This window comes from Suricata suricatta, chromosome 9 (genome assembly GCF_006229205.1).
Source record: "Suricata suricatta isolate VVHF042 chromosome 9, meerkat_22Aug2017_6uvM2_HiC, whole genome shotgun sequence".
NCBI lineage: Eukaryota > Metazoa > Chordata > Mammalia > Carnivora > Herpestidae > Suricata > Suricata suricatta.
Genome location: NC_043708.1, coordinates 87,203,610 through 87,270,417, shown reverse-complemented (window position 1 = coordinate 87,270,417; position 66,808 = coordinate 87,203,610). Strand labels below are relative to the sequence as shown.

At 42.8% G+C, this 66,808-nt stretch overlaps 1 long non-coding RNA gene across 1 annotated transcript; it reads right to left on the bottom strand.

Annotated features, from left to right (window-relative positions):
* Positions 1-28,583: 28,583 nt before the first annotated feature.
* LOC115301598 lies at positions 28,584-31,606 on the bottom strand. The gene is made up of 4 exons (XR_003913190.1): positions 31,399-31,606; positions 30,117-30,344; positions 29,180-29,256; positions 28,584-28,834 (listed from the first exon to the last, which is right to left on the bottom strand). It is a non-coding gene; the product is annotated as an uncharacterized LOC115301598 (long non-coding RNA).
* Positions 31,607-66,808: the final 35,202 nt, after the last annotated feature.

Below are 66,808 nucleotides of genomic sequence, written 5' to 3'. Positions count from 1 at the left end.
TGCAGGAGGGAGGGAGAGCTGAAATACACATGCGCAGTCATGCGCCAACACTGGCGGACCTGATTTACGCCCTTAAGGAGCCGTTTGCTCAGTTTCTGCTTTTTTCTGGAAACTGTCTCTCTACTCTGCTGATTCCCATGACAACCATATTATGTGACGTCATCTTGACCTCCCTGCCACCGCTGGCTAGTCCAGGCTGAGCCCCCAAACCACACTGGGTCAGTCACGGTTCCTCCCCTGGGAATCTGGAATTGGGACTTAGAGGTTCCAGCCTCAGAGGGAACTGTGAGGAGGTATGGGAAGCTGACCTGCAGCAAGAAAGAGTATTTGAGAGCATGTATGTATTTGAAAGCATGGAGAGGAAAACCTCAGAGAAGCAGTCAGAAAGGCATTCTAGTTTTGGTCTGATCTTAAGGCCCCTCAGTGTCCTTGCTCTCAGGCTCACTGAGGTCAGATATTAAAAATTAAGTATAATATGGCAAATTTCCATTTTTGTTTAAATTAATGTTGTGGATTTCTGGCATTGAAGACATAAGGACCTTGATTCTGCAGTGTCTAAAGCCCAGTCCCAGGTTAGACCACGGCCCCGAATCTGTAGGGGATGTGGTGGTGAGGGTGGCTGTAATAAACAAGAAGCCAAAGGAAATGCTAGCATCCCAGGTCTCCGTCAAGTCCTGAAAACTGAGGATTTAGGGCAGGGGTGTTTACAGTCCAGTAATGGAATTCCCTGTGGTTGAACAGAAGAAAATTCACGTGCTACTCCGCCCCCCCACCCATATGGAGTAGAATATAGAAGGGGATGGTGAGGGGCAGGAGATGCAGAACAGATAAGGTACCAGGGAGCCCATAGCCAGAACCATGGGAAAGTGGGGAGCAAGGGGTTTGGAGGGACTTGGGGTTCCTGTTATCTGTGGAAGGGCAGGCTGTTACCACAGCTGAGATGCTACAGCACCCCCAAGGGCTGATGTAGCCTGAAGCAATGAACCTCACACAATTAGAGAAGGGCAGAGAGTGAATCTGGCTCAAATGGAGAATAGCTAGCAAAGCCATCCTGAATTTCGCAAAGATCATTTGGGAATGTAAATCATTGGCATTCCATTTGCAGCTTCTCTCTTCCCTGGGCCAGGGACGTGAGACCAGCAGAAATAGCAGCCCACGTGGTATCAGACACATCCCCATCCCCCCTTCCAGGGCGATTCACCCCTGTTTCTCTGATTCAACCCCTGTGGCCACCTGATTCTGCTCTGCAGCATAAATTCTAACTCCATGTTGGAAGTAAAGAGAAATTGAGGAACGGAATCAGGTGGAACTCTTACAAAGTCTCACTGTTTTACTACATACCTTTTCTTTCTTAAAAAATGAAAAGAAATGCAGTATCTTTGAAGAAGTGGCTGCGAAATGTTATGTTCCACCAAGAGAAGGAGAATCTAGCTTCTGAGGTGTTTTTCTAAATAAATAAGAGTACTTAGATGCTTCCTACCTACTCCTTTCTTCTTCCTTGGACGCTTCTTGAGTCTTCCTGATAAAAAGTCCTGTGATCCAGATATCTCCCACCTTGGTGGTTCCTGGTCATCTCGGTGATAATGTTTTTGGTTGTGTTCATGAGAAACTTGTAGTTTCTAAATCACTGAACACACTTTGTACCAGAATAAAAGAGAAATATGCATGGATGTCATTGTGCTCGATTGAACCTTTATGCATGATGGTCTGAAAGTGCTCATGTGAGGCATTATGAACAATTAATGGTTTACTCATCTCTGACTTATAGCGATGTGTGGTATATTACCGGGGGCTGAGGAAAGGCATCTTACAGGTGCAAAACGTTATTAGGTTTTAGGGAAGGGATGATAAGATTCGAAGTATAACCTAGCCCTGGTGAGATACTCATTCTCTGGTAAGCTGCTTGCAGTTCAAATTGCAGTAGCAAAGAGGCTTTCGGGCCCCACTCACATTAATCTTTTAAGAAGAACTGAAGCCTAGAAACTCATACATCTTCAAGTGGAGGGATGCCTGGGATGTATACTGTAGACATCTGAGGACTCGGAGTGGGGACTGAATCTGGAGGTGTACCCACTGGCTTGTCTGGGCGACCTTCAGCCAGCTGCTGAGTGGGGGTGGGGCATGGAGGAGGGTGTGGGGCTGGGCAGAAGGCTTTGTTTGGCTCCAGGAGACACCTCATCAGGAAAGGATGAGACATGCATCTCTGACTGATGGGCTGTTAGAGGTTTAAGATGTTTGCCTTGGGTGACCTTAGGGAAAAACACCATCCTCTCTGGCTTAATGTGAATTAAATTTTTCGATTACTCTAGAGGAAGGAAAGGCAGCGGCTCCAAACATGCTTATTTGTGGAAAGTAAAATGAAATTAAACACTCCAGCAGAAGGAATCTTAGCAGCTCACTGATCCCAGGGCATCGCCTCTTGCCACTCAACGGCAGCGAAAATTTGATTTGAGGGTAACGGATATTTTAAATGGAGTGTCTCGAATCCATCTAAACATGTTTTTATTCTGAGAGACTAACTATACTAATTTATATGTCCTGGGAAAGAAATGAAGCATTTTAATGGTTTTTCTTCCTTCAAGGAGAGTGCTATAGATCTTTTGACTAATGGAAGGAGAATTTAGTATAGGAATGTGTGGTCCTCCTGTTGGCTGACATTTTGTGGTTTGCCATCTACATGCAGGGAGAAGAGTCATTCTGGGTCATGGGATGCTCAGATAAAAAATAGGATTTCCGGGAATGGAATAAAGTCTTATTGTTTTCATAAACATGAAAATCTGGGTGATCTTTCCTTCCCTTTGAGAAAGAAAATAAGAAAAAATGTGTGTGTGTGTGTGTGTGTGTGTGTGTGTTTCATTAAAGTGTGGGTAAGCAATCTTGGTTATATATCAGAGAGCCCATGATATATTATATGTATGTAGGTGTATTTAAAGTCTGGAAGCAAGACCGTAGAATTATTGCATCATCATTGTTGGGGGATCCTGTAAATATGCCAACTCTCTTTGAGTTTGGAGTGGTTTGGACTTCATGATTCTTAGCCAGAGCAGGAAGAACATTGAGTGTGGAGCACGACTTTAGTGGTTCTGGATGTTCCTCATAGCCTTTGTTTGGGGATTTCATGAAGAAGCAAACTAAGAAAAGATGAATGGAGGTGGCAAAAATGAAAAGATATTCCATAATACATTGATTTTTTTTGAAGTGTGCTGATGTTTGAAACAAGAGTTTCCATTTCTGGTTAAGGCTTGAGCAGGTGGAAGTGAGTGGTTCATGTGAGCAAACTTGAATTTTTAGTCACCAAGCAAGACTCTTAAAAAAGGAAGGGGGGTAAAACAGCCCTCCAGCCACCCTCCAGCCCACATGCCAAGGATATGTGCCGCCATCTTGTGCCTCTTGACTACCTCCGAGGCTGCTGGGCCCTACCACTGATGATGGGCACAGCTGCTCTGAGAAAAATAAGACTCAGAATGTAGTTATGTTACTATTGGTATGTTTGTAAGATTAAAACTAGGTGCTGAGGAAGAGGAGAAGATGAAGGAAAGAAAAGGAAGAGGGGAAGAAAAGAGAGGGAAGGACAACAAAATGGGAGGACAAGAGGAGGCAAGTGACGATGATGACATATCTGGGACACACTTACTAAAAGTTATTCACTATGTATCTGAAATTCAAGTTCAAATGGGTGTCTTCTATTTTATGCGGCCATTCCAGCTCTGTTTCCGGCCAAAGGCTAAGCATTTTCCCCATACCATCTTGAAGCTGTTCAGAACTGCTGTCAGGTAATGACAACTGCCCTTTGCTTCTAGATGAGGAAGCTGAGACTCAAAGCAGTACAAAGACTGACTCAGGTTCACCTCACTGGTGAGGGAGAGCGCCAGGCGAAAAGCCCAGGCAGAGCCTATTCCCAGGAGCCCTAGAAAAAAGAAATAAAATGAAGCAAGGAGACCAAGTCCACCCTGGGATATTTGAAAACAATTTAACAGAAGCTTTAGTGCAAGGAAAGCAAAGCCAATTAGCAAGACCCACGGTCTCTGAAGATTGTCAACAGCTACTTCGTTGTTGGCAAGTAACTTTCTTTGGGGAGCTCTGTTTAAATTGCAATCCCAGATCTTTGAGTGAGGAGACACCCTCTCTATCTCCTGTTGGTGGAGTAAATTAAAAATCTTCCTGTATCCTAAGTGGAGAAATGAAACCTTAGTGGTAACTCTCATAAAAATATGCCCTGGAAATGAAAAATTGCATTGGAGCCTCAGTCGTCTATATTAATTATGAGAAAGGACAGTGCGATTTGGGAAAAAATATGAATTATGAAATACTTCTAGGTGCTGCATGCTGGGAGAGACCCTGACAATCCAGAATGCAGCTGAGGCCATGTGACCAGCCACTGGTGGTTGCGGGCGGGTGTGCTTATCAAGGGCAACGAGGCCCCTGAGCACAGTTTGTGAGGAATAAAGGACCTGCAGTGGCTAGCCTGAAAATAGACAGCTAAGGGGAAATATGACAGCTCCTGAATTACATGAAACGCTATCCGTTCTAATTTCTAGCACCTAGAATGCAGTATATACTACAAGGGTTAGGAACTGGGCTAAGTAAAGTTTTATAGTGGTAGGTTTCTACTCAATGCAGAGGATCTTTTTCTTTTCTTTTCTTTTCTTTTATTATTTACTTTTGATATAGAGAGAGACAGAGCATAAACAGAGGAGAGGCAGAGAGAGAGGGAGACACAGAATCCAAAGCAGGCTCCAGGCTCTGAGCTGGCAGCACAGAGCCCGATGCAGGGCTCAAACCCACAAACCATGAAATCATGACCTGAGCTGAAGTCGGATGCTTAACCGACTGAGCCACCCAGGCACTCCCAGAGGATCATTTTCTAGGAGCCAGAGTGGTCTAATGGGAGGAGGGTGATCCCTGGGAATAGTGCTATCCTCTTTTACTGCAAACCTTCCCGCTACACCTGGGTGTCAGGCCCTCTGGGATATGCTAGGGAAGATTTCTGAGCTGAGTGAACAGCTTGGCCAGGCACACACATGTGTGTACACATATTTCCACCAATATGTATGGATTTAAGAAATTACACTCTGATTACAAACAGGACTTCAGAAGGTAAAGCACCTCTTGAATCTGTTGTTTGGGTCCATCCCTACTGCCATCCTCTTTCTGGGCCCTTCCTTTCTTCCCCAGATAACTGCCCAAACCTAATTGTTCTTCCTGTGTCCAACCCCTTCTCTCTAGAATCAGCTTTCCACAGGACCTCAAGTGTGTTCTTTTCTGAGTTCAAGTGTATTAATTGTATGCCCTTGCTGACAAACTCCAGGGATCCCCAGCAACCATAGGGAATGCATTTGAGTTGCCTCGGCACGGTCTACAAGGCTGGTGTAGTGATGGTTCCTGCCGTTCCCACTTTTGCTCCCCGCCACATGCTGCTTGAGCTCCTGTAAGAGCCATGGGGCCGTAGGTCTCCTTCCTTCACATGCATTCTTTCTCTTTGTGAAGGTCTTTCTTCCCCTTAGAACCTAGCTCTCAGTGCGCCTTCTCTGGGACACTTTTGTTGGTGATCCTAGGTTTTGTGCACCCCTCTCTTGCTTAGTGGTCACTTCTATTACCTGTGTGTGTCTCCTGCCACACCTGCCACATTTTAAGCCTCACAAAGGCAGGGCCTAGGCATTAGGTATCTGTCTAACTTCATTGAGAGCATGGTGCCTGATCCAAGAAAGGTGCTCATAAATACAGACAGTATCATCAAAGAGAAACCTTTGGGAGGCTATAAAATGCATGCCTACCTTAACATTTGTGAGACCCGAAGCAACAGTATAAATGAAGGCCCATATACCATATGTCTAAACATTTAAAAATTATAAATCAAGCTAACAAACTATTCTGTAAAATAAGTTCTATCCTCCTACCTTGAAAAACATATCCTCATCATGGCAATACCATATATGCACAAAGTTCTGTTTTTAATGACCGAAAATCAGCAAAATACCAAAGATGACTGAATTTAATTATTAATGCACATGTCTGAGAACTCTCTTGATGACTTGGTGACATTTGCATGAGAATAAAATGGAGACATACATAATTCATAAATTATCATATATTTATTCCATTAAATTTATTCTCTTCACTTAACTCGAGCAGAAACTCCTAATTATGTGATTTTCACATAATTTGAGTCCTATTCATAGAGATCATCTAAAGGATTGAAAATGTAGTGATATTCAAGATATATTTTAAATATATTTAAATATATTTTCATGGAAAGCTAAGTGAACATGAAAGTAAAAACATAGAATTAAAATTATTTGCATGTATATTTTCAGAATGTTTTAATACAATCAGAAATAAAACTAACATTTTCAATTTTGATTTCTGAATAGTTAGCGAAATCTTATTAGATGTTTCATAAAAGAAATTTCCATTTCTAGCATTCAGCGTCCACCTAGGCATTAGTATAAAACCTCAGTATCATACTTGAAGCATGATATATGCATATATATCTTTAAAAGCGTATATATTTATATATATGATACATATGTATTTAAAAGAAATATGCATTATTTAACATTACAAAACACTCCTCAATTGCCACATGCAACTGTTGTGAATCCCTTTGTAACTCACAAGTCCATGTGGAACTACAAACTGAAATGTGAACAGAAGCAGGAAAAAGCATTCTCAGTGCTACTGGGAAATAGTACTTCATTATGTAGAATTCCACTGTTCATGCTTAGAGAAAGGATTTGACAAGTTAATTAGTCTTTTAGCTAAGCACAAATCCTCCACACACCCCGAAGCTGTGTCTGCCTCCGGGTGTTGGACAAGTGGCAAAATCCACAAACCTTCATGGCATTCAGGTACACTTGCCTTTTGTTTCTTGTTTGTTTTTAATTGAGACATAATTGACATATCACATATAAGTTTCAGGTGTACAACATAATGATTCTCTATCTGTGTATGTTGCAAAAGAGGACTTAGGGCTGGAGATGCAAAGTAGCGTTTGCGGAGACCAGAACGGTGTTATTTCACCAGGGCAGATGTTTAAAGTTTCGGGTCCAGCTGTGTCGGTGCTAAGCGTCAGATCGGGAGTGACCAGGGTGTCCATGTGCTCTTTAGCATATTTACTGTTGGCACTTTCTCTAATTCATGCAGGACACAGGCCCTTTTAGCCCCAGCCTCAGGAGTGTACTGGTCAAATCTCTTGTTCATGTGGGTATATTTAAAATAGTTTGATCTCCTTTGTATTTAAAGCATTATTGCGATCTTGTTTATTACTTCAAATTCATAGACGAAAGGTTTGAAGGCCTGGTAGTCAGAGCCAGAAGTAGGGATAAAGAGGCCTGGCTTGGATTTTTAGTGCTGGCATTAATATGCTGTACGAATTTGTGCAAATCAGTCTCCATTTTCTCATCTTAAAAAAAAGGGGGGAAATGAGGGTAATTGTGAGGATTAAACATGGTAAAGTAAGTGAAAGGTTTTTGTAACTAAGAAACAGTTCTTAAAGGATTCATTTGGGATAGCCTTGTATTCATTTTCTAAGCCTATCATAACAAAGACACCTCAGACTGGGTATCTTAACAGAATTTATTTCTCCTTAAAGGCTGGATGTCCAAGATCATGGTGTCAACTGGGGTGGCTTCTGTGGCCTCTCTCCATGGCTTATAGGTGGCTGTCTTTGTCCAGTGGCCTTTCCTCTGGATGTACCTTTGTCCCTATCTGCTCTTCTTGTAAGGATATCAATGATATAGGATTAGGGCGCATCCCAATGGCCTCTTGTAACCTTAAATACCTCTTTAATGATCCAGTCTACAAATACAGTCATATTCTAAGGTACTGGCAGTTAGGATTTCAACAATTTCATCCATAACAAGCTTCATTTCCTTTCTTTTAAGTGATTTTCAGATTCTATTTGAATTATCCTAATTCCAATGTCACAGTTCCACTTAATGGCAAATTATTACCCTTAGAAATAGTTTCTGTTGAGGGTAGCTATGGGAAATACTGGAAGGAAGTTCCTGCAACATCAATTTATTTGAAACTCCATAAACACCTTCCTGTAGTGGATAAGCTGACTGAACATGGTGGACATCAGACCTGATGGGATTTGCAGCATGCTCCTGTTGTTTCTGAGGGGCTCAGATGTTTTCCTGAAATGTGGAAAAGGATGGCCTTCGGCTCCATGTGGTTGGCTGAGGTTGGGGGAAGGTCTATTTCAGGAGGTGATAGGGAGTAGAGCATGACTGGGAGTGGCATGTGGGTGTATATGAATGTGTTCAAAGGCGTCAGAGCCTAGGCGTGCCCAGTCTGGGCAAAGTGTCAGTGTGAGCAGCACATACGCTCTGTCCCGCGTGACCTTCTGCACTCAGTTCTTCCCCGCCATTTTCGAAACAGTGAAGCAAAGTCTTACAGTCCCCAGAGCTTTTGGTTACTGGGGAATAATTTTACTTTTCAACTGATTTTAAAGCAGATCCCTGGAAAACCTAGAATTGAACAGAGTCACTCATTGGCTCTTGAGTATCTAGGTGTATATATAGGGACACTTTTCTACTTTTTATGTGAAGTGTGAATGGAAAATAGGAACTATTGTAATGTAATATTTATCAAATTTCTATAAAGTTTTGACCCCTTTTAAAAGGAAAAAAAATTTAATTGTTCCTAGTATTATGAACATAAATTATTATGTTTCAACATAAAATTAAGTATAAACCCATATGCTTCCATACCACCTTTCTAGCTATGAAACCAAAACAAATTCACAAATCGCATACAAACAAATCCACAAAAGCCATCACATTCAAATTAACATTAATTTTACGTGAAAAGTAATCTTTTACTATAAAAGATAAAACGTGTTTAGTGTTTCTTTAAAAATTTTTTTTTAATGTTTTTATTTATTTTTGAGAGAGAGAGGGAGAGATTGAGTGGGGAAGGGCAGAGAGAAAGGGAGACACAGAATCTGAAGCAGGCTCCAGGCTTTGAGCTGTCAGCATGGGGCTCAAACTCATGAACCACAAGGACGTGACCTGAGCCGAAGTCTAGTGCTCCACTGACTGAGCCACTCAGGCGCCTTGGTGTTTCTTTTTTTGACAGTATTCTTGTGATCTTGTGAATGAAGATATTTTCATTTGAGTCAACATCATGATAATTTTTACTGATGATCAAATTTTATATGTGAGTTTGATAGAACAATATAATAGGACACCTCAATATAAAACTTTAAAAAATGCAGTTCAGTAGTTTTCAGTATATTGTGAATATATAATTTCACAGAATTGTGCAACCATCACCTAAATCTAATTTTAGAACATTTTTATTATCCCAAGAAGAAGTCCTGTACCCATTAGCAGTCACTATACATTCCTCCACCCTTGCACACTTCCTGGTCCAATGAAGTCCCTAATCTATTTTCTGTCTCTATGGATTTACCTGTTTTAGACCTTCCCTGTAGTGAAACCCTATCATATGTGGCCCTTTGTGCCTGAGCTTTTCTAATTAGCATAGCGTTTTTAAGGTTCATCCATGTTGAAGAGTGTGTCAGCACTTCATATGGCTGAATAATTTTCCCTTGTATGGTTATATCCCACATTGATTTATCTGTTTGTCTGTTGATAGGCATTTAATTTGCTCCCAGTTTGGGCTGTAATGAATGATGTGATTGTGCACATGCTTTCCTGTGGACATATGTTTTCCCTTTTGTGTGTGTGCGAATACCTAGATGTGGAATTGCTGGGTCATATGGAAACTCACTGTTTAACGTTTTGAGGAACTACCAAGCTATTTTAGAAAGCAGCTGCCTCCTTTTACATCCCCACCAGAAATTTTGGAGGGCCCCCATCACTTGTGTCCTCTTTAACCTTGTTATTGTGTGCCATTTTTTGCTTATAGCTAAGCCAGTAGCTGTGAAGCTGTATTTCACCGTAGTTTGGATTTGCATTTCCCGAATGACTAATGATGTTGGGCATCTTTTCGTGTGCTTATTGGCTTTTTTTATATTTTATTTGGAGAAATGTTTATTCAGAGACTTGTGCATTTTAAAATTTGGTTACTGAAACCCAAGTGTGTTTTAAGTGGGCATTTTATGAAAGCCAGAAAGTGAGATGGCAATGTGCTATGGTTCCTAAGGGCTCGGGCTCTGTGATCTACCTCCTCTGCATCCTAGGTAAGCTTTTAACATCTCTGCTTTCAGCCTTCTCACCTATGGAGTAGGATTAATATCCGCTAGAGCTGTGGTGAGGGTTAACTAAAATCATATGCATAAACCTCAGGCAAAGCTGCTGGCGTGTGATCAGTGAGTGCTCAGTAAACAGGAATTATTATGAACTCCACAGCTTGTCCTGGCACTAAATCCCAAATGACTCTGCCCTCTTCTTTATAGTTTTGAAGTATGAGAGTCAATTGGGGAATGGTTCCAGGTGCTTGAAAACAGACTTGTAAAGAACAGGTAGGATTTGAATATGCAGATATGAAAGATGATATTTGGGATAGAGAGAATGACTGAGTAAAGGCACAGAAATAGGAATATATAGGGGCCTCTATGGTGACTAACATTGAGATCAGTTTGTAAGCCCTTTGGAAGGGACAGGATTAGATAAGGCTGGAAAGAGAGAGGCTGGGGGCAGCCCTGCTAGACTCTCATCCCCCCCCAATATGGGAGCCATAACCTTGGTCTGGTGCTTAAGGTCGAAGGAAGAGTGGTTGCTAATGACTCAGGTGTGTGGGCTTGGATGCCTGGCAGTGGCGAAGGAGGTGGGTGTGCCACAAAGCTTGGCGCCTAGCTTTGTGGAGCCATTTTGCTATTCAGGGAGCCTGCTGCACAGTCAGAGGCAGGACCTGAGCCTCCCTCTGCAGGACATTAGGGAAAAGTCTTCACAGACTGTTTTGAAGAAGCGATGGGCATGCAAAGCAGAAGCTGAAGGAGGAATGCACTTCAGGGCCTGGTCCTCAAAGAGTGTGAAGATGCAGCTTCTTTTTTGTGCTCTCCGCAGGGTGGTCACTCACTTGGGTCACCTAGGCCCATGAATAAGGACAGACATAAAGTTTGTCAATGTTTCTGTTGTTTTCAATATCCAGAGTGTTACGACTCTTCTCTCTGCTTAGATCAAGCAGCCACCGGCCCCAGTGACGGGGTGAATTTATCTGCATGGCTTCAGTTCTCTGTCTTAAGCTTTTATAATCCCCATTCTATTTCTATGAGTTTTGTTTTAATTTTTCAAACAATTTTAATTGAAGTTTGGATGATAACAAGATTATATTAATTTCAGGTGTACTTTCTCTTTGTCGTAGGATTTTGTGATATTTTACACCTCAAATCAAGACTTAGAGCAGCCCTCTTACTCATCCAAAACCTCAGAAAGTCACCAGGGACCCTGGGAATTGATTCATTTGTTCTCCAAGCCTGTAATTTTTTTTTTTTAAGACAAATTGACCTCTGTTCTATTACAAAGAATTAGTTGGCACTAATTTATAGTCACTTTACTTCCCATCAAATGACTATTAGAAGTAATAAAAGGCTGTATAAAGGCCATCCAAAAACTCCTAAATTGAAAATATCTGTGGCCAATTGTCTTCACACTTTTAAGTCCCATTTAGCAGCTGGTAACCATTCCCTTGCATGGCATTAGATGCACCTGAATCTTTCTGTGTTTCTTGAGCATTGGGAAAAGAAACACCGTTTGTATGGTTTTCCAACTGAAGAGGGGCCGTGTTCAGCACATGGCCAGAGCATGTACAAACACACCAGGCGGAGCTAGGAGAGATTTTCCAACCCTGCCTTTCAGTCTCTACTCTTCCCCACACTGTGAGGGTTCATTTTTTAGGGCACAGTTTGTCCTCTGAAAAGTCACGTAGTTGTTGGCAGTGAGAGGTGCTCTTCCAGCAGTGAGGGCTCCTGCTTTTTTCCTATAGGCTGGCTCACTTCTCTCTGAGTCCTTGGACCTTGGGGACAAGGACAAGAAAGCAGTAGTGAGGGAGAATGTGCTAGAGGAAAATCACATTTACCAGGCCTAGGGGCAATATCTCTAGCTGACAAGATCACAGGAAACACCTCAGAAACAACCCTCAAAACCTTCTCCATGGCTGGAGAAAATTGATAACATTTGTGTGTTTTGTTCACTATTTCTGTTTCCACTAGTTTCTCATATTTATGGGTGCTCATGTTCGGGCAAACATCTGGCTGCTTCTGAGTCAGGGAGACCATCAGGGAGGAGGGTTAGGGTTTGGAAAAGTTTTTTGAGGAGGTAAGGAAGGTTGTGTGGAGGGCATACAAGGTTGAAGTAGCTTGGATTGAGGACTAAGGAAAGGAATTTAAAAAATGAAAGAAAAGCATTGTGCATAAGTGAAAAATGGAACAGAGCCATGCCAGAGAGGTAGGTCAAGTCAGGCAACCTCCAGATTTGGTCAATGACAGATGGGAGGCTAAGTTTAACCCATGGGCACCTTCAGTGATGCTGCTCAGAGAGTAGCCTGCAGGTACCTGAGCTTCGGTATTTTGTAGTTAGTTGTATGATCATAGGCAAATCATGCAATATCCTTGAACGTCCATCATCTCAAGTATAAACATTCACTGATGTGACCCATTTATCACAGATCAGTATCATAGATCACTAACTCAGGAAATGAATGGGTGAGCCCTGGCACTGTCCCAGTACCTGATCCATCCAGGGAACCCCGAGGGGGCTAGACAAGTTGAAAATATGGCTCCTGGCTGGATTTGCCAAAACTGTTGCTGAACAAACTCAGACAAACTCATCATAAGCAAAGCCTCACCATAAGCAATAAGGAGATGGTGGAGGAAGGGTTGAAAAAGAGAAGGGGAGAAGTTTATTTCGGGTGTCTACAGCCAAGGGAGGTGGCACGCTCAAGCTTAGCAACCACTCTCTCTGCCAGCAAGATGGACACCTAGAGTTTTATAGGAGAGGTTCAGGTGCAAGAGGGCAGGCAGAGAGCAAGTGATCATGGGTGGAGGTTTTAGTCCATTATCAAGGGAAGGGGATGTGTGGGGTATGGTCTTCTAGGCTCTCAGGATTTTCTGGATCTGATGTCTTGGAATGTTCCTGGTCATTGCAAAACACCTTCATCAATGCCTCAAGAAAGCTCAATGAGAAATAAGCACAATGGGTTTCAGTTAGAACATGAGTTAAGTGGTCTTGTCTATTTCTGGGTTTAACTATTGAAGTCTTTGGTTGAGCAAGAGGGCTCACTGACACTAATAATAATATCCAACAATTATATTGTCATAGGGATCAAATAGATAATGCATGTGAAAGTATTTTGTAAACTGTAAGCACTATCTAATGTAAAATATGAGTGCATACCACCTAACTTTCATTATTTACATGAAGCAAGACAGAGGCTGGTCAGATATTACAGTGTGCCTTCAAAGAGTGCACTATTATTGTTTCCAACTTCATAGTAATTTGGACTACGTGAACAGACTAGCTTAGTGAAAGACCCTGGAATATTCTCTTGTGGTGTGGTAGTAGGTACTGGCAGTCTTAGTTTTAAAAAATGCAAATCTTTCTGCTTTATAAGTACTTATAATGCTTCCTAGCCTAGCTCATGGTCTGCGTGGAGTATAGAAATGAATATTCTGGTAACAGTTCAGGAAGAAACCCCAATTTCCCATCCCACCAATTATTCCTTCCTGAAAAATTGGCCACTCTTAGTCATCCTACTTAGAGGATAGAGGTCATTTGGGTGAAAATGCATGTTTGTACTCTGTGGTTTCAGGCAAGACAAATGCGAGAGCGCAGTGTAAAGATGTATGATTACAAAGTGCTACAGACAAGTGCTATGTCAGTCACAGAGGCAGCTCGTTGTAATGAAAACATATGGTATCTCAAGTCAGAAGAGCTGAGTTCAAATCCTGACTCCAACACTGTTGATTTGTATGACCTTGGGCAAATCGGTTAATCTGCCAGTGCCCTAACTGTGTTCTCTGAAAAAGGTGGAAAATGTGGGAAATACCTATCTTAGCAATGCACAAGATGTGGTGAGGACAAAACACGTGACAACTGTCACATGTGGATTTATTTGAATATAAAACATGTGAGTCTATTGTCTACACTCTGTCCTTCTGGAGATGCCTGGAGGTTCTTTCTGCACAAGGTCTGCACTAGGTTATATGTGTCTGAACCTCGCTGAATCCTGATTGTTGATTGAAAGGTCATAACCTTGAAAATTTGCAGTTGACAAGCAGTTGTGAAGAGACAACAAGTGTCATATCCCAGAACGGAGCCTGAGGTCTGTGCTGCTACTTCTAATGAAGGCGATCTCTGGTAATCTTTGGTTCTGAAGACCTGTTTTGTGTGCTTTCCATCATCTTTATGAGGAGAAAGATGTCCTCTGGGTAGCATCCGCAGGGCCTCAGCGGAGAAGTAAGTTGCTTTAAAACATTTCATTTCAGATGACTCATAAAGATCTCAGTGGCACTGTTCCTTCATTCTACCTGATAGTTAATTTTCTTCACGACCACAATAGCATGAGTATCATCTTTGGAGCCTAAATACTGCAGTTTGGAAGTCCCTTGAACCTGAACTAAAACACTTGCTCTCTTTAAAGTGTGAGCTTTTCTATGGCTTGGCTTAAATTCCTCTTAAATCTGTTTTGAAATGCAGCTTATGTTAGCCAGTCAAGGGTATTTTCCCCTGCCCTCTGCTTCTTCTCTAGGACCCAGAGTGGTTGGTCAGTTCAAGTACACAAGGCAGCCGCAGGCTTGATTTGACTGACAGTTTAGGGGAGCACCTGGCCCAGCATGTTAAGTGAGATGGAGTTGGCATTAGTATGATATCTTGCTATCTGGAAAAATCTGTCCTTATTGGACCAGGAGTTTTCATTCACTTGAGGAAGGCTGACATCTTTCAATACTTACGATGCATTGCTAACACATTCTCTCCTTTTTCGGCCAGTGCCAATTGGAAAGCATTTTTCAACTGGTGGGACATGACTGACATTTTTGCTTTGCAGAAGAATAGGTAATATCTTTAGGACATATTGCTATTCTTTTTTGAAGTTTAAAAAAATGTTTTAATGTTTATTTTTGAGAGAGAGAGAGAGAGAGAGAGAGAGAGAGAGCGAGCAGGCAGAGAAGGGGAAGACAGACAGGAAGACACAGAATCCAAAGCAGGATCTAGGCTCTGAACTGTCAGCACAGAGCCTGACACAGGGCTCGAACTTACAAACTGTGAGATCATGACCTGAGCTGAAGTCAGAGGATTAATCGATGGAGCCACCCAGGTGCCCTGCTATTATTAATATGTTATATTAACATGTATTAATAATACTATTAATAGTAGTAGTATTAAATTTTAGGACATTGGTTACAAATACATATATGAGGCCTTAATTTAAAACTATTAATGAGATAAGCATGATTTCAACCTGTTGGGAAGCATAGTGTGGAATGGGCCCTGGTTCTGAAATCAAAAGATTTGGACTTGACTCCTGGATATCCTGCTAATTAGCTAGATGACTTTGGGCAAAACATTTAGCCTAATAAGTCTTAATTTCTTGCTTTGTGAAGTGGGGGATGATAGGGATAGTTGGGATTTCAAATGACTAATGCATATGATTGTGGGGTGATATGTAAGTGTAAGATTATCATCAAGAACTTTTATCCTTAGAGCTGCTCTGTCGTTGGAAGGTGCATTTTGATATTGGGAGTTTGCTCAATAGATTTCCTATGATCCTTGTTCTTCTAATTTTAGAGGATAGTGCAAAATCTCAGGGCTTCACGTCAGGCTTTCCTGACGTGACTGGTGCCATCATATAATGATGATGATGAGGAGGAGGAGGAGGCGGAAGAGAAGAATATTCCCTAAGAAATTTTCACTCAGCTGGATGGTGTCTTTCTAAAATCCTTCCAATCCTAAAGTCTTTTTATGATAATATTTGAGCACCAACCATTGCAATTAATTTAAGGGTCTCATGAAACAGACATTGTCTTATTCATTCATGTCACAGAGAGAGGGAGAACAGCTAGGGAACAGGTGACACTGTGCCCAGGGCCTGACATATAACAGTTGTTTTGTTGTTTTAGCTGACTGAGTATCATTGTAGCTTCTCCTTAGGTCTTTTGAGTCAATCTAGTTTAACTGATACTAAGGTAAGTAGGGACCTAAGTGCTCTGCAAGGTACGAAATTATAGAACTCATCAGGAGTTAACAATCGGGTTAGTCCCTTCTTCTGCTTGTACTGCCTCTCTGTTACCTGCATCTGCACCTGTACCTGCATCTGCATTTGTATCTGTATCTACATCTGTATCTTTCCTGGAAGGGGACTGTGTCCTTGAGCTCATTAAAGAAAGAGTCCCACTGCTTCCATCATCTGACTCATGGGGAAGCAGTTCTGGCTGCCTAGGGCTTGGGCCTGTGGAGGACTGAGATCTGTGGTTGGCATCTCCGGACAAACAATAGAATTTACATCGGGCTAAAGCATAGATTGGTGGAAAGCAGGACAGCTTTGGAAAGCAAGAGTTTTTGCTCTTGTGTGAGAGTCTACATAGTCATAATCTCCAACCTCAGTATCTGCTGACTGACTGGGACTACCTTTTCCCTCTCATCATAATGGCCTCTAATGTCACCTTGTAATGAAAGGTCAGACTCACCTCCTGATGAGGCTGCAGTAACAGTTGCTGTTGCCATGGTCACACAGATTCTTCCAGCTTGTTCATTCATTCATTCACTCATTCCACAAATGCTTATTGAGTGTCTCCTATGGAATAGTTCACAATACTCATGGCAAAATGGTGAGCAAAACCACATAATCTTTGCTTTCATGGAATTTACAACTTACCGTGAAAAACACACATGGATGAAAGTTCTCCCTGCAGTGGGCATATAGCCTGTGACAAGTGCTGGGAGGGAGGGGATTCTGCCTAGAGAGAGAGAGATCAGGGAAGAGCTGGAAGAGGAGAGGAGGAAATCAAGGAAAATGGGGTCTGGGGCAGCTTTTGAGGCAGAGGACACATGCACACCAAGGCCTGTCACCCCAGTAATCTGAAAGAAGGCAGAGTCTGAAGGACAGAGGGTGAGGAGGAGCAAAGGTAAGAGGTGACTGGGGAGGGAGAGGCGATGAAAGTCAGGGCTTTGGACTTCAAGCCTACGGACAATGAGAAGACAAAAAGGGCTCTTTAAGCACAGGGACTCTCCCTGCACATAGGAGAAGGATTGAAGGGTGCACCAGGCAGGGGCAGGGACCCCAGGAAGGCTATTATTTTGGTCTAGAAGAGAGAGCAGCAACTGTGGACCAGGGTTCTGGCCATGGAGGGCGGGAGGTGGGAAGACTGAGAGCCATCCAGCAGGCAAGGCTTCGGAGAAGGTTGAACTACAAGGGGAGGGAGAGAGAGGAGACAGAGGGATGCCCAGGTGGGCCAGGGAAGCCAGAAATGAAAGCAAGAGCCAGAACTGGAGGGGGAAGACTGGGCAGACAGCAGGGAGAAAGCGATAGGAAGGCTCTTGTTCAATTTTTATTCCTTCGCTTATGAACACCGCTCTGTGCCTGATTTGTCTGATTTGGTTTCAACTCTAAGCAATTTTGCCTTAGAGCTTGACTGTGAGGAGTCCTTCAGTTCAGTTTTCAGTTTATTTTTCAGGTCTGTAGGCACATGGCCGTGTCTGTGAATGTGGACGCAGGAAAGGGGACATCGATCGTGGGTCCTTCAGCCCAGTTTCGGCCTCTCTTCTGGAATGTGGCTTTCTGGGCAGTCTTCCCCCAGAAGCCCCATGTCTCCTCACTAACTTTCACTGATGACCGAGCAGGTTCGGTTATCCTGAGGTTGCTAAAAGCCTTTCCAGTTTGTGTTTTCAGCTCAGTAGCCATTCCCCGCCACAGGCGGTCCGTTGGGCTTGTTCCTGGTGACGCTGGCTGCGCCTGCAGGAATTCGGAGGGTGGGAGCCCTTGGCAGGCAGCTTCCGTTTCTTTTCATCCAACCCATCATGACAGAATCCTACCACATCCCAGCCCATCGACGTTTCAAATTGCTATTTAGTGCCGAGTGGCCTACAGTGACAGTGCATATTACTTTTACTGTATTAAAGAGAGGTTAGTATTAGATGAAACCTTTGACATTTGATGTGGGGAAACTATTTTTCTTTTTACATAACTTCCCTGCTCCTAATGTGTGTGTCCACTTTTTCATTCAATTAGTGATGAATACAAATCTACTGAGCCATTTCCCACGTGCCAGGAATAGTGCTGAAGATGAGAAAGGGAGAGTTGTGAGGGATGACTGTCTCTGGCCCCGGCAGTGTTTCTTGAAGCCCTTCTTGGAGGACACCCACGGTCCAGAGACCCAGGGAGAATGCGACGCGAGTCCTGGCTGAACAACTTGCCATAATCTCCCTTGATATTTGTTTGAGGTCCTCTGTCTCCGTTTAAAATTTCATGTACCCTTTGCACATGGCTTTCAAATATATTTAATGTTTAAATACTAAAAATGTTCCCCACTGTGAGAAGAAAATCGTCGCTCCAGCTAAGCATAGCCTGCTTACCCTGAGCCCCTTTGCGCAGGCCTGTGCACCCCAGACAGGAGTATCACAAGAAAGACAAGAAGAGAACTCAAAATCTGGTGGGAGGGGCAGGCAGACGAGCACGACAATGCCAAGGAGAAGATAAGCAATCGTGGAAACAGATGCTGAAACTGGGTCTTGAAGGAAGGACTCTAGGTTTTGAGGGGTGGGGGTGGGGGCAGGAAGCATTTGGGGAAGTGAGGATCGCTTATGTAAGTGAGTGGAGGTCTGAAATAAAATGACTTGTGTCGGAAATAAGTTGCAAGAGCACAGTTGGTGGCGAAGGAACGAGCCAGGAGAGTAGACGGCAGCCCGGAGCGGAAAGGGCAGTGAATGTCACCTGTGAGTCTGAACCAGATCCAGAGCTGCTGATTCGGTAGGCACCGAGAAGCATTTGAAGTTTTACCCAGGTGGGTTTGTGAGCTAGAAATGTCACGGAGGAGGACTCTGCTGCACAGGGGAGAGCAGTTCAGAGTTCAATGCCAGGATTCCCTTCACTCTCGTACCATCTGGAATGTGGAATGTGGGCGAGAAGTGGGACCACCTGCCGCCCACTTCGGGTGCTGATTAAGTCAAGGGTGGGGGTCTGGCCATCTGTTTGTCCAAATATCTCATTTCAAATTTGAAAGCAAATAGCAAAGCTGAGGACGCGCTGCTCTTCGTGACCCTTTCCTAATGCACAAGAGCAGAGCCGGGAAGCCTAGAGAGGCAAAGCCACCTGCCAGGGTCACCTCGCTCATTATCCAGACTCAAACTCTGCTCCCCAGTCACGAGTTGCCCCCAGGCACCCAGGCTGGGAGTCTTTCTGTTCACCTGTTCCTTTGTGTACTTCTCAGTAACTGAAGGCATGTGAGAGGACAGAGTTGTTTTGCAGGACACTGGACGTTTTGTGTCCCAGCCAAGGTCAGTTTAGCATTCTTATTAACATACTGTAGATAATGGATGTCTAAAAGTCTGAGGGCATAAATATTTTAATGTAGCCATACTGTGTCGCTGTTTCTTTCAGACCTGCACTTCAATTTTTATTTACTTTTATATGTTGTTGGCATAGGGCCACAAGGTTTTCCATCAACAGAAATGGCTGCTGATGGAGGCGATTTGCTTTCTCCCCAGCACTGAAGAGAGACCCATTCTCCAAAGCAGGTGTTTTTAGATCAAGATGGGCTGTTGGATGATACAATGGGGAATACATTTAGTAAAGCAATGTCATAAATTGGACTAGTGTCGGCTTCCTGATTTACTGCTTTGCTCTATTTGGTCATGAATTATATATTCTTTTCCAGATTGATCATTTCTCCTACTGATAAAAGGACAGTATACTACCCAGTGGGTTTGGCCCCTGACCTAAGAAATATACCAATGCATCAAAATTCCCTGAGCTGACAACTTGGATGAACTCTGGAGACTGTAAATCTGCAAAGGCAGAGAGTGGGCAGGCAGGCTCGCCTGGTGGGACCCTCCCCTCCCCTCACTTAGTATGCATCGACTACCATGATGGTCGAGCAATTCCTCATCTGCTTTTTACCCAATGTAATTTGCAAATTGATTATTCTTCCTTGGAAGTCTTTCTTAATTAAATAGTAACTGCAGTTATTACCCTCAGACAAAGGGGACATTTTAGTGTCTTGGCAGAGGACAGCCTTAGCTCAGTGGATTTTCATTTGTTGAAGTGCCCGCCATGGACTACTCTGTGCAGAGCCCTGCCTGATAGCTCCTTCTAGAGGAATGAGATAGTACTCCTAGTCCACAAGGAGGTGGACTAGGTAGAAGCAGGTGAGTTCATAATAACACCTTATAACAAATTATGTATAGATGCCTTTGCTTTTCAAAGCACTTATTTCAAACACTATCCCATTCCAATTTCTTATTGTGTGTGGCAAATGACTGCAGTCTCCATTTGTCAGATGAAGAAAGTAAGGGAGAAAGAATTTAGGAATTTGCCTAAGCTCATATAGAAAAATGAGAAGCAGGACTCGAATATAGATAACCTGTCTCCTTCTCTGCTCTTCATGTTGAATTAGGCACACATGCGTTCATTCAACACCATTTAATTGTTTTTAATGTTTATTTATTTTTGAGACAGAGACAGAGCATAAACAGGGGATGAGTGGAGAGCTAGGGAGACACAGAATCTGAAGCAGTTTCCAGGCTCTGAGCTGTCAGCACAGAGCCCGATTTGGGGCTCAAACTCATGAACTATGAGATCATGACCTGAGCTGAAGTCAGAAGCCTAACTGACTAAGCCACTCAGGTGCCTCAACACTATTTTTTAAATGCCAAATGTGATTGGACTCCTTGGACATGGGTAGAACTGTCATGAGTGAACAGGCATCTTCATTGGACACCAGTCTTCCAATGAGGCCAGTGTTTCCGAATCCTTGATAGGCATCAGAAAAATCTGGAAAGCTTGTTAAAAAGTTCAGTTACCTGTGCCATAGCCTAGCATTTTAATAAGTCCGGGATATGCCCCAGCATATACCTTTCAAAAGTTCTTGAGGTGAACCATACTGGCAGTGGGCCAGTTAGGGTGGAGACCACAAAACTAGGCTTTTATCTTACCTAATGCTGCACAAGGAAGGTGAAATGAAACTTGACATATGATCTCAGTCAGACTGGAAATTTGTGGGTGAACAGGTGTCACCACCAAGAAGGTCTCAGAGCCTATAGGGAGAGAGGCTGGAATAAGAAAGCCTACTCCCTTTATCCACACTGGATCTTTCTCTCCTATTTTTCTCCCCTTCCTTGTTTCCTCCCTTCCACATATAAAATTCCCTTCCTCCATCAAAATTCTATCATCCTCCAAGGCCCAGCTCACATGCTACTTTTTCCATGACATCTTTGATTTCCTTTCTCGGATTCTCTCTTTCCTTTATGATCCTTAGCTCTTTGTACCTCCATGGTCTTACTTAGCCATCCTACATGAGGGAGTATTCTGCCTTGGGGATACATGTCCTGTTCATCTTTATCCCTCCTGGTAACTAATGCAGAGCTTGACACATTGGAGATGATCAGTATTTGTTGAGTTAAATTGACTTACTGAACTGAGCCTACTCTAAACTAATTAATAAATGTATCAGTTCAACTGTAGAACACATATCCCTTACCAATAATGTCTATCACTTGACAGCTTAAAAAATAATAATAAAAAGCAAAACACATTTAACTCAAAATCCTTGAAGAAATAATAATTTCTGGTTTCAGTGGTGAAATATTACATTGGCCATTGGTAAGTTAATTTACATCACAGATGTAATTACATGTTAGACCCATCTGTGTGAACAGAGGTTGTCCCACATGGCTAGGGGTAACTGGCTTGTGACTCGAAGTCTTGGGTATTTTTCACAAGCAGCCCTGCATGCCACTCCCCCTGTGCCTCAAGGCTGACCTTAGCCTTGCCTCCTCCATCTCAGGAGGAGAAACCTATTCCTGATAGTTTACTCCTTGCCCCCTTACCTACCCCTATAAGTCATACTGACTCATAAGTCTTGCCCTAAACTGCCTTACTCTGGGTCTGTGAAGGCTGGCTTTGGTCAGGAAAGGGGCTGACAAAGCATTTGACAGATGTGCAGCCTGGAGGTGGTTGCTTCTGGTGGGTGTACACTCTTGGTTGGAAAGGCTGAAGGTCAGGCCTGGTGTAGAAAGCCTTCTCTTCTCTTCATTGTCTCTTCCTCTTCCTTCCTGACCCTAAAGTTAGGTTTGAAGACCTGCACCTGGCTGGCTCACTATGCATGCACACATTTCTAGCCAAGTTTTTCAGGCCAGGGCCAGGAACACTCAAGGTCAACCATGGCCAGGGTTTGTTTTCTAAACAGGTGGGATAAATGTGATGTGCCTACAAGGTTGATTCCTTCTACCCAGAAAAACATCTGTAGGGAAATAGCCTCATGATTCTGTATATACCTTCGGAAATGATGACAGGCCCACATGTGTCCATATTAATCATCTCATGCCTGGTGGGACACCTTGGCTATCAGCATGGCCCTGAATCAGGAGAGACAAACAAAAATGTAACTGGGATTGGGAGAGTCACAACGCTCCTATTGGAGAAACATCAAAGGGTTTTGAGAAGAGAAAATCAACAAGGCCAGAATGGCTGTCCTCAGATACTCAGATGCTTCCCCCTAAAGAAGGAGGACTGAACTTGCTCTGTGGGATCCTGATGGGTAGGACTTGGCTGAGTCATAAACCCAATTTCCAAATTACTTTCCATCTCCAGGTTCTGGCTATGCTGAATGACCTCTGTGTTCCCTTGCTGGAACACTCTGCCTGGATAACCTTGACTCCTCCTTTGGGTAAAGGCTTATACTTCACTTCTCTAGAATGGGGGCCCTCTCTTAAATCTTCCAGATCAGGTTTATATAACTGGCACTATTTTGGGCAGGATAATTCTTTGTTTTAGGGGGGTATGCATTGTATGATCCTTAGTAACATCCCTGGTCTCTACCTACTAGATGCTGGTAGCAGTCCTTCAGTTGTGACAACAACGAATGTCTCCAGATATTGCTAATTGTCCCATGGGGGTTAAATTATTCTCTCTTTCCTTAATGTAGTTGAGAGCCAGTGCTCTAGACTAGTGTTCCAAGAGTACCCAGTTTTTAGTTCTCTAGCATTCATTCTATCTTTCCCACTCCTAGAGTTTTCTATTCTTGTTTAATGTCCTTCTCCTCCCTCATCAGCTCTCTGATAGCAGTGGTGGACTCCAGTGTTCTTTGCTGGTCATAATTTTTTGAAATGTTTTTTAAAAATCAGTGAAAAGATACACTGATCTAAATAAGAGCTTCACAGCTCTCAGAGCTGTCCACAGACAAAGTTATTAAATGCCCTATCATTTAGTAGCGCTGCAGAAAAGGCAAACAACCACTTGAGGATGTTGTAGAGGAGACTTATGCCCTGAATGGGTGATCCTGAAGATTCCTTCCAGTTATGAGATTGTTTGGAATGTGGGCATCCAGCCAACCTCCCTGTGGGTAACTAATTAAATAACAAGGAGGAGGCCAACCACCCCATCAGGAGTCAGGTGCTAAGTGTTCCCAGGAAGGGGTGATGTAGCTTGGGGAGTGACCTTTAAGTGGGTCAAGAGTCACATGAATATGGAATGCATTTCTTTTCCCTTTCTCCTCTCCTCAGAGGTCATTTATCCCATATCCTCAGGGGTAGGATCATGCTTGAAGGGTTTAGAAAACATCTAACTAAGTCCCACTAAGTCTCACTCTCCACTTATAGTGAGCAGGGCCAGGAAACCTTCTGGTGTGTGACGTGGATGACAGAGGCACCCAGTACACTTCACTGGATTGTGCAGGAGTCGCCTGGGGCAGTGTTCTTCAGACTCTGAAGGTTACAGCATGTGTGATTTATTACTCTATTTTTCTTTCCCTATAACCCCTCTTCTACTGGGGCAAAGAGCAGGAAGCAGAGACAAATGGATGCCCGCTAGGCCCACATTTGGTTTCAAGGGCCATGAAAGAACCAGCTTCTGTGGTTGTGCACTGGGTGCCTGTGTGCCTGGCACTGTGCTGGGGCCTTCCATAGGCATGATCTCATTTAATTTTCACAACCCAGTGAAGGAGATGCAATTAATTCTATTTTCCAAAGAAGCAGCCGAAGGAGTCAGTAACTTGCCCAATATCACACAGCCAGTAAGAAGCCTTGGCCTGAGTCTGAATCCACTCACACCTGTGATGCCTCCTGCATGCCCTGCCACAAGCAAAATGTGAAAACCTTTTACCCCAAGCCTTGGTCTCAGAGAGCTCTTATAAGACGGCATAATCAAAATGAAAACTATCCTTGAACTCAAAGCTGTTTTGGAGGCTGCTACTTGTGATCTTGCCAGATTGACTTGATTATGCCTTTACATATATGCAACTGAGCCTCCTTAAATTATTGTGCTTCTAATTTAACATGGGGAATTGCACACATATATTTATTTCTCTCTAGAAACAAAAACAGAAGACTAAAGAAGGATAAACCTACAAGGAGAAAGAAAAGGAGCGTGAGGATCTCAAACCAAATATGGAAGATGAAAATTGGAAGGATGAACAATAAATGACCAGGCATCACACCAAAATCTGAAACCCAAATGTCTAGGGGTGGGGATGGGTGTGGTGGGAATAGATTGAGATGTAAGGATGTCAGTGGGAAGTCAATAAGATGCAAGACAGGTCCCAATGCAGAACTGCAGAAAGAATAAAGATGGAAGTACTGGGTCCTACTGAGTACAGGAGAAAGAAGTGGGCCACCTCCCTGCTCAGCCATATGACCCCTTCTCTCTGACCTAAGCAGACTGCCTAAGTAAAGTATACTCTGCAGAATGTAAACCAGAAAGGCTCTGAATTCATATACGCCAGCTATAGCCAAAGCCTGGGAAGAGACACTGGTGGAAGCAGAGGTTTAAATTAAAGTTTGCATAGTGCCTGGCAGGATTTCACAACCCCCTTTCTCCTGATTGCCTACCAGGTGGAAGCTAGGCTTCAACCCAGTACCCTGGGTAGGAGAAGGGAAACTGACCTAAGAGAAAAGACCTGAAGTTCTGGATATTTGGGGTATCCTCCGGTAGATGATCAGATCTGCCTCATCCTTTAGGGTGGCCCCTCCATGCCATACAGACCATCTAGTCAGTGGTTAAGCACCTCACTCTGGAAAAGCCCTAAATGGTGATATTGCTTAAATTGGACCTTTCTTTGTCACCAAACAAGCAACTTCATTGCTATTGAGGCACGTTTGCAAACTTATATTTGAATTTCTTGACCTTCTAATGGCCAAAGCCTCAGTTCGTACTTCCTTAAACATTTTGACTCTGTCCTTTATAAAGCTGGCCCTTTTCTCCCTCTGTATCTCCATACCTCCACTCCCCACCCAGTCTCTTCAATGTCAGGTTGGTTGGTTTGTTTTTGTTCTGACAGAGATTAAAACTTGGATACCCTTTGTGGGGGCTGACATAGCCAATTCCCATTGTATGCCATTTGACTCTAATTTAGATGTTTCATTGGTTATTATTGTGTTGGTGTTTTTTGTGTTACTTGTGTTTTATGTCATTTTCCCCCACCTTACTCTTCGAATGCTCTGAACCTGATCCTGGTTTCCTGGGAATAAATAACAAGTGCTTTAAAGCTTTTTGTGCTCTTGCCAGATACCATTATCTAGAAATATGTTGGCATCTCATTTAAACATATGTTTAGATTTCTATAACTAAATGTACCCTTATGTATGACTTATTATTATAACTGAATTCATCTATAAAGATATAACTTTATTTACAGGTGTGATCTATTATAAGCTTCTACATTTCTATTCAGTTGGTACATGTGCTCCAGAAAGAATGTGTCACTTTTCCTTAGGAATAAAATCACATTATTTGTGAAGACTTAGTAGAGCTTAATGAACACAAGCAGTATTTACCTTATTAAGTAGTGTTTTCAACATTTATCATTTGAAAGGGCCCATGCTAAAGGATGATTTTCCGAGACATTTCAAGGTGACCTCTAGCTCTAGAGCTAAAACATATGAGAAAATATGGTAAAGGCTGATACTTGTGGATGTTTTGCCGAGGAAAGCAACATGGTGGAGTGGAAATGTTAGGGGATTGAAGCCAGAGACCTAGAAGGCTCAAGTTCTTCATTGATTGTGTGATTTTCTGTGAGCCCTGGCTATGGGACCTAAAAAAATGCGGATCATATTCATGACCTCACAGTTTTATTGTGATTTAGTTAATGTGTATGAAAGCATACCGGTAAGTTGTGAGGCATATGTAAAGTGCCCTATATCCAAGCCTGATTTATCACCTTGGTGCTTACAGTGCCCTGGGCAAAGTACTCATTCAATAAATATTTGTTAGATAATAAACTAATAAATGAATTTATGAGTCTGAGTTTTCAAAGTATTTTTGTACCCCTCTGAGTCACAGATAGACATTTGTAAAATTGAAAACTTGTAAGTTGTTGCTGGATAATCAGATCTCTTGATTCAGAGGTAAAAGACAGCTATTCCAGTTTTCAAGCCCTTCTTGCATATGGGACACTAAACGGCAGGGCTGATTGTGAGAAATTGTCATCATCCTGCTCAAATATAAGATCATAGATGGGGGAGCCTTAGAGATAATCACTTCCTCAAATATGAGAAATCTGAAGCCCAAAGGCTATTGGAAGTCAGTAGCGTCATATAATTTTTATCTTCTATAGCTCTAAGGCTATTGTAGATAGTTGTACAACACATACATTTTAAAAAATTGGCTTTCAAGGATTGTGGTAAGCACTGGGGAAATAAGCATCAGCAAGACAAACCCCTCCTCTCTGAGAAACTCACCATCTAGACAGACATGGAAAGCAGTAAGTATGCGATTATTGTACTAATGTTGCAGTGGAATTATAGGGGCAAAAGGGAACTGTCAAGGGAAGCTTTGAAGGGAGATCAAGTTCACCCTGTGTCTTAGCTTGGGTTCTCCAGAAGGAGGTGAGTGGGCAAATGATTTCTTAAAGAAGAGTTCCTGGGAAGACCTAAAAAGGGAGTATAGAGAGAGGAGGAGAGGATCAGGAGAAGCCCCAAGCAAGGATGAGATTTCTGGCCCACTCCCATAGAGAGTAGGTTAGCCTGAGGCTGTGGGGGAACTCTAGGGAATAATTTATACCTCAGAGTTTGCCCCTGGCTTCCAGGCAAAGGAACTGGGCTTTCATAGTCTCACATTAGTTGGTCATTGGCTAAAAGCCATGATGGACAGGGGTGGGAGGAACTTATGGGCAGATTTGCTCCAGTAGCCAGAGGGCAGGTCTCTGAAGGTTGTCTCAGGTGTTGACCATTAGAAACAAAAGCATACAGACATTTGGGGCCAGGTGTGTAGAAATAATAATGGGAATGTGGGTAAAGTATGGGCAGTGTCCATTCCACCTCAGGTACATGAGGATGGTGTGAGGTGGATGGAAAGGGCATTTCAGGTTGAGTTATAGCATGAACAAGGGCTCTGAACATGAAGGAGTAGCGGAAAGGTAGGCTGGAGTCAGATTATGCATTTTTTTGTTTTTGTTGTTGTTTTGTTTGTTTTAAATGTTTTTTTTATTTTTGAGAGAGAGAGAGAGAGAGAGAGAGAGAGAGAGACAGAGACAGAGACAGAGACAGAGAGGGAGACAAACAGAGAATACGAAGCAGGATCTATCAGCACTGAGCCCAACAAGGTGCTCGAACCCACAAATCATGAGATCATGACCTGAGCTGTCAGTGCAGAGCTCATCAAGGAGCTCAAACTCACAGACCATGAGTGAGATCATGACCTGAGCTGAAATTGGATGTTCAACCAACGGAGCCATCCAAGTGCCCTTGTTTTTGTGTTGTTTTTGTTTGTTTTGTTTTTATAATTTGGGTGCAAGAAAAGGAGATCTACTGGAAGTATTTCAAATAAGAGATGGCTTATTGTAATGATACATGGGCTCAGGAATCTTAGAAAAGGCCTTGCCCCAGGAAGAGCAGGCCTCAAGAAACTACAACTCCAGGGGCTGCTGGGTGGCTCAGTCAGTTAAGCTTCTGACATCAGCCCAGGTCATGATCTCATGGTTCAGTTCGTGAGTACTAGCCCTGCATCAGGCTGGTGGTACGGAGCCTGCTTGGGATTCCTTCTCTCTCTCCCCCTTTCTCTCTGCCCCTTCCCCACTTGTTCACACACACACTCTCTCAAAATAAATACATAAACTTAAAACAAACAAAGAAACAAACAAACAAAAACCCTTATAATTCCAAACCAAGCAGGCTCAGGGGTCTTCATCCTGGTGCTCAGCTGTTGCTTTTCTCTATCTTTACTTTTCATGTCTGCTTCCATTTCTACTCACCTCCTTCACTAAGCAGTTTCTGATTTCAGATTTCCAGGGTAAGCTGTGTAGACAAGATGGTGCCCAATGATGGGCCATAGCATTAGTTGTTGTGCAACAGGTGAGTTCAGTTGCTGTCCTAGGTTCAGGTGCCCAGTAATGGTCCAACCAGCTATACCTCGGGGTGGGGTGTGGTGAGGAGCTGAGTCACATAATGATGTCATATAATAAGAGTAGCCAAGGTTTACTGAGCATTCCCCTAAGCATTTTGTAAGTATTATTTTATTTTATCATCACATTCATTTAATCAGTATTCATTTAATTCACATTCACATTTACTTAATCAACTCATGAGGTTGTTCTCTGATTATTTCCAGTTTACAGGTGAGGAAATGAAGTCTTAGAGGTCTGCATAACTGGCATGTGGTGAACTTCCTTGGAAGGAGCTGTAGATAAGGCAGGAGGTAGGCTTAGCACATCCAGTCAACAGCTTTACTTCTTCACGAAGGAATACGGAATGCATCTGATGGTACTCATGAAGCCACATGTCTGTAAAGATGGGATAAAATCTTAGGTGTGATCTGGTACTAGGCTTGGGGTGAAGAGTTGATGAAATATCCTAGTGCTAAAAACATTCTAAGAATATTATGTTTGTCTCATTCTTAATTTCCTCTACCGGCATTGGTTTCAACATGTTAAACTATTCTGGGTGAGAAGCAAGGGTCTCTAGCAGCTGAACAAAAAACTTAGGAAGTCCACAAACAAGAACAGTAGTCTCCATGAACAAAGGCTTTGGTTTCAGGGAAGTCTCTCTGCCTTTTCAGAGCGGTTGATGTGTGGGTCTGCCCTGGTCATGAGGGACATGGTGGGATGGGTGCATGAAGCTGAAGGTACCTGGGACTCCCCTCGTTGGTGAAATAAGAGGTTTAATAGACTCTGCGGGCATGGTAAGCCAGCTTCATCTTGGCAACCTGGAAACAGAGAGGTGAATGCTTATCTGACTTACGGTTCTCCCTAAAAGAAAGGAAATTAGCACTATTATTTCCTGTTAAGAAGAGGAACCACAGGGAGATGAGATTGTTTTGGCCTCACTTTCCCCATGCATTCAGCCTTAAGCTGCCTGGTACAGCACTAGAAGTACCAGAAAAATATATTTAGAGAGGAAGCAAGAAGACAAATGTGGAGCCTATGCCTGGCCTCTCATTGTATTTTCTTGTCAGTGATTCAGTGCAGATCACTTCCCTGCCAGAAACCAAATGACCCTCTGAGTCTGGGGCCTGAGGGTGAAATGTGACCAGTTTAGTTGCCCATCATTAGGCTTTATTTTTAACTCCATTACAGAGAAAAGGGTAAGATACACTATGTGAAGAGAGGAACACTTATGGAAACCCATCTTGAGAATAGAGGGGACAGAGACTGTCAAAGTGTCCCAGTGTTTCACTGTCTCCTTGGGATTGAGTGGCAGTAGGTTGTTGGGAAAGAACACTGGGCTGAAGGACTGGCTCATCTCAGACTACCACAGACAGTTCTGTACCTCAGTTTCCTTGTCTGTAAAATGAGGCATTTGGACCCAGTCTCTAAGGTACCCTTCAGCCCTCATATCTAACAAATGGAGAGGGTGTTCAATTTCACCTTTGGGTGGTTATTGCACAAAACTTTTGAAATAAAAAAATTTATTTTACTTCGTAACTTCCTATTGGAGCTTCCACTGAGCCCTTTCCAGGCTTATACCTGGGCCCCCTGAAGGCCAAACTGGTTCTAGGACCCTCCATCCTTTTTATAGAACCTTCTAGTACGTATACATATACATTTGTACACCTATAGTACATACAAGTCTGGTTGAAGCAGGGATGCCATTTCTTATCTGAGGAGAAAAAAATAAAACAAACTTATAGAGCTTGCAAACGTCCTTTCAAGGTTCTTGTGGAGAACAATGTTCTAGAGTCTCTGGCTTCCTCCCGAGACGTAATTGGAAACACAGTTGGCCTCTGTCTTCTGTTCACTGACCCTTTCCTCCATCTAGCCTTTGCTCAGCTGAAGGGCATGTGGTCCCTTCCTCCTGGTGGAGAGAGAGGACAATTCAAGTAGATTAACATATGTCTTTATGTGACCTCCATTTTACCATACTTTTTCCTAAGACAGGCATTTTCTTACACTTCCTATTTTCATTATTATGTTGACCTGTGGCTATTTCTCTTTTGTAACCCAGAAATCAGAGGGCTTGTGTGCTTTCTCCAGGGAGAGGGGAGAGAAGGAGAAACTGTAGATTTGTCTGTTCCATAATAAACCAAGGAGGAGGAAAACTCTGGGGTGGGGGAGGGAAAGGAGCAAAGGCAGTGAATGGGCAGTCCAACCCTGAGTACAGCCAGGGAACCGTCCTTGAGTCCCCTTCAGGGTCTAGAAGTGGTCCAGGCAAGTATGCAGCACCTGGAGGCTTCCTTTGCAGTTCCTTAGCAACAGTAGCATCTTGTCCTCTTTGAGATCATTACATGAGGCAATTTCCACCTCTAGTTCATTCTCTTGACATGGAAACACAAAGAGAGGAAGATGTTGAGGCAAATGATTGTTGTCTTTTGCCTTGGCCCTCCTCTCTGGAGGTCTGAAATGCTCCTGGAATGGACCTGGAAGGTGCAAATACTAACTTACACCCTTCTCACCTGTCACGCAGGATTTCATAAACTAGAGAACAAATTAGGGCTTCCTGAAAGGGTGGGGTGTGTTCATGGGGACTTAAACACAGACTTATCTAAGGTATATTTTACTGGTAATCACTAGTATTTTCAGTTCTCTTTTTTCTGAAGATTGTGAATGTGGAATATTGTTTTGCATTCCCTCTACAGGCAAGTTCCCTTCTTCTGACACAGTGAATGATGTAGGAGCCACAAGATCACTGAGTTACCACATAGAGGACAACTCCCTGGAGAATTACTCCTATCCATAGCAGACTTGTGTGAGTGACATATGGACTTTTCTTGCCTTAAGCCACTGAGATTTTGGTATTGTTTGTTACTGAAGCATAACAAGCCTATCCTGACCAATACACAGATTCAATATCAGACCATTTCTCAAACTTATGTCTTCATCAAAACCACCCTAAGTACTTTAAAGCTCACCTCAAAGCTTCTGATCCAGTAGATCTGAGGTGTGGCTCAGGAATCTGCATTTTAATTGTATGTTAAATTTCCCACAGAAAGTCTGGTTCATTCGGTTAATCTGTCATTTCCTGAGGTCCATACATGGAGAAATACTTGAAGGCAGGTTGAAGATGTTAATTTACATTGCTTGCTGTTGAAGTTGTGTTTTTTCTCTTACTTTGAAGACCTCAATTACTTTCTTAGCTACCGGAAAAACAGAAGAAAGACAAAGAGATAGGTTTACCAGTGAAGGAATGCTTACCATAGTCATGATCCCTCACACAAAAGTCATGCCTACATCTTAAGTGTATTCTAGGGATTTGGGGAGGTAATTCAACTGGATGTATAAAGCATTTAACCTCTTGCTGAAGCAAGGGAGGTGATTAATAAATGTAGTTTCTTTAAAAGGAAGAAGAAAAGCTAGGTTTAAGGAATGGTTGGTTTCAGTAAAAAGGAACAATTATGATTACCTTGGCAGCACCAGGTGCACTTAGGGACAAGGTGCTGTCCTGACCTGGTTGCTGCAGAGGGTAGTCAGGTGGTGGCTGGACCCAGTGCAGATAGACAAGGCCAAGGCACAAGGCTCTGTTGATAAGTGCTGTGGAAATTGTAAACCCTAAGTACTATGGGAGTTCCGAGAAGGGAGAGATTTCAGTTTTCTTTGAATATTGACTTGCTACAGCATAGTAATAGTAATATCTTCTAAGAATGACAGTCAGGCGTTTCTCACAAGGGCTAATGAATCACTCCATTTAGCTGTGACAACAGCGAGGCAAAGAAATATCTTCAAGGGCCCAGACGTTATTTTTCCAGCCCTGTCTCAGGGGCATAATGTGCTTAGAAGTTATGACAAATTAGCTGCTTGTAGCAAATCTACACGAGCCCTTTTATAAAGATGGAAGTTTGGGCCCGAGTTAATGGGTTATTATTGGCAAGGGAAATGAAGTTGGATAAGGAGGGTGGCCCCGGCTAGGAAGGGCTTTGAGAAGCAGCCCAAGAGTTCAACCCTAGCTCAGGAAGCTGGGGATGAGCAACTGGTCCAGAGGCAAGGACCCAGCCTCTATGCAGTCACAAGCCACTGCTGTGCATTAGTGTCCCAATAGTCATTCTGCACGTGGAGGCTGAGGGCAAAGTCACCAGATCACCGTGCCGGGAAATGGAAAGGAAATAAAACAGAAGTAATTAAGGAAATCAAATGAAACTCTAGATGTGAGGAGAATGTGATGCTATGGCATTTGTTTTCAACCATGCTAACTTAGTTTCTCATCAGCCTTGTTTTCCTAAAAGGAAGCATCCCTTAACTTCATACTGCCCGTGTTTCTGCTTCTGTATGCCCCACTGACATTTGGAGTGGCCAGCCTCTGTGCTCTTTCTGTGCTTTGGGAGGAAGAAGCCATCCCTGAAGTCAGGGTGCTTAGGAAGCAGAGCCTTGTTTTGGCAGAGATGTGTGTCCCCATATTCATTTATGTTTAATTGCAATGTATGTTAGAAACAGTAACCTGTGAATTATGCTTTTCCATAACCTAAAATACACACAGAGACACACACACACACATGCACGCACACACACACACACCTTAAAGAAATGCAACATGCATAAATATATTTTAAATACAACAGTGAACTGTTTGCACCTTTTTGCTAATGCCTCTATTTACCTGCATTGACATAAGGAATGAACAAATACGCCTCTGTGTCCTGTGGAAAATGTATAAATGTTATCTGATATTGCTCTTAGATGTCTTGGTAATTAACATTAAATCACAAATAAACAGTGTTTTAAAAGAAAAAACCCAGAAGAACATAGCTGACCTCAAGTGACCTCAAGCCCGGGGCACTGAACGGTCAGGACGCCTACTGTGCACGGACACTTAAGGAAAGCAGAGGGGCAGGTTGGGGCAGTCTTCCAGACACGAGGTGGCCATCAGCCTTGCTGCGGGTCGGGTGTCTTGACCCCGCCCCCATCCTTCTGTTAATGGGACCCCACTCGTTCCCAGGGCTGTGTGCCTCCTCCTCGCTCGCACCCCCTCGCCTCACTGCACTGCTCACTTGGCTGTCTGCTCCTCATCACTCGGTTTCTTCACAGCCCACATTGGCCCCGACTCCTGTCTTATGACAGTGCCTTTCAGCTTTGTTTCCTGTTGCAAACCGCCTGCTCATATCTGTTTCATTTATTTATTCTTTCCCAATTTCGGCTCCCCACAGAGAGAATCTGAAAGGACCAGTTCATATTATTTTGTGCCAAGCCATTTTACTTCTTCTTTTTTTTAAAGAACAGCTTTATTGAGATATAATTAAGACACAGAGAACTGCAAATATTTAATGTGTACAATTTGATGAGTTTGGACATAAGCAAACACCCATAAAACCATCACCACAAGTGAGACAGTGGATTGGCTTCCATGGGGTATGTGCAGCCAATCACAGCTGTGGTCCCTGGGGGAGACCAGAGGGGGTCAGACCCATGTGGTTTGCCCAGCGGTGTCTCTCCGCAGGAGCTGGGGCAGGGCAGGCACTGTGAGTGGCGCATTCTGCCATGCTCTAATGCTTATTGGCTCCCCTAGCCTCTCTGCTGGGTGGCGGACTGGGGGACTGCAATCCACTGGAGACTCCTGTTCCTGGGGTAATGAGCACGGAAGTCCCTGGCCTTCCTTCCGCGTGTCCTGCTGCGGTCATAGAGCATGCCTGTGCCGGAGTCCACTGTGATGCCCTATACTAGGTCAGGGCACGACGGGTCAATGTAAGTGAGTCACTGACAATGCTAAAATGAAAGAGAAGTCAGGATTGGCGTCTTGTGGGGTTGCCTCTGTGGCGCCACTTACTTCTCTGTGGCAGGTGGGAGGGGCTGCCCTGCCCCTGACGAGGTAAGGGGGTTGCACCAGGCAGCATGCTTAGCAGCGAGGTCAAAACCCGAATCCAGCTGATTTCATTCAGGAGAGATAGGATCAGACAATAGTGGGGAGCTCTGAGATTTTCTGGAAGGGTTTGGAAGCTGTATTACCAGTTATAACCTACTTGGTTATTGAGGATACCTCTCTAAATTTTTAAAAAATATTTATTCATTTTTGAGAGAAAGAGAGAGACAGTGTGAGTAGGGGAGGGGCAAAGAGAGAGAGAGAGATACACACACACACACACAATCCAAAGCAGGTTCCAGGCTCTGAACTGTCAGCACAGAGTCTGATGCACAGCTCAAACTCACGGAACGCCAGATCATGACCTGAGCTGAAATCAGACACTTAACCAATTGAGCCACTCAGGCACCTCTCTAATTTTTCTTCTAATGTTTTACTTATTTTTGAGGTGGGGGACAGAAGGGTAGAGAGAGAGGGAGACACAGAATCTGGTGCAGGTTCCAGGCTTAGAGCTGTCAACGCAGAGCTCTAACCCACAAGCCGTGAGATCATGACCTGAGCCCAAGTCAGATGCTCAACTGACTGAGCCACCCAGGCGACCCTGAAGACACCTCTCTAACTGCCACTGGGCGTCAGGGCTCAGCTTGTTCCCCTGCACCAGAACCCTGGACTCTGTTGCTAAAACAGTCGCCACACTTGCTTCTGGAAAGCAGGCAGAGCCACCACCAACCTTTGCCAGAATGAGCTCTTCAAGGCTCAGGCTTTTTCCAATTTAAAAAGGAGGGGGTGTTGTCTGTTGGTGGGTCCTAGGTTACATGTCCAGGCTTTAGTTGCAAGGAAGGTTAGCAAAGCACCTTTCAGCAGTGGTCTCTACTTCCTAAAGTAGAGGGTTCCCCAAACATGGAAATAGGGTGCAGTAAGACAAATGACAAGCATTATTCCCTGGGGCTTTGTCCATTCTTAAAACAGGAGAGCAATGTGAGGAAAACAGTGTGTTATGTACTACATGTTTGTGTTCTCCCCAAATTCGTGTGTGAAAGCCACACCCCTTAATATGATGGTATTTGGAGATGGAGCCTTTGTGAGGCAGTTAGACCCTAAGGGTGGAGTCCTCATGATGGGATTATGGCCCTTATAAGACACACAAGACAGCATGCTCCTCTCTCTGCTTTCCATGTGAGGATAAAACCAGAAGACAGCCACCTGCAAAGCAGGAATAAGGCCCTTTACCAAGGATGGAATAATCTGCCAGCACCTTGACCTTGGACTTCCAGCCTCCACAAACATGAGAAAGAATTGCCTGTTGGTTAAGTCCCCTGGCCCATAGTATCTTGTTATAGCAGCTGGAGCTGACTAAACACAGTGTTCTGGGGAAATAGGTCTGGCGGAGTTTTTTGGACAGAATGTATGAGAGAGATTGAAAGGGAGAGACTACATATGGAGTGGTATAGGAATGCTCTGACCTTGTGGTGTCTCACCCAGGGAGAGCTGTCATCTCATATAGATAATTTCCTTCTTTTTTAAAAAAGTATTCTTTAAATTTTCGTAATGTCTATTTATTTTTGAGAAAGAGAGAGAGAGAGAGAGAACCTGAGCAGGGGAGGGGCAGAGAGGGAGGGAGACAGAATCAGAAGCAGGCTGCAGGCTCTGAGCTGTCAGCATAGAGCCCCATGCAGGGCTTGAACTCATGAACCATGAGATCATGACCTGAGCCGAAGTCAGATGCTTAACCGACTGAGCCAAAGAGGCGCCCCTTATATAGATTCTTTCTAAACAATCTCAGTATTGAGGGGCATAAGCTGGGACAGGCAGACCAGTAAGCACATGGACAGATACACAGACAGGCAGACATATCCAGAATGCAGGAGGTGGTACTGTCTAGTGGTGGAAGAGTGCTTCGGCTCCAGAGCCCGGACCGGAGACTCCATTCCACTGCTGGATTCCTTGCTAGCTATGGAAACTGAGGTAAGTTAATTCACCTGTAAGCCTCAGACTTGCCAACTGTAAGAAGGGGATCCTGACAGCACCTACAGCGTGTAGTGAGAACCAGCAGAGCTTGTGCAGGAAGCGCTGGCAGAGTGGCTGCTCCAAACCAGATTGCCAATAAATGCTATGTATTAATAATGCTCTCCTGACGTGAGGCTGTGAGGCTGGCCTGTTTGGTAGGCATGAAAGTGAGGCAGGGAGGGCGAACGCCGGGGGGGGGGGGGATGTGAAAGGCAGCACAGACAGGGCATTGTGACAGATGTGGGCAAGGGCACAGGGGAGAATGAAGGGTCAGAGAAGACTCCATAAATTATTGATAAATCATCTTTCTCATTTGGTTCTTGGCATTGGGTTATTTTGATTTGGGCTGGCATTTTTCAGATAAAATAACAGGAAGAGAACAACTGCGAATTTGATCTGATAGAATGTATTGCCCAAGAAGTAAAAGAATGTCTGAGTGCAAACCCATAGGAAAGGGGGGGGAAAGGGCAGCGTCCCCTCCTCCTCTCCCACTTCTTCCTTCTCCATCAAAAGATGACGCTTGAGAACATAGGGGAAGGTTTTACACCTGACTCTACCAGTCAGAGAAACAGATCCTTAATCAGAACTCTGTGCTTTAAATCCATGTGAGGAGATGGGATATAAATTGCAAATAAATAAATAATCAGGTCAACTTGTCCACTTTAGGAATTAGTTCCTTCCTCAGCAAATGGAGGTCAAACCCATATAACAACTGGCCCCAAATTTGAGACTGACCTCACTGAAAGGTCAGTACCCGTTCTGTCATTCCTCATGGGGGCCCCCTGAAAGCCCACACATCCTAGCCTCTTCTCTCCAGGAGAGACAATGGTTGCCAAGCTTACGTCCAACAGAAGTAGATGTGAGTTTCCATTAACATCCAGTCTCACCTGACAGAAGGGTAACTGGGGAATAAAAGATAGGATTTATGGGTAATCTTAAGAAGCTCCCACTTATTCGACGCCTTGCTACCAAAAGTGTATTTCAGAAACCAGAAGCATTGGCATCCCTTGGGAGCTTGGCAGAAATGCAGGGTTTTGGACCCCATTGAATCAGACCAGCCAAACCAGAATCTGCATTTCAGCAAGATCCCCAGGTACTTTGGGGGGTCACTCCTATTTGCAAAGTGCTGTGAAGGCAGGAGGGAGGGGATGTTAGGTAGGGGGAGATCAGCGTTAATGGAAGACAGAAGCACAAGGCACTGGGAAAGTGGAAGCAGAATGCAGGTCTCACTCCTAACTTTGCCTGGAGCTTCTGGGCTTCTGAGTGGTGTTTAGAACCGTGACTCAGGACAAAGTCTCCTGCAAGGCGGGAGAGGCGGCAGCAAGAGTCGTCACGATGTTCTCTGAAAGCCAGACGCATCGCGTCAACTCAGCGCCAGGTGCAAGGCTGCCTGTCGACGACAGGTTTATTGAGCTCAGCGCGTGCAGAACGCTTGCCCTCTTCCTTTAAATTGGAAACAGATTGCAGCGCCCTGGGCGGTGTCATTGAGAAGGTGGCGACTGCCTTGTTCCCATCTCCAAAGTCACCCAGAGGAAAAGTGGATTCTAATAACCCTGGGGCACTCTGGCCGGACTTTGGGCCTTCATGGAGTAACTCTCTAATTGCAGCCTCTTCTTCAGTGTATATTTAATTCTCCTTTTTAGGGGGTTCTGGAAGCGTGACCCTCAGACCAGTAACCTCTGCATCACCTAGGAATGTCAGAAATGTAAAATTCTTGGGTCCCACCCCAGATCTACTGAGTCAGAAACTGTGGTTGGAGCCCAGCAGTCACAAACAAATCCCTGGGAGTTTCTGATGCCAGCTAAAGTTTGTAAACCAATGCCCTATATTAAAAAAATTTTTTGTGTGTTTTGTTTTCTTTAACGTTAATTTATTTGAGATTGAGAGAGACAGACAGAGAGAGAGAGAGAGAGAGAGAGAGAGAGAGAGAACGAGTGGGGAGGGGCAGAGAGAGAGGGAGACACAGAACCTGAAGCAAGCTTTAGGCTCTGAGCTGTCAGCACAGAGCCCAAAACAGGGCTCAAACTCATGAACCACAAGATTATGACCTGAGCTGAAGTCATGTGCTTAAGTGACTGAGCCACCCAGGCACCCAAGTTCTTGATATTTTAAAGAGAACTTTTGCAAGTAGTGTTCCCTGTGCACTTTCTCTCTCTCTCTCTCTCTCTCTCTCTCTCTCACACACACACACACACACACACACACACACACACACCTTTGTGAAGCCAACAGAGCAGGTGTCCAATCATATTCTCCATTTTAATGGATAAGAAAACTGTCCCTAACCACACAATTGTTTGATTCCCCGGAGTCAGGGTGATTTTGGCTTTGAATTTGCAGGAAACATTCGATGCAAAAATTCTGCAAAGTCTCATTCAGGAAGGGACATGTCCCCGTTGATGAAGTTATTTTCTCTCATGTATTCTGAAGTTCTGTAAAGCTTTTTGGAGGCCTCTTGGAGAGACTGGAGATGTGGAACATCTTGGACTACTTTTTGCTTTATTAGCAAAGTTCCTGCTTGTTCCGCTCACTAGAGCTAGTGCCTTTCCAGTCTCTTCCATAGAACGGCTTCAGCAACCTGAGTCTGATTTCCTGTTTGCCTTTGGTTAAAATCTGAGAGCTTTCACAGGGCCGAGATGTTGGGGTTAGGGGCTGGGAGCTCTACTTTAAAAGGCAGGACTGCTGGCCCTTTGGGGACATTAGTGTGGTTTTGCTACTGCCACAGTAGTCACATGTCCTGCCCACTTCCCAGCCTCCCCATGCATGTACTGTGATCAGTACATATTGGACCCGGAGTGGAAAGCAGGGTGGCGGGGGTTTGGGGAGAGTGGGCAGGAAGGTAGGACCCATCATAAGATACCCCTCCACGGACAATGGGGCCACGTGGCTTCTGGCTCCAGGCTATGCCCGAAAAGCAGCCTCTCAGAAACTGCCTGGTGGTGCAGGAAGAACGTGTAACTAGGATGGGAAGACGTAGGTTCTGGTCCCTGTTCTCCTGATTCATTTGCTCTGCAAGTTTGGGTAAATCACTTAAGTTCTTGGACCCCATTCTACTCACCTATTAAACAGAAGGATCAATACCTGCCCTGCATGTTTCCCAGAGGTACTGCAGGACTTCCTGAGGTCTGACTCGGAACATCACCACAGCCTGGGCAGGGCTCTGCAAAGTGAGGGGCTGGGCGTTCTGCAGGCCTCCTCCTGCTGTGTGGTCCCCACGGCTCTGCCCCTCAGGGAGACCTCTGCCTTCTGTCTCCCGTGGGAGCACAGAAGAGGCCTTTCAGGGGGACTACAGAAGCGTCTTGCAACAGGGCAGTGATTCTTTGGCAGTGCTTTTGTGCGCCTGGACTCAGGGCCACCCAGAGGAGCCCCAGGAGGGTCCCTCATCCCTCTTTGCCCAAGAGGCTCCACTGCCAGTGCCCTCTTCCACCCAAAGCACAGAATCCGACCCTATGAAGACAGCCTCTGTTCTGCCCTCCACGAAGCTGAATAGAATCCATTCTCCTTCTTCTGCACCTTTTATCTCAAAGGATTCCTGAGCACACAATACACTTTATAGCCTGGTCCTCTGCCACTAGGCAATAAAGGGTCTTTCATTGACCAGTGCTGTTGAAATGCCACCACCTCCGCTGGGCAGTTGCCAGACAGCTGTTCTGAGCTGTGCAGAAAGCATCTCTCCGTTCTAGGTCATTTAGAATGTCATACTCTGATGAAGGCTCAGGACAGCCCCAAGGCCTGCAGGTTATAGGAAAGCCTAGAGCTTCGTAACACACAACACACACACACACACACACACACACACACACACACACACACACACAGACTTAAAGCAATGTCCCAAACAATTCTAAGAGAGCCAGACTGAATTCAGTAATACGCTGTTGGTTTGTTTTGGAATGAAGATCCAATCTTTGACCCTCTTAATTTTTGTCCTATTCAAAGTGGTCTCCACTAAACAATTGGGCCTCTTAAAATGGGAGTTGTATAAATAAAATGTGAGAGTGGTATAATTAGCATTACTCTGTCTTGTCTCTGAAGAGCTATGGACATCAGTGTGCTTTGCCTAATGAATTTGCACAGAGGGTTTGCCATGTGCCAGAGCTGGGCTGGGAGCTGAGAGGCTAACACGAAGCCGACAGCTTCTGACCTCCAAGTCAAGCACATTCAGATGTTCATCTTCCTTATGTAAAAGGAAAGGGCTTGCGGGTTATTTCAGACCCCTGACTCTTGTTCACAACAGATGGGCCTTTCCTGGCCAGACACCCAACTAGAATAGCGCTGGCAGCCAAAGGCTACCTCAGCCCTCCCTCAGTTTCCCTCTTACTATTCAGAGGAAATCCAGAGCAACTTTGGGGAGCTTTTCAATAATTATTGCATAAACAACATTATAGTTACGACACTAGAAATGACTGCTGGTGTTTGAGTTTCTTTTCTAGTGCTAACTACAGCCAAGCATAATTTTTATTAAGTTTTCTTCAAAGGGATGATTCAGGTTTTTATTGTGTTGTTTAGATTTTATTTCTTTAACTGCCCAAATAAATGTCCCATAACAAAGGAAGTTTGCATTGTGACTGTTCCAGGGATCTGTGTCTGTGGGTCTAATATAGTGCTTAGAACACTCACCCCTTCAACTCTTTAATTTCTGCTGCTTTTTGTGGGTGTTGTCTACTTTAAAGTCAACATAATCCCTTCACAGAATCCCTCAGGAGCACAGTGGGAGAAGGAGGACGAACATTGTGATGGCTTAAAATCTGCTCAAAGACTCAAATTTGAGGGTGCCTGGGTGGCTCAGTTGGTTAAGTGTCTGACTTCGGCTCAGGTCATGATCTCATGGTTCCTGGGTTCAAGCCCTGAGTCAGGCTCTGTGCTGACAGCTCAGAGCCTGGAGCCTGCTTTGGATTCTGTGTCTCCCTCTCTCTCTGCCCCTCACCCCCGCCCCCTGCTAACACTAGGTTTCTCACTCTCAAAAATAAATAAACATTAAAACAATTTTTTTACAGACTCAAATTTGTGTTATCCACGGAATCATCTAAAGATGATCATCAACAATTTGTTAAACACCAATTTGTGACCAAGATGTGGTGGGGACTTGCCGGAAGTCTATGGGTAAGTATATGAGCTATCTAAACAAAACTCATAGGGAGATCTGGGGAGCAAGATGAGATAAACCTGGGAAACAATGTGTGAATACTCCATGACGATATGTCATTAAGTACTAAATCTTCTGTGAACTTCAGGGGTCAGTTGGAGTTGGTAGTTGGAGTTCAGCTCAGAGGAGGCATTCATTGACACAAAAGTAGACAAATCAGAGTGATGGCCAGGTATAATTATGCATTGATGAGCTAGGGTGAAAAACTTTTTGTTGGAACAATAGTTTTCAAACACTCAGTTGGTCATCAAAATGGCCACATGGCCCCTCCATAGAGTTGTCAGTTTGCACTGCAGCTCCAACGTTTCCCTTCTCTTCCCCCAAGGGCAGTCTTCCCACGGGGACAGCTCCACCATAGACTGGCAGTTGAACTGCAGGTGACATCAATCTGGTGGTGGGAAATTGCACCATGGGTATTTCTAGATCGTCTAGTCCAGTGATTCTCCCACTTGTGTGTATATCATGATGGCTTGGAAGTCTTCTTAAATCAGATGGCTGGATCCTACCCACAGAGTATCCACTTCAGTAGGTCTGGGGCTTAAGACAGAGTGAGAGAGACTTGCATATTTAAGAAGTCCCAGGTATGCTGATGACACTGGTCCAGGGGCCACACTTTGAGAATGACCAATCAAATCCATTATCTCAGTTTACAAATGAGGAAGAGGCCCAGGGAGGTCTGAGTTTAAAAAGTGCATTAGAAGCCAGCAGCCCACTGCCCCTTCAGCCTTCACTCTATGCCAAGTCCAGTCTGAGATTTTAATGGTTAGAGAGCTGAGTGCCTCCAATTTCAGCAAAAAATTCTTGCATATTTAGGAACAGACCCGCCCCCCCCCCCCAGTCAGGAGGACAAACTAGCTAACTCTGAGGGTTCTAAGGCTATGAAAAGGTTACAATAATAAAATAATTTTTTTCTTCGAATTATTAATTTCTTACGTCCCTGATTTTACAGCCTGCAGGTGGCAGTGCCTTCCTTCTGTACACGCAGCTAGAGGCTAGTTTCTCTTCCTGAGGCTTTAGGAAGCCTGCACCGCCTCCAGGGAGAGAGATGAGGCCACCTATCCCTCCCAGGACCACTCCTCCAGGGACCACGGAATCAAATAACAAGATTTAATATTCTGAAAACTGTATTGTTCTTGATTCCATGTGAGCGTTAAGATTTTTTTTTAATTTTAATGTTTTTATTTTCTGATTTTCTTGTTTAACTAGTTCCATTCTTATTCTTTGCACAAGGTTCTACAACTTAAGCTGTGAAAAGCCCGAAGCCAGAGACAGCGACATGGAACTACTCCTGAAATGCCGCAAATCTACTGTAAGAGAGCTTTCTTCACGAGGTTTCTGTCCACCAAAGCACTCTTTTACTGGTGCGAGTCGGGGGCGGGAAGGGAGAAAAAGGAACGTATGATTCTAGAAGCCACATTGCAGAAATGCCGAAGGGAGGTTCGAACAAGTGAGGGATTGTTCACTAGGTACAGCCCATGGTTAAACATGAATTCTCCATTTCCATATGACCCGGGGACTTGCCAATGACCAGCTGGTATGTGATTTCCATTTCGTCAGCGGTCACTGACATGAAGTACAGCATTTGCTGGACAGTCAAAATTAAAATGGAGTTACATCCTAAGCATCTGAGGTGTGTATTTGCAAACACCCAGCACCTCATACTTGTCCTCTCTGCCTCTCAAAGACCCCAAGGTCGGTCCCTTTCCCAGCTTCGCTTGGAAGTCAGCGGACTGTCTCTGCTGCTGCCATGCCAGAGAGACTCCGATCTGATGCCTTTTACCTTTCCCTCCTTTCTGCCTCCACAAAGGGAACCAGATTCGCCAGTACTGATCTCTCTCTTTCAGGTCATGCGAAAGTCCATGCATTCCATCTCAGTTAACTTCCTAGTATTTTACTTACTAACTATTCACACAATGTTACATACTAACATACTATTACAAACTGAAGCTGTCATGCCCAGGTTACCCACAGAGTTGATCTTATCACCTCTCATTTGGCATTCAAGGATGGTTGTACAGTTAATTTCCACCTTATTTCTTCAGTCTCACCTCCTTCTTTTTCCTACCATCCTTCTCTGCACTCACAGTGAACCTTACATCATTTCCAAAATGATTTCATGCCTGTGGTTTTGTACATTTTGTTCCTTCTGAAAAATTCCTGTTCAGTTTTGAGGATTAACTGTCATTTGGGGGAATCATTTCCAGACTACCCCAGACTAACAGCACATTATAGATAATGCATATGTTGATGTGTCTCTCTCCTAGGCCCTCGCCTCATTTTGTTCCTCTCCCCCTGCATCCCCTTCCACAACAGGTCAGTGCTATGGTGGTAGTGACTCTCTTACTCGTCTTCATAGCCTTAGGATCTAGCATAAAGGTGGGCACATAGTAGATGCTGAGTAAAAATGTGTGGGTTTTAAATCAATGAATCCTATTCAGGATATTTCTTTTGAGGCGCTTGATGGCTCAGTCGGCTGAGCATCTGACTCTTGATTTCAGTTCAAGTTGTGATTCCAGGGTTGTGTGACTGAGCCTCATGTCTGGCTCTGCACTGAGGGTGGAGCCTGCTTAGGATTCCCTCTCTCTGTCTCTCCCTCCCTCTGACCCTCTTCCTGCTTATGTGCTCACGCGCTCTCTCTCTCTCTCTCTCTCTCTCTCTCTCTCTTTCTCACTCTCCAAAATAAAAAAGTAAAAAAGATGCTTCTTTCTTCTGTTTCTTCTGGGAAGCCCCTCTTTTCTCAACTTCAGCCTCCCTCCCCCATTATTTCATTGTGAACCACAAGTAGTGGGCTGTACCAATCACAAGGCAAGAATGTTGACGTGAGGAGCTTGAGTGATGGTTCTCCTCCTACCACCACAAACCGGCATCTTCTGTGTCTCCAAATCCTGGGAAGTTGTCTGAATTCCCTTTCAGAGTATTCACAGACATTTTCATCTACCCCTTTAGCTCTCCTAGATGAACTGACCTTTCCTCAAGCTCCAGAATTCACATTTGTTTGTGACTGTGCTATGTTTTATTGTCAGTTTTGAAACAATGATGTGTTCTACTCATTTTCATTACAATAGTGTGCTATTGCTGATACTTTGTGGGTTAGAGAGGGTATTGCAGCCAAATATGTGGTCAGCTCCAACACTACAAAAACTGTTTCCGGAAGAAAACGAGTTTCACATTTCAGCAACTGACCTAAAAATGAACTTTTTGAACGTGTCCTATGTTTTCATGTGAGAAACTTGGCCCTGCATACATTTGACATCAATTTGTAAGAGTGGTCACTTCTTCCATTATGTCACCGGGCAGACCATGGGGCCAAAGACAGGTGTACCTGACAATGTGCTGGAAAATCTCTTATGACTCCTAGGAAGATGTAGCCTTAATAATTCCCAGTGATATATCTTTGTGTTTCCTGTAATAATGGGGATAAAAATGGCATAAAACTAGGGTAAATAGGAGGCGACTCCTTAGGAAAGGCCTTTCCGGCCCCATAAGAAGGATGTTGGAAAGGTGTCACAGCATGGGTGAGGCTCGGTAATTCAACTTGAGAATCAGTGACAATGACTGACAGAGCTGCCTCACTGAGGTTGGTCAGTGCAGTTAACCATGGGAAGAAGTGAGGTACAAGTGGGAAAAAAAAAAAGCTTTAGAGAAAGAGTCCCTTGCTTTGTTATTTAGCATGCAAGCAGAGACGCTGCTTATTTAGGATGTCAGGGGATTAATTTGTCCTCAAATTTCCAGAGGGAGACTATGACGGAACAGAGAATGCCATGAGGTGGCCGGCAGGACTTGGTCAGGCTGGAAGAGGAGCATTTAGCTGGGAGGGACACAACAGGAGAGATCTCAACGATAAGTCAGGGAGAGACCCCGGACCTGTGGACACAACTTTTCCTGGTAAGATCCATTTGGAGTAGGAATTAAAATATTAAAGAGCACAAACCCCAGGAGAATGCAAGTGGATATGTTTTATTCACGGCTGCCACAGCCAGGTGGTGTGTTTGATAGTGTGACACAAGAAATCACCATAAAGAACTTCAGAGTGTGCAGGAAGAGCCTTCCAGATAGCACTCGTGTTAGAAATTATTTTCTTTTCATCCAAAATTTAAGATAATTTATAACACCTTCCCACCACGGCAACGCAGAGGAGAAGGCATTTATAGCAATTATTTTGCAGAAACATTTTCATATTGGAGTAAAATAGACTTGGAGAATTTCAGTTTTGCATATGTATGAAATAGGAAACTAGTAACCAAAATGCCTAGAGCAAGAGAAATACATGAAAAACAACCACAAACAAATAAACCCCACATTGTTTGAAGGATGACCTCTAAGCATTAATAACTGCATTGACAATATATATATGCATATATATACATGTACATGCATACATCTATCCATCCACATTTATTTTTATTAAATGTAATATATAAATAATATATACTTTACATATAAAGTTTAAAGGCTAATAATGAAACGAGCAGCAACAGATTAATCAATAAGCTTAAAAAATACAATATCTAATGCCCCTATGTGTACATCCTGTTCTGATCCCTCTCCCTGCCTTCTAGAGCTAACCACTGTCTTGAATTTTTACTACATCTATATCCCTAATAGTTTAGTTTTAAACTTTAGACAATTGGAAGATAATACTGTGTATATATTCTGCTGGAACCCTTCCCCTCTTATGTTTGTGATTTGAGAATTCTGTCTTTTGTTGCCAGGTGGTATTTCATTGTAAGACTATCACAGTTTATTTGTCCAGACTCTTGTTAAGGGACACTGAGGCTCTTTCTTGATATTACAGTTGCACAAAAGCTGATATGAATATTCTTGTCCAAGTTTACTGGCACACATGTGCAAGTATCTCCCACGATCAGAATAGTTACGTAGTAGGAAATGCACATCTTCCATTTGATTACGTAGTGACAAATGGTTTTCTTAACAGAGTGGTTTACACCGTGCCAGCAGTAGATAGGAATTCTCATTGCTCTACAGTCTCTTCAACGCCTGCTATTGCCAGACTTCTGCGTTTTTGCCATCTGGTGGAAGCAAAATAGTTGTGGTTTTCATATAAATTTTCTCTTTTGATGAGGTTGAACATATTTTCATATGGTTATTGGCCATAAGTACTTCTTTGTCCATGAACTGTCCGGTTTTTTTTATGGGATTGGTTATTAATTTTAGAGATTATTTAAATAGCCTCAATGTTAATCCTTTGCCATTAGTGTGGCAAATGTGTGAGTCGAATTTTAATTTCTTTATAAAATTACGCTAATATTTTCACCGTTTGTCACATACATATACATAGATAGCTCTGTCTGCATGGGAAAAGTGAATTCTTATTGCAGTAGAACAAAACGATTTTCTCTCCTAGTGCCTGCCTGGTAGTAACAGTGTTTTATATAATTGGCTACCTTGAATCTGAACAGCCAAGGCTTTGTCTTCATGTACCTCCTACCTAAAGGAAGCCCTTGACCAGTACCATTTGGCTGTTCTGAAAGGGGAAAATCAAGCAAGCCACTGGGCATTCTTATTATGAAATAAAGTAGTAGTTTCTCTCAACTCACAACTCTTTCTTTTTGTCTGCACTCCAAACATCCTTACATTCTCCCAAAGACAGAGAAGATAAAAGGTAGAGACCTAATAGCTACAAGGTTGAAACGAATCAGGATGATTAGTATGTTCATACCCACCCTCTCTACCCTTGCTTAACAGCCTGAAATTCTCCCTGATATCACTCACATTAGGTACATCACTTACTAGTGAGTATTCTCATGTAGAGAGTGTTTGTTTAATGTCTGTTTGTCCCACTTCACCCCAGACTATAAATCTCTCTACTGAAGGGCTTTGTCTTTCATTTGTCATAGTGCCCTCAGCACCTAGCACAGTGCCTGGCACTCAGGGGTTCTCAGAAAAATACAGTATGTGAAAAGTATTTGAAGTCTTAGTTGACAATAAGTTCAATACAAGTCATTGGTGTAACATGGCTATTGCTTTGGTTCTTGGGATATTAAGTACTTAGTTTAGAATCGCTATTCCAAACCACTGGTCAACTTTTCTTATTTTTAACCCAATAACTAATTATTTTGATAATAGTTGCTATAAATCATGTTTTAAAATCTGGTATAGCAAGCCATTATAATTATCTTGGTTAAAAGAACACTTCAATATTCTTGATAGTTTATTCTTCTAAATGAATTACACTGTGAGTTTGTCAGAGTCTATAATGTATTCATTTGGGATCTTGGTTTTGCATAAAATCTATAAATATTTGCTTAGGAATTATTGTCCTTGCCACTGTATTTGGTTTTTCCAATAAGAAGCAATATATATCTCTCCAAATTATTCTTCTCATCTTTTATTTCTCCCATTAGGAGTTTTAAATTTTATTTGAATAATTAAATCATTTATGTCTTGAATTAAATAGATATGCATTTAATGATTTCAATTGTAATAGAATCTTTTTTATTGTGTCTCTAGCTATTTGTCATGGATCTAAAATAATGCAATTGAGTGTTATATTTGTTTTTTTCCTAAAAAGTTATTATCAACCTTTCAGGAAAATTTACTGTATTTTTCTTCAGTGCATACTACTAGTATTTCTAGTGCTACATTTTTAAAAAGTGGGTTAAAAAAAACCTAACTAGGTATCCTTGGTTTGGAAATAGTCTTCATTCATCCTGGAGAAAACCCAAATAAGAAAAACTTTAAGTCCTCCTTTTTCTTTCTCAAAGATATCTTGAGTAAAGGATGCTTCACTTTTTAGGTAAGGTTATTTTGGGATGAGGCAGTTAGAAATACCAACACAAGTCATAAATCTTTCTAGTCAATACTTGACCAAAGATAATTTAGTACTGTCATGGGTTCAGTCAATGTCTGCATGTGTAGTCCGGGGCCCAGGAGTATATTTACTCAAAAATACTATTTTGAAATTCTACACTATTTCTTCAGCATTTTTTTTTAGTGTGTGCAGCATGTAAAGGAGATCAAAGGTTTGAAATTAAGATTAAAAGATAAACCAGAGTAAAATTTTTCTTAAATGTTAATATGTTTTCGATTCATTTCCAAATTTTCCTTTCTTTATTTTTTGCTAGTCACCATCTGTCTTTAATTATAGCTTAACTCAATTTCCTTTGAAAGTCCTTTTTCCAAATTAAAAAAATTTTTTTCTCTAAGTATTTTCTAAATTTCAGTTGTTTGAACTTAAGAAATTATGAAGCCCTTCTGAGTCTCCATTTCTTTATTTGTAAAAGGCGAAAGATTTAGGCGATCTGAAGAGAAACCAGAGTATTCCATTTCTTTATTTGTAAAATGAGAATGAAAAAGTGTTTTCCATGTCTTCCTAGGTGGTTGTTTGAATCATATAAAATGATTAGGGTGTCTTTTCCTTTGTAAGAATGGTTGGCCATTGAGGACCACATAAACTAAATTCAATAAGAATATGTTAAATGTACTTCATAGCAACCATGGTTCTATTTAATCACAAGGAAATGCAAATATAAGTGAAATACAAAATAAAGTTTCTGTCTTCCAGAGAAAATGCTTCCCAAATATTAGCAGGCACACAAATCTCCCAGGTCTTGTCAAGTGGTAGATTCTTATTCAGTTAGTCTGGGGTGAAGCCTGAAATTCTGTATTTCTAACAACCTCTGAGAGATGCTGATACTAAAGATGGCAAGATCCTTGAGATGTAAATCATATACATCCGAGGCAGAGATCATGAAAAACTAGGTATCCTTGAATATCCAAATAAATCACTGTGGGCCACAAAATGTAAGACGGGACAGGATTCAACCTGCGATTCTCTCCATTGTGGGTAAAGAGACAAAAACAGGCATACCACAGTCTCAACAGGAGGGGAAGAAATGGTTTGTCTTTTGTAAGGTTCTGTGGATCCATGTATTTAAAGATGCTCAAAATGGCTTCTGACAAAAAGGTATGAGGGGGCTTAGCCAAGGAACAATGGTGTTAAGCTGCTGCTGGAGCTCAGCATGATATATGCACATACATACAGAAAGTTCGGATAGATAGCCATACATGTAATACTCATGTGCACATATGACCTTATTATCAATCAGGACAGTTTTCAGGTGTGTAATATTATTAAAGGCAGCATTTAGCCTTCACTAAGCTCCCAGGACAGTCAGAAACAATTCCTTCCTACATGCCAACCAGCTGGTTCTGGAATGAAGGTGTTACTGGCTTCTCATCCCCAGCGCTCATCTGTAGCATAGCTACAAAACTGGGTACACTTATGGGCTCACTGACTTGGTTGGGTCCTATCCCTTCTGGACCTGGTGCCTGCTTCTCCCTGATGGTCCTGATCACCCCCACTCTCATTCCCATGGTCACCCTCCTTCTGGCTCTCGAATCTGTGTCATTTTTTGCCTTTAACCCCGATACTGGAGCCATTGCAATAACCTCGCGTGGCCCCACCTGAACACCTGACTTCAGCAGAGAAGGTCAGCTCACTGTTCCCCCAGCAGGCCTTCTGCTTTCTGCTCTGTGCTTTAGCTCTCTCCTGGACTGCCCCTTCCCTTGCATTCTTTCTAGCCAGGCAAGTCTTACCCATCCTGAGCCCACCTCAAATCCTGCCTCCTTTGTAAAGCCTTCCAAGATTTATACCTTCCACATATATGAATCCTTCAGTAAGTTATTGTCTCTATTCTCCATTGACAATCATTTGTGCTGTAATATTGCTTTTCTGTTGCTGTCTTCCTTTGTCATTTAAGACATATATTCAGGTCTTTAAGACTTGATATGTTGGTTCTCCAGTTGCAAAGCTTCCTTGAAGTTCAAGTTTGAATCTTATATGTTCTTGCATATTATACAGAGTCCCAAACAATGTAAATGTAAAAAGTTGCTTTGACTTGATGAAGTAATTCTACAGATTTTCTGGATGATCTTGGTGAATATAGAAAGTCATTCCATTAAACTGTTAACTTGGGCATCCACCAGCTTAACTGAAGAGAAACATAACTTCAGACATGTGGGTAGGATCCATAGACGTCTTTCTGATTCCCTCCTAAATGTACCCCAAAGCTGACCGGTCCCTGAAGTCCATCCCTCCTGTTGGGCCATCCTGTTGCCGTGGAACTGCGTCTTCTGCTGCAGGCAGCTTGTAAGCTGCCATCTAAGAAAAGACGGGTACTGCTTAAGTCTACTTGTCTCCTTCCACTCGTAGTCCCCTCCCAGGTGGGAGTGTGGCGTCTCTCCAAAGAGGTATGCGCACTGAAGCTGGGAAACCATGCGTAGCTGAAGGCATAGGCAGAGGCCTGAGTGGGGGCTGGAAGAAGTGCCCCGTGTGCATGGAGCAATGTCTGTGACACATTCTTCACATGCACCCAGCCTCCATCCTCAGAACCCTCTCTCTTGTGATAAAACATGGTGTCTGGCTCTGTCTTTCCTTCCTCGTTAGGGATTCAGGACTCTAGGCTGGATGGCAACTCTAGTCAACCAGGCCTGGTTCTCTGTTCCCACTCTGTGTGGGTGAGGTAGGGCAGGGAAGGCCCCTGGCTCGGAGAGGCAGCCAAGCCCCTACACACACAGGCTCCCTTCTAGGCATGAGGTAAGGATCTTGGCTTCAGGGGTCCAGCACTGGCTTCAGGCCATTCTTTCTCCCTTCCCTCTAAGTTCCAACCTTTCTAGATCACTAAATTATGTGACTAAAAAAGGCAGGGATTTAAATTGTTACTTCTGATCATTGATGTCTGACATGTTCAGCTCTGTGAAATCATAGCTGCCACCCAGGGAAATGACGGGAAAAACCAGCTTTCACCTGTTTTGGTCTCTACTGGCAGCTATGAGACTGTAGTGGTCATCTGCCCTGATGAGGACAGAATTGAACTTTCATGGGGCACCCGAGTGCCTCAGTGGGTTGAGAATCCACCTTTGGTTCAGGTCATGATCTGAGGGTTCATGGGTTCGAGCTCTAAATCAGGCTCTGTGCTGACAGCTCAAAACCTGGATCCTGCTTCAGATTCTGTGTCTTCCTCTCTCTCTGCCCCTTCCCTGCTGGCACTCTGTCTCTCTCCTCTCTTTCAAAAATAAATAAACATTAAAAAAAAAAAAAAGAATTGGACTTTCATCTTGCAACCACACCCTGGTTACTTGACCTACAGGCTTAGCTGCCTTTCCTCTGCCTACTCCTTCGTCTGAGCCTGAGAGGCTCTTTCTAGAAAAATGATAACAAATCAACCTCCTTCTTCTAGGTGGAGGTGGGGCTTCAAGGACTGGAACCAAGGGAAGAAAGAAAGAATAGGAGGTTGAGAGAAGAAATTGAGGGAAGTTGTGTCTGGGGCCCAGGAGTGGTTTCAGATTTGGTTACCCGTTCCTGACCCGTTACCTGGTGAAGAGGGCAGGTTTGTCAGGAAGGGAATTATATAAGAGGACCTGGAAGGTAAGAATAGAAAAAGGAGTCTGTCTTTGGGGAGCATATACTCCTGTGGGCACAGAATTGAGTGATTAATTGACTGAGTGATTGAGTATTTATTGAGGACCCACATATGCTTTCCTGAACTAGACTAACATGTTCTGGATCTTATTCCATGTAGAGGCTGCACTTTAAAATGCCATAATTCACCTGGCCTACCCTCCTTTATGATGTTTGATCTTAAATGTAAGAATAATGATAGAGTGTCCAACATAAGGAAGCTTATTTAGAGCTTGGTTAGGATGATCTGAGAAATGTTCAGCAATCTTTTCCCTACTTATCTCCTTCAAAAAATAAAATCTAACTTACCACTAACCAAAGAACCTGAAATTGCATGTTGGGGTTTTTTGAGTATCGAGATACCTTTTTTTAGAACGTTTTATTTATTTTTGAGAGAGACAGAGCATGAGTGGGGGAGGGACAGAGAGAGAGAGACACACACAGAAGCTGAAGCAGGCTCCAGGCTCTGAGCTGTCAGCATAGAGCCCAACGTGGAGCTTGAACCCACGAATGCGAGATCGTGACCTGAGCTGAAGTCGGGGGTCCAACTGACTGAGCCACCCAGGTGCCCTGAGTATCAAGGTGTCGTAACTCCTAATGTCTTTAGTTAAAAAAGAGTGTCTTACAGACAAGAGAAAATAAAGATTATTCAGAATTATTTCTATATTTGGAAAATAATGTAATTCTCCCTCAGCAACTCCATAAACAAACAAATAATTCTAGTCTAATATCATACTTAAATGTAAAAACAAAAAACTCCAAATCCTCAAAATATAAGAAGAATATAGATAAATGTTTACTTATTCCATGCCAGAAGAGTCTCTCTAAAGCAATGGGAAAAATATGAAGGAAAAAAAGTAGATTTGACTACATAATAATTCAAGAATTCAGTTTGTTGGAATTGACTATAAACACTATTAAATAGTAAATGTCAAATTGGGGGAAATTGTGATAAATATGGCATGGGACTGATATCATAAATGTGTAAAGAGCTTTTCCAAATCAATATAAAAACTATAAGATCTCCATTGGAAAATTGGTAAAAAAAAAAAAAACGTGAAGAAGACAATCCACATATGAATTAAAGACTCAATTTTGCTAGCAATCAAAGAAATGCAAAATAAAATGCTAAAGAAATGCTACTTTTATTTATAGGAAACTGGCATTAAAAAATAGCCAAATGGAACTCAGGTGACAGTGAAGATCTTCAACTTGATGTCCCCTCCTTCCCAGCAGAGCCTTCCTCTGGCCCTCTTTCCACTCCATCAGGGACCAAACTTGTCCTTCAACATTTCTGTGTCTTCCACTCCCCTCAATGCTCTTCACTTGCTTTGGATCTTTGGGTATCTGGGGTAGTGTTGAGAAGGAAAGAACAGAGTATGGATGGGAAGGAACTCTGGAATAATTATATTATATTTCTAGATTATTTTTTTACTTAGAAGAATATCTTATTATTATATTATTATTATTAATAACTTATTATGACTCCAGACCAAATAACCTCTGGTTCTCATTGCCAAATCTAATAGATACTTCCAGTAGAAAATGACTATAATATGGCTCAGAAGCTAGTAACTCTCACCTTAATAAATTGAAAAGGGTTACTCTTTTGGCCCATCATTGGCCTATGAGCCCATGCCTAGCTTCTTTTGACTGCTTGACTGGCTAGGACTCTGTATTTGGCAACGTTAGTGTTGTTTTCATCACTATTCCAGAATTTTGTCATCTTAATTTTATGTTCTATCACATTGCTTTCCCCCAACCCCTAGAGTAAATTCCTACTTTCTCTGCTTTCTTTCTCTATTCTCTGCTTCCCCAAAAAAGACACAGGGCCACGCTGGCTATATCCACTGCAGTTCATGTGCTGTACAATATTAATTTCCTATTGATTTTCCTGGGCATATCCCATAATGGCTGGTCTAAACATGGTCTAAACATGTCCACAAGGCTCCTCTGATAATTGTAATAGTAATAACAACAACAAATTGAATTTTACATTTTATGATTCCCATAGTGCCTAACAGAGTGGTAACATTTATGAGTTGTCCAAATAATCTTTCTCGAAATGAAACTACTTTACAAGTATATGGCATGTGAGTCACAAGCTCCTGAACTTGTGCCTACGGCTTTCTGATGAGATCACTGTTTCAGCAGCCAGCGTATTTTAGCACCTTTCTTGACCTATTATTACATAGTTTTGGTGCCTTCTGTATTTTCAGAGAACAATTCTATCATTTCTTGTCTAGTTTGAGTTTTGTCCTCCCTGTACAAAGGAACGATGAGGTAATCCAAATAACTGCTTGTTCTGTTCGGAAATGGGGCCAGGGATAGCAACATCTGAAATAATTCTTTCTTTCTTGACTTCTTGAGCATCCCAAAGAGTGTGTGCTGTAATGGTTTGAAGATCCAAATAGCAATCTTCCTGGGTGGGGAAAGGGCAGCATGAAATAAAGGTCTATGCTCTGCACCCAAGTAGCCCATGTCACTCATTGAACAGTGGGCCTGCCAGCTTCGGCAGGTGCAGTCTGGACTATGGAACCCTTCAGTGTGCAGGGAAAATAAGGGCTCAGTGCTCCAGGGGTTATTGCTCATCTATACCTTCCTTGGAAGTGGTGATTTACCCAATCCCATTTCTGTCCTCAGCATATAAGCCATGGAAAACTGTTGCCTTTCTTCACCCTGAATTGGTCTTCAGTATAAATATCAGCCAGATTTTTCCAAATCATGTTCCACATAGTACTCATTCCACAGGAGATCAATCGAATCAGGTTTCCAAGGTCAGATAATGCAGGATCAGGTTCAGTGTCATGGAGTCTTTAATATTCTAAGATGTTTCCTAAATATCCACAAAGCCTGGCATTTAAAAAATTCTTATGACTACAGAAGACTTTTCTACATGACCCAAAATTAGAGTTTAAGATTCCATGCAAAAGTTTTTGTGAAATGCTGCTTAATGCTAGTGTAAACATACAATAGCATGGTACTTATTTACTTAGCATGTAAGAAATGAGCTCTTATGCAGTATGAATTTTCTGGTTGCCTAAAAACTAACTCTCTTTTGCATACCATTTGGCCAATAGTGTTTCTGGAATATATCACATACAGGATGGGATACCATTCTGAGATACTCACTTTGCTTTTTCTTCTCCACATTTATCCTTTTTCCTTTCCTCTACCCAAACAAGGTCAGCCTTCTTTGACTCACTGCATCAGAGAGGGAATGTAACAGGGTGGAAAGCAGAAGTAACCTGTACATCCATCTGACTTTTGTGTTCCAAAGGATCAGGCTCTTAGAACAACTTAAATGATTTGCAGAGGGGGTGAAAGAAACAGGGTTCAGGCCATAGAAATGTGAGAGGAGAAAGATAATCCCTCAGACTCAGAATAAACACACCCCTGAGCAGAGGGAGTAGAGGGCAAGTACAGAGAAGAGGCAGAGGGAAGGAGAGAAGGAGGAAGGCTTGGGAAGAAAGGGGAGGGATGGGGACAGAGCACAGACATCTGGGACTAAAAAAGGATGCTTGAGTGTACATCCAGGAAGAAGCGCTGGGATGATCTTTGTTCTCCAAGACTGGATCAAAAGAAGGCTAGGGGAACAGGCGTGCTGACAGATGACTAAGGGACCACTTCACCAATGTTTTGATATTACTGGCATCTCCTGGGGTCTTTGACACAACCTCAGAATGGGGTAGAGGGATGCCATGAAAGCTTGAGGTTTGCATTCCCAATATGGTCAGTAGGCTAGAGGCCCTGGATAGAAATGATTGAGAACTAAAAAGTTCAAGTTCTTGCAAATTTTACTTTTGTGAAGCATCATGCAGTCTGTTCCATGGTTGGGACTGGCTCAGGGTCAGGTCCAGAAGGTCTGTTGAGGAGGAAACACGTTCACCCCACCCCACCCCCTGCAGTGTTACAGGCTTTGGTGGTTTTTCAGTTTTCATGTCTGCTTTCTACATAGTTTTCCTGTCCTCAGTGGTGCTCTCACTTCTCAATACTTATCATGGGCATACATAGTTCTAGTGCTCTCTTTTCCTGTCCACATTTGCTCTCCTTTATGTACTTTGGCCAGGAAGCCAGATAATGAAGCTTCTTAGAATTATACATAAAGGGAAAGGAAATCAGTTCTGAGAGTCGGCTCCTTTTCCTCACCTACAGAGTAAAGGAACTGTAATAGATCATTGCTAAGGTCTGGTCCAGCTCTAACATTTTATGATTCCTCTGAATAAAGTGTGTGAGCTTTTATGCGCCGTTTTGGAACATCTACTTACCCCATTTCCTGATTCCTAGCCACGTTCTCAAGGGATGAAGTTGCTCAGCTGTGACCTCTTGAAAAGTAACATTATTTAACTTGGTGTTTTTTTTTTTTTTTTTTGCTGAATTCACAATTCATCCATTCACTAAAAAAATTATCAAGCATTTACTGCGTGCTCAGTGCCTTACTGTATAATTAGAATACAAAGATTAATATGAGATCCCTCCCTCCAGGAGTTCACAGACTAGAGCATGGATTCCCAGTCTTGTCTACAGCCATGGAACCCTTTAGGAATCCGATGAAAACCCATTACATTATAGCCCACTATTTACTGAGTACTTAATATGTACCAGGTTCCGTTCCAGATGTTTCAAAAGTAGTGTATTTTGTCCTCAAATACCTATGAGGTAATGTTATTACCTGCATATACAGATGGAGAGATAAAGAACTATACATGAGGACACATGGCTAATTAAATGGTGGGACCCACACTTCACTCCCAGATAGTACAAACCTGAAGCCCACATTTTTCATTCAGGATAATGGTGTTTCTTAAATCAACAACAAAAACAACATGGTAACAACAACAATGGTTTTTGAGAATAGATGTCATGTAGGTTAATTTTTTCATTTACTAACAACGTCATCAGTGGATACTTTCATTATCTACACATTTCTGTAGAAATCCCCTTGGCTTAAATGGGTTAAAATATGTGTTCCAAGGTACACATAATGATGAGGGGAGATGGGGGACAAAGTGCAATTTTGGTGCAGTTTTTGATGGTTCGTGAACTTCTTGTCATCTGGCCAAGAGGAAGAGATAGATGAATAATATATTGATTTGTGGTAGTGCAGTGGGACGTTCTATGGGACTAGCATAAAGCGCTCTGCAGGATCGGGAAAAGTTTCGCAGAAGAAGGCAAACCTTAGTTGAGTTTAAAGGATAAGTAGGAACGTACATTGGACACCAAGATGGGAGAAGGGCATTGAGGGCAGAGGACAGAGTGCATGCAAAAGGCAAGAGTAGGAAACAACAATGTGTCTTGGGAGACACAGACTTGAGTATTGCTGGCATTTGCTGGGCTTGCGGGCAGGGCAGGGATGAGTGAGTCGAAGGAGGCAGGCAGGAGTGAGGTCACACAGGGCCCAGGTGTTAAGCAAAGGCATCTGAATTTTACCTGCTCTTTAGGGAGCTACTGTAGGCTTTATGTGTAGGGGTGCCTTGTTTGTGTGTCCTAGCAGCAGTGTGCAGGGAGGCTAGCAGGAGGACCCCTGGACCGGAAATAGAAAAAAAGTGAATTCGGTTATTGTGATCAATGCTGGATGTGACAAGAGTCTGAGTTAAGACACTGATGGTAAAGAAGTTTTTTTAATGTTTATTTATTTATTGAGAGAGAGAGAGAGAGAAAGAGAATCCCAAGCAGGCTCCTCACTGTCAGCACAGAGCCTGTCATGAGCCTGGGTCCCACGAACCATGAGGTCATTTAGGGATATTCCTGGCTATAGTTGATGGTACATATGGCCTCCAGGTACTATGATATGGATGAAACAGCGTTGGGAGGCTTAGAGGCCCAAGTAACCAACACCAAGTGTTATGGGTTGAACTTTGCTCCTCATTCATATGTAGAAGTATTAATCCCCTCTCAGAATGTGAACTTATTTGGAAATAGATCATTGCTGATGTAATTAGTTAAGCTAAGATGAGGTCATTCTGGAGGTGGTGGTCCCTTAACCCAATATGACTGGTATTCTTTCATAAAGGGGAAATTTGAACCCAGACGCATGCACAGTCACAATGTCATGTGAAGATGAAGGCAGAGATCAGGGTTATGTCTCTACAAGTCAAAGAATGCCAAAGACTTCCAGGAAACCACTGGAAGCTAGGAGAGAGGCCTAGAATAGTCTTCCTCACTGCCCCCAGAAGGTATCAACCCTGCCAACTTCTTGATTTTGGGCTTACAGTCTCTAGGACTATAATTTTGTGTTGTTTTCAGCCCCTGCTTCGGTGGTATTTGTTATAGCGGGCCCTAGGAAGCTAACACACCACATAAGCACAGATGGTCTCCAAACTGCCTCCTCAGAGTGATGAACCATCCAGATGTGCCTGAGACTGCAGAATTTCTCAGGACACGAGATTTCCAGTGATAAAACCAAGGAGGTCCAGAGTAAACTGGGATGAGAGTGGGTCTGCTTCCCTGCGGCTTGAAGGTGTGAGGCCAGAGCCGAACTGCTCAGGACATTGGGGAGTGGGGAACACAGCCACAAGTGGTCCTCCTGCTCTCTTCCCTCAGACAGCTCTGAAGGTCTCCTCCCAAATGTCAGAGAGTCACTGAACAAATGCTACTTTGAAGGGCTGCCAATGTGTCCTGTCCTGGTCACTCTGTTTTCTGAGTGGCTGGTGCCATTCAGTGAGCAAGGGACAGTAAGGAGTGGAGAAGGCCTGACAGGAAACATGGTGTCTGTTTAGGGCACGCCAAGTTTAAGGTAACTGTGATACGTCTGAGAGAGAGTGCTGGCCGTAACCGCCAGCTGGAACCAAACAGGAAGTGTTTCTGGAATATGGATTTTTCAAAGGCAGGAAAGCTGGAAGAAGCCACTGATATTCCAGAATATCAGCAGGGTGCATGGGAGACATGGCCCTGGATCACTCTAAGTCATTGATAATGAAGAAACTGTAGTGAGAGGGAAAGTCGGGGCAGGGGAAGAATGCCAAGCAGGCAGAAAGAGAGAGGTAGCCTGACTTATTCAAGAAGGTGAGAGAGTTGGACAGATGGAATGCCTGTGTATATTCAGACAAACACATGGATGTGATTACGCTGTCCTGCTGGGAAGACATCCATTCTCACTGCCTCTCTCAATCCATGAAGTAGCTCCCCCGACCATATTAAATTGTACCTGACTGCCCATGAACTTCAGGAAGTGGGAGTCACCATGTGATACTAGCGCTCAGTTTGTACACCCATCCCCACATTTTCTGCTTTCCTCCATTTCCTGGCCCAAGAGAGAGTCTCAGTTTATTGACTTATAATTCAAGGATGAATGAATGAAAAAAAGCCCTTTTCAGATGGAGTGGGTTTGGGATATTGTTAAGGCCTGTCTATTATTTCTTGGTGATCCCACGGTTGTTCATTTCTGGTAGAAACATATGCCATAAATCATAACCACAACAGGATTATACCTTACATTTGCAGCAGCTGTGTACTTTATCAAGTGCTTTCACATGCATTATCTCATGTGGTCCTTGCAAACTGATGATGTGAATTCTGGTATGAGTTTATACAACCCCATCACTATTAGAGGTAAGATATTAATTTGTTGACCCAGTAATAATTGAAGATTCCACCCTGGGATCCTCATAGACACTCTTTATAGGCCCAATGGGAACTTATATTCTCACACAATAGGAAAAAAATTAAGGGAATTAAGAGATAAATAATTATTTAGCCCATTATTTGAGTAAAACACTGGCCTAGGCATTGAAGGAAAATGCAAAATGACATTAGACCCTCTGTCCTCCAAGAGTTTGGGATTTGGTTGGAGAGACAAGATGAACAAACAGGAGAAGATGATTCAGTAAAAGGACCTTATAGGTCAAATGTGTAGCAGATAGAAGTTAAAAGGGGAACAAGTGATGGCTGTGGCATGTTCAAATGAGGGGTTCATTGAGAAGGTGGAGCTGAAAGGACCTCATCCTATAGGAGGAGAAGGGGGAAACTTCTAGAAGGGGGTGCACTGCTCATTCAAAGACTTTAAAAATGGAACTTGTTAAACTTTGGCTTGCTTGTTGGAAAGAGAAGAAGGACTGCCACCAGCTGGCACACCTGTGCCCTAAAGCACAAGAATGGACTTTCCTTGTTGAGCTTTGGAAGGTGAAATTTTTGCAGAGTTTATATGCATCCTGAAGCATGTGGAATATTAGGTGTGAGCAGTGGCTTATTGCACTGGAAGCTGGAAAATCTTCCAAACAGAAGACTAGAACCTGTTTAAGTGTTAGCCCATTAAAAACAAAAACAAAAAAAGCACTCCAGCCTAATTAACTTTTCCAATTTAGAGTGAGTGATCTGTTCATGTATTGGATTTGGTGCAAAGTTTTGCTATGCACAGTGTGGGCCATGGACCGGCAGCATCAGCAACACCCGGAAGCTGATAGAAATTCAGAGTTTATGACCTCCCTGCAGATCTGCTGAATCTGAATCTGCCCTTTAATAACATCTCTAATAGGCACATAAAAGTAAATCAGTTATCAGGAACTCAGAGTATGTCTTTTCACTCAAAGAAGGTTGATAAGGTTATTCATTTAACGCATGATGGTTCTAGTCACCAAAGTGGAGACTTACACATCAATTTATATTATTTCTACCCATTAAGATATTCTTAGATGCAACCTTCAACCCTAGGGATAACATCCTGCCCCTTCAGCGCCTTCCACATGGCAGCAGGAGCCCAGTTCTCTGCCCTTGCATTCGCTTTGGGGGAAGACGTCATTAGATTCTGAGTTGGGGACGGGCATCTGTTGCATAGAGGAAAAAGCATGGGCTTTGTAGACAGATGTAGATTCAAATTTAACTTACCATTCAGAGCCTCTATCCTTCTTTGTAGAACAGGGCCGTAAAAATGATGAGATTACTACCATAGAGGTTTAGTGAAGTTTAAAAAGATAAATTATGCAAAGCATCTAGGAAAGTGTCTGGCATATTGAGAATATTTCCCTCCAAAAGCAAAAGTAAAGTTAATTCTATCCTGATGCCTCACAAGGAGCTTGTTGTCTAACCTTTAGTATGTCATTAAACCTCTTTGGGATTCCACTTTTACTGCTCTATCATGAGAGCTAGGGATGAGATGATCCCTAAAATCCTCCCAGAGCATAACAGTAAAATGCCCCGGACAAGGAGGGCACAGACTGGGTGGGTACTGTCTTCCTTGCCTGCCCCATCCACCCTTGTGCTTCTCAGGCTACTGCATTCCCCTTCACAGCCCTCTGCCACCTGTTTCTGGAAGCCAGGCCTGGCACCTGGCAGGACTATTCCTTAAATGACTAGTTTCTGCCAGGCAAGTTAACAACCTGGGTGAAATCCATAGCAGTCAGGAATCCTAACACCCCCCAGGATGTCAGCTTTGAGAAAACAGGCCCACTGGGCATCCTTGGCTGCTAACACAGAGACCCCAGATGGGCCCCGCCCCTTTCCCCAGACACTGTGATCCTACTTAGAGGCGGCATAGGGAGCTCAGGGCCATGTTGCACAAATAGGTGCCACCAGTAAGTTTCTTCCTATCACACCTGAAACAAAGTCACAGGGTTCAATTTTATGGGGGGAGTTGTGGTAACTTGCAAATTATTGAATTATGAGGTTTAAAACAATTATATGAACTCAAGTTCCATTTGGCAAATTTTGCTAAGCAGTTTTGCGTTTGGCTAGGATTTCTTGAAACACGAGAGGGTGCCTGCTCTATGGTTGGGAGGTGCTGAGGGAAACACTGTCAGGGTGGTTAATTCGGATTTTGTCTTTCCCGCTGACATAAAGTTTTCACCTGAGCCAGTGTATTTTTCCAGTCCTTTCTGAGGCACAAAAGCAAAGCAAAAAGAAACGCCAAAGACAACAAAAACCAATTGTTTCTTTCTTGAGGATTTGAGTTTGGAGGGAAAACAAGACTTGCTTGTTCCTTTGCTTGAGGGTATTTGCATTTTCTGAAGCTAATCTCTCTGAGCTGTGCTCCTTTATGTCATACGTGCCTCATCATTCCTCCCATCCCAACTCTCCAAGATTCCTTCTTCCCTGGAACCATGTCGACAATCTTAAAATCATCTCACTGATGGGAAAACCATCACATGGTAGCCAAGCAGAACATTTCTCTCATAGGATGCTTCTCTGGTGCCAGAAAGGCCATTATGACTCCACCTTCACCTAAAAGATTCGACTTCAACTTCCTGTAGCTGCTCTGAATTTTGAAAAACAAACGAATCATTTTGTCAATAAATACTTATCAAGCCTCTATTCTGTACCCTCTCGTCATAGAAGTGGACTAGCAGAGCTTCGCAAATATGAATAGAAGTATTACCAAGGGCAAAGGAGTGTGGACTCTGTGGGGAGCTTGGGGCAGGCGTGGGGCAGGGGTGTTGGCATAAGCTGAGAGGCCTCTGGCAAATATACAATTTCAACCAAGCCAAATTTTACCTTAGGAAATACTGTGAATATACTATTTTTAAAAATTATATTGATCGTATTTGGATTATGTACCGTAGAATAAAAGCAATTCTCTTGGAAGGCTTTTTTTTCTGCTTATTTATTTAAAAATTTTTTTTACTTTAAAAATATGTTTAATGTTTATTCATTTTAGAGAGAGAGAACAGGGGAGGGCCAGAGAGAGAGGGAGACACAATCCAAAGCAGGCTCCAGGCTCTCAATTATCAGCACAGAGCCCAACGCAGGGCTGGAACTCCAGAACTGCTAGATCATGACCTGAGCCTGTCAAACACTTAACCAGCTAAGATGTCCAGGTGCCCCTAAAAATCTTTTCTTTTTTAAAGCAGCTTCAGATTCACAGCAAAATTAAGAGGACAGTAAGGAGAGAAGGAGATTTCTTGTATACCCTGTCTCTAAACATGCATAGCTTTTCCTGTTATCAACATCCCCACCAACGTGGTACATTTGTTAAAACTGACAAATTTACAAGAACACACCATTTGCACCTGAAATTCATAGTTTAACTTAGGATTCACTCTTGGTGTTATAGATTCTATGGGTCTGGACAGATGTATTATGATAGGTGTTTATCATTATGGTGTCATACAGAATAATCTTACTGCTCTGAATATCATTTCCGTTCTGTCTATTCATCCCTCCTCACCCCAGCAACCACTGATCTTTCAACTGTCCCCATAGTTTTGCCTTTTCTAGAATGTGGAATCATATAGAATGTAACCTTTTCATTTTAACTTCTTTCACTTAGTAATATGCATTTAAGTTTGCTTTATGTCTTTTCATGGCTTGGTAGCTTATTTCTTTTTAGGGTCAAATAATATTCCATTGTCTGGATGTACCAGTTTACCCATTCACCTCCTGGAGGATATCTTGGTTGTTTCCAAGTTGGGCAATTTTGAAAAAAGTCGCTATAAACATTCGTTTGCAGGGGTTTTTTTGTTTGTTTGTTTGTTTGTTTGTTTTCATTTTTGTTTTTGTTTTGTGGACACAAGTTTTCAACTCCTTTAGGTAAATACCAAGAAGTGTGATTGCTGGATGGTATAAGAAAAGTATATCTAGTTTAAGTAAGAAACCACTAAACTGTCTTCCAAAGAGGCTGCAACCACTTTACATCCTTACCAGCAGTGAGTGAGAGTTCCTGTTACTCCACATCTTCACTAGCATTTTGTGCTTTCAGTGTCCCAAATTTTGGCCATTCTAATGGGTGTGTAGCAGTATCTCATTGTTGTTTTAATTTGCGTTTTCCTGAAAACATATGATGTGGAACATTGTGTATATCTCTTCTCTGATGAGATATCTGTTAAGGTGTTTGGCCCATTTTAAAATTGGGTTGCTTGTTTCTTATTTATTGTTGAGTTTTAAAAGTTCTTCGTAGTTTTGGACAACCATGGTTCCATTGGTGTTGTATCTAAAAAGTATTACCATACCCAAGGTTACTTAGGTTTTCTTCTGTGTTATTATCTTTTAGGAGTTTTGTATTTTACATTTAAGTCTATGATCATTTGTGTTAATTTTTGTGAAGAGTTAATTCTTTCTGTGTTTAGATTAAATTTTTTTGGCATGTGGATGAACAGTTGTTCCCTTCCCATTTGTTGAAAAGACTATCTTCTCTCTATTATGTTGCCTTCATTCCTTCGTCAAAAATCAATTGACTATATTTATGTAGATCTATTACTTAACTTTCTATTGCTCTGTTGATATGCTTGTGTACCTTTTTGCCAATATCACACTGTCTTGATTACTGTTGTTTTATAGTAAGACTTCAAGTTGAGTAGTGTCAGTCCTCCAGCTTTTAATGTCCACAAAATCTGTAGTGATGTCTCTTTCGTTTCTGGTATTAGTCATTAGTGTTCTCTCTCTTTTGTTCCTAGTTAATCTCTTCTATGGTCTGAATGTTTGTGTCCACTCCAAATTCATATATTAAAAGCCTAACCCCCAAAGATGATGGTTTTGCAGGTGGTGTCTTTGGACAGTGGTTAGGGCATGAGGGTAGAAGCTTCATGAATAGGATTAGTGTTCTTATACGAGAAACCCACAGAGATACCTTGTCCTTCCCACCATGTGTGACACAGTGAGAAGACACTGACTATGGAATAAGAACAGCATTCTCATCAGAATGTGACCGTGTTGATGCTTTTGTCTTAGACTTCTCAGCTTCCAGAATTGTTCTGTTTTTGTTTTGTTTTCAGTCTTTGTTCTCTTTGCTTTTTAGTTTTGGGATTTTATTGATACATTCTTGAGCTCAGAGATTCTTTCCTTAGCCATGTCTATTTTACTAATAAGCTCATCAAAGATATTTCTTCTTTCCTGTTACAATGTTTTTGACCTTTTTGGTTCTTTCCTGGAATTCCTATCTCTCTACTTATATTGCCTACCTGTTCTTGCATGCTTTTAAATTCCCAGTTGTTGTTTTAAATTCCCAGTGAGAGAATTCCAACTTACTTACCATGTCTGGTTCCAATGTTTCCTCTGTTTCTTCAAATTGTGGGATTTTTTTTTTCCTTTTAGTATGACTTGAAATTTTTTTCTTATAGTCAAGTATAACACACCAGGTAGAAGGAACTTTTGTAAATAGACATTTAGTAATGTAGTTGTCAGGTGTGGGGAGAGAGGAAGTGGTCTGTAGTCCTATGATTAGGTCTAATTTTTCAATGAGCCCTTGGAGTGTGAATTTCATTACTGTTTCCTAGTTTTTCCCCCCGTCTCTCTTTAGGTGGGACAAGATGCCTAGGAGATCATAGTTGGCTATTTCCCTTCTCCCACAGGAAAGGCTAGAGTGAGCCAGAGTTAGGGATTTTCCTCCCCCCTTCCCCCATATGAGTTAAGCTCAGATAATATCCCAGTAGATTAGGTTCTAGTTAGTTTCTCCTGAGGGAAGATCTTATTAAGAACACACTGTTTTGGCATATTTTAAAATGGTTCCTTTTCCTCTGGCCCTGCCAGAAGGAAGATGGGAATTTTCTCTGTAATTACTGAGAACCCAATTAGGCTTCTAGAGGTAAAACTCATAAAAGACTTGGTTTCTTTAAAATGTTTAACTTTCAGGCTTGCCTATACTCTACCCTCGGCAATTGATCAGCTGCATTTCAGATTTTTCTAACCTGGTACATGTTTCCCAAGCAGTCTCCACTCATGAGTCTTCTCTATGACTCCTGTACTCACCTGTCTCTCCAGTCTTGGGCAGTGCTGTGTCCTGTGTCCTCCCTTCCCTTACGGATCTAAGAAAAGCTGTTATTTATTGCTAGGATGGAGTGTGACTTCTAAGCTCCATACCGTGGAACTGGAAAATAGAAGTTCCTGGAAGGATATTTTTTAAGATGGTTTACATCCCCAGTAGACCATTGTAGGCCCCAGAAATGTGCTGTCTCCAGTGTAAGAATATAACCCCAGGAAACATGAGCATAGTGACCACATGGATATTTTTGGAGACATTTCAAATTTAGAATAGTCTGTCCAAAAAAAAAAAAAAGAATATTCTGTTCAAATTTTCTCATACATGAACTGGTACTTGTAGACGCATAATGAGCTAAATTTTAATTTAGAAAATAAGATTCCCACCAGCTTTTGAGATTTGCAAAGTATTTGTTCTGCCTTTGAAGAGTTACTAATCTGGAGAAAGAAGATTAGCACATATGAAACAACAGACAACATGAAACATTAAACAATACTTTGACTTATTCTCAAAAAGGATTTGAGACGAAGAATAAGACTATTTTTAATTGTGTATTGGTGAGTGGTAAATTATGAGGTCTGAAGGAGTTCAGGAAAATGAATGATCAGCACGGATAGAGGGGTCAGACGGGGACCGGTGTGCCTGAGCTGGGGAGGAAGAGCTGTTTTGGCTTTGAGAATTCCTGAGCATGGTAGTTGCCAATGAAGAATCTGAAGATTTGGGGAAAAGGACTTCTTTTCTTTTCCCAGAGGTCTTGGCCTGTAGGGCAGAGGGGAGCTGTGCTTACAACCTGCAGTCAGTAGGTCCTTCCAGTGGTTTGTTACACGTGCAAGTGTTCTCTGAGTGGGTCACTCACCAGAGGGAAAGAAGGCTTTTCAGATTATTTGTGGAGTGGCTTTTTCCAAACGATTCCACCTCCATTTAGTCTCACAAAGGCCTCTTCTTCTTGCATTCTTAGCACCTTTTTGACTTTTCTGAAACGATGCCTGCGTTTAGCTTGGAGAACATCCTGAAGGGCTCATCCATCCTTCATTTCTTTTATGGGCTGGCTTCATGAGGTGCCAGGGAAACTTTGTATTCATTGCTACTCCGACAAGAAATAGCAGAGCCGTAATTTGGGCCCCTAAGAAAGGAACAGGTATTACTAGCCTCTGTCTTCTAAACCATAATTTGCTCTGTGGAAGAAGTCACTTTTTGGGAGTTAGAGTCACTCTCAACTAATAGCTGGCCACTTAGATGACCCTGAACCAAAGGGTAAACATGAGGAAGAAAGAACCAGCCAGTAACAAGTGGAATATGTACAGTAATACTGGGCAAACACTTAGACCATTTAT